Consider the following 72,089-nt stretch of genomic DNA (forward strand, 5'->3'; position numbering starts at 1 on the left):
TATTTTTTAATTGCAATGAAGCCCTAATGGTAAACTCTTCCCCATGAATTAATTAGTTGTTTAAAGGGCTGAGTATACACATCCTCTCCTTCTAGGCATCTTCCAGTCAAAAGGCGGATCCAAGTTATCAAATCCATAAGGAAAAAACAAAACAAAATGGCAAAAAACAAAGCCAGATATAGTTTATCTTATGTAATTGCGTGTTAATAAGAGACTCAATTTTTAAACAGAGTAGGTGCATGTGCAACTGGTCATCTCAATTCAAACAATTCATATATACAATGACTCAGATTTATATTTGTAAATAAAATAAATTAAGGATAAGCATTGTTTGGCCCCACGAACTATGTAAGTATTATGGTAATAATTAGTCTAAGCAATGTTTATCTCAATTCAAAGTCATCTTCTAGGAAAAATGTTTGAAAATGAGAGCTGGGAGAAAAGAACCTTCATAGGATAAGAGAGCAACTTTGATACATTAACAATGTTTACCAACCACCCTTTTGTTCTTTAAAGGGCTGAGCATACACATCCTCTCCTTCTAGGCATCTTCTTGTCAAAAGGCAGACTTGAGAAAAAGAGACTTTGTTTGCCCACCACACCTACTCATTTTTTAAACAAAGTAGGTGTAGTGCAAGTGGCCATCTCAATTCAAACAAAATCTATAATAATGACTTAAATTTATATTTGTAAATAAAATAAATTATGATGAGCATTGTTTAGCCCACAAGGTATGTCAGTATTGTTGGGTTCTAAGACTTTAGGTTTAAATGTATTAGAACTTCAATTTGTAATGTTGGCAAACCATGATCAAAGCGTTTTAGTCTTGTTTAGACTTGCTCAAAATATTTGCTTTTTATATAAAGTTGGAATCGAGTTACTACAGAATTTATTGTACAATTCTGTCTGGCTCGATCAATCGAGAATTAGACTCGATCGATCAAAAGTCATGTAGATTGTTTTTCTGCAGAAATTTCCAACTCAGCCCAAGCCCATTTGACATGTAGGGTTTTATGTTTTGTCTTAAGTATAAAAGAGAAAACCCTAGCCACGTTTTTGGAGATGCTCTATATGCTCTGTTTGTGAATCTTTTGTGAGATCAAGAAGTGATTGCCTTCACACATACTTAGGATTTTCAAGATTCAAGATTATGTCGAGAACTTGGTGATCAATTTAGTTGCTGCATTAAGAGTTTAAAGATACACAAGTGGGAGTGCTTGTACTTGCTAGGAATTCAAGAAAGAAGTAGTCCGTGGACTCAGAGCTATCATGGGGTCATGGTAGTAAGTTTCCTACTCGTGGTAGTAATAGGTTGTTAGTAGTCTAAGTCGCTATTGTGTAAACTTCAATTCTTTCATAGTGGATTCAGTTTTACCTTGAAGATAGCTAGGTTAAATCCTCCCCAGGTTTTTTTTACCGGTTTGGTTTTCTTGGGTTATCATATTGTTGTATTCTTTATTTTCCACACTTTACAATAATATGATATTTGTGTTAACCTAGACTTGATAATTTGACTAAATAATCACTTGGCTAATTAACTAGGTTAATTTGGTTGTGTTTTAAGGGGTCTAAAAACAAACAAGTGGTATCAGAGCGAGTTGCTCTCTTGTTGTAGATCTTTTGATCTTTGAGCTGATCTTTGACCCTAGTTGTCATGGAACATGGACACTCTCTTATTATTCCACCTCACTTTGATGGGAATAACTATACTTATTGGAAAGTAAGGATGAAAGTATTCTTGAAATCTATTGATGAGAGAGTCTGGAACTCCGTTGAATACGGATAGGAGAAGCCCACTACTCATGTTAGTGAGTGACAAACTTCTGAAAGAGAAGCAGTCGCGTTCAATAAGCAAAGTTATGAATACTATCTTTAATGCTGTTTCTATGAAGGAATTTAAGAGAATCTTTAATGTTGAGGTTGCTCATACTGCTTAGAGTATTCTCTAGACTATGCATAAAGGCACAAAGGTTGTTAAAATTAATAAGTTGCAGCAATTAACATCTAGATTTGCAAGCATTAGGATGTTTGATGATGAATTCTATGCTAAGCTTAATGATATTGTTAATTCTGCATATAATTTGGGTGAAATCTATGATCAACCTAAAATTGTTAGGAAAATTCTTATATCTTTGACTAAAGATTTTAGACCTAAAGTGACAGCCATCACTGAAAGTAAGGATGTGGACTCCATTCCTGTTGATGAACTTGTACGATCTCTTTAGTCCTATATGTTGGACCTACCTAAGACTAGCAAATCTAAATCAATGGCTCTTCTGTTGATGATGTTGATGTGAGTAGATTTGATGATGAGCTCTCTACTACAGAGATTGCTTACTTTGCCAAGAACTTTAGAAATTTTCTTAGGAACAATAACAGAAGGGCAAGAGGAAAAAACACTGCTGAACCTAGAAATTTTAGGAGGACTGATCCCACTAAGGTTAATAACACTGAAAAACCTAAAGAAAAAGTAGGTCAACCTTCTAATAATACTATGGGTCAACAATGTTTTGGATGTCAAGGGTATGGTCATGTGAAATATGAATGTCCAACATTCTTAAGGTCTAAGGGTAAGGTTATGGCTGTAACCCTTAGTGATGATAAAGTTTCTGACAATGAGTCTGGTAGTGATGAGGATGGAAACTTCATTGCTTTCATTGCTACTACTGTAGTCAATGAAAGTGTTGCTGTTGAGGAGAACCTTTCTGATGGGGAACTTTCTGAGGATGCAGATTTACAAGAAGCCTACAATAAACTTTGCAAAGTTGCTGCAAAGGATGTTATGAGTGCTGATTTAGCTTAAAGAAAATTGCATTTCTTGAACTTGAAAAGAAAAATTTGCTTGTGAAACTGTTTGATGCCAATGAATTGTTGAATAATGTGAAGACTAAGAACATGCTTTTGCTTGATAAAGTTAAGAATTTGGAACATGAATTATCTGTTGCTAGAGAACAAACTGATAGGTCTGCAAGCTCCAAACTTGATCACATCTTGAGTGTTCAAAAGTTTTCCTTTAACAAAATTGGCTTAGGTTTTGTAGAAAGCATTTGTGTGCCTCCACCCCATTCCACAAACTTTGTTCCTTCTTCTTCTTCCGAATCCCCTGTGAGTGAGGTTGTCAAACCCTCTGTGAGTAAGGCTAAATCTGTAGAAGTTACACCTCCTATGAAGATTAGGGTTGATCTTCAAGAGTCTAAACCTATGGCTCCTAATCCTCCTAAGGGCAAGTTGTATGATAAGCCTGCATGGGTTTGTCATTTTTGTGGAAAGTCTGGCACATTCGTCCAAACTGTTTCAAGCTGCAAGTTGCTAACAGAGCAAACAAACCAAAAGTGCTTGTGCCTCAAGCACAAGATCCTATGGTACTTATTGGTGAATTGGTAAAGGCTCTTAACCTTTATTCCAATCCTTGAGTTGGAAATCATTTTAATGTGAATAAATATTCCAATGCTCGAGATGCATCTAAAAATTTTTGGATGCAAAAGGCTCAATCTAAGTGAGTCTTTCTGATATGGTCCTTGTGCTTCATTGTTCTACTTTTTGTGACCATTGTTCTTTGTTTTGTTTTTTTGTTTTCTTTGCTTTTAGGATTTGCATTGCATAACATTCATGCATTTCATTCTAGGTTGTTTTGTAATTTTTTTTTAAAACAAAAAAAAGGGGAAAAAGGAAGCAAAATGTGTTTTGCATTATTTCTTGAATTTGAAATCAATGTTGGCCAATTTATTTTTACATAACATGTTTATGTACTTTGTTTAGCTTGGATGAGCTTATTTATTGCACTTTACTAGTTGAAACTTTGTAGTGCATGTTGTGTGGGAAGATGTTTATAGTTTTTGATCACATGATCTTGATCTTGAAATCACATGCCTTTGATTGTCGGACTTGAACTTATTGAGAAAGGAATAAATAACCATCTCACCACTGTTTACTGGCCAATTATGAACACCTTAGTGCATATCGTAAGATTTTGTGCTTAAGAAAGTGTAGCACATGCACAAAAAGAACATAAGGTGTAGCATCAACTTTAATAACTTCACAATCAAATAAAATTGGTGTGTACATTATCCCGGCTATTATTAATAAGTTTCTGAACAAATAAAATTGGTGTGTACAATATGAGGCAAATCAAGAAACTTATATGATTGCAAGCTTGTTTTCTAAGAGATGTGGGAGTTATATAATGTAACTCTTTAGGTGATAGTCTCTTTCAAATTCTATGTGATGAATTGTGCAGAAATTGTGATTGATTTCAATTTACATATCACCTCACATGTATCTCAAGCTTTTGCTAGTTGTACACATTACACAAGTTACTCTTTGCTAAGCTTTGTACATGTCATTGTGTGTGATTTTGGTTTGGCCAACCAAGTTTGAAAATTCCTTGAATTTTGTGCAAAATGTGTTTTGAGGCTTAAGAATTTAAGGAGAATTGTTTGAAAATCTTAATTTTGGGAAAACTAAGTTCAAAACATGTGTTTTTGAGAAGCATTTCATCTCATACTCATGCATTTTATTCATAAAATTCAATACTTTGAGGAGTTTTTGCATAAAATTGCTTTGTTTTTCAAAAGTCTGTTTTTTCAAGAATTTCAATCAATCAAATCTGTTTCTCGACCGATCGAAATTGCGATTAAAATTTTTGGCTTGGTTCTGTGTGTTTCGATCGATTGAACCTATTTTTTGATCAATTGAAATTCATATAGAGAGTTTTTTTAAAAAACCTTTGTTCTCACGTGTTCTGGCACTTTCCAACTTTTTCAAAAAGTTCTTCTCTCTCTATTCGATCGGTCAAGGCTACCAAAGAAATTTTTGTCGTTTTCCTCCAAAATTTTTGCAAGGTTTTTCTCCTCTAAGGCCGGTAAGACCTTTATACCCCTCATTTTTCATTTTTTTTTTTTCATTTTTTTCATGCATTTTTTCATGCATTAAAGGATGATTTTTGAACCTAAGAAAATTTGGGGTTTTTGGTGTTTTTGATTTTTTCTCTTCAAATTGATCAATGGGTTTTTGTTAGATGATGCTATATAACTATTCTTGATGGTTTAATTTGATTAATTTGGTGGTTTGTGAGAAATTGAAAAATTCTAGGGTTTGAAAATACCCGAATTGGGGTTTTTGTTCAATTGGGTTTAAATTGATGAAATTGGCTTGTTAGATTGATTCTTTTGATCATTATAATGTGTTATCTATCTTGTGTAATGATCAATTGGTCAATTTCTTTAAAATTGAACAAGTGGTTTTTCAAATTTTGGGGTTTTTGTTATAAACTCTATGCTCAAGCCAATTTTGTGTTTTTAAAGCTAACTTGAACTGTCTCTCACTGCATTAGAGCATGCATCATCTGTTAATAATGTTCATGCATCATATAGAATTGTTATTTATATATTCTTTTTGTGCTAACTTGCAGTTTACCCTTGGTTTTTCTTGTCTCCTTTTTGGCTCTTTTTTGTTTGTCTTTTCCTTCCCTTAGCATCATGCCTAGGAAGACTAGAGCCAATAGAACCTCCATTTCTACTCCTTCCCCCACATTTGATCGTGAGAGGTTCTTGAGTGAGAAAAACTAGGATGCATATGAGAAGCTTAACCTTAGGAGAAACATTTAGGCTGAGAGAAAGGTTCTATTAGATGAGCTAGATGGTGATCTTAGGAGAAACTTTGAGCATAGGGGTTGGCTTCCTTTGCTGGACATTTTTCATCCTCCTCCAGCTACCTTGATCAGAGAGTTCTATTCGAACCTCTCTATCCACTCCTATGATCCCAACACTCTTGTGAGGAGTTGGGTATGGGGTGTAGGGTACACCATTACCCCTTCGGTAGTGGCTGATGCCTTTGGGGTGCTAGTGGTCCAACATCCTATCTATCCTTATGATGAGTCTCCTCCCTTGGACGACATCATGTCTTATATCACTAGGTCTTCTATCCAGTGGGGTTCTGATCCTCAGATCACCATTGCTGAGCTCACTGAGATTCATTATCTTTTCTTTAGGATTGCTTGTCATTCTTTTTGGCCTATCTCTCATTTGTACACCATTCCTTTGGAGCATTGTGTATTTTTGTATGCTCTTGTTACTGATGCTCCTATTAGCTTTCCTCATCATTTCATCCGTTCTTTGATTGAGGTTCATAGGAGTAGTTCTACAGCTCATGCTTTGTTCTTCCCCGTTTTTATTCATCGGATTCTTTTGCATCTTAGTTTAGTTGAGTTTCCCGCGTCTGAGCCTATACACATAGTTGCTCCTATAGGTGCCACCTTTCTTAGGCAGAGGGCTGCTCAGTTGAGAGCTAGCTTTAAACGCCCTAGGGTAGAGCCTTCCGGTGTCGCACCTCCTCCTCCCTCTTCTATATGTGATACTATGGCTAAGGAGCTTATTGATCATGCTGTTGATGCTACTGCTACTGATGTTCCTCCACCTTCTACCTTGGATGATTCAGACATTCGATGTATGTTGGAGACTATCATAACCGTTTAGGCGGCTCATGGTTAGATTTTGGTGGACATGCTTGATGAGCTTCGTGCTTTGAGAGCAGATCTGGAGCATTTGAGACGATTGCCTCCGCCACCTTCTTTTGATGATGTGTGATTGCCCTTTGGCATTCCGTCACAAAAAGGGGGAGTACATTTGTTAAGGATTTTTGTAGGTAGGGGGAGATTTTTTGTTTTTTGTGGAGCTTGTGGAGCTATTAGATTGAATCTAGGTGCTTTATTGTGCATGTATTTACATTTTTGGCTCATAATGTATTTTTGTTTTGCTTGGCTATGTTTCTTGTTTCACATTGCTTATTGATTTATATTTATGAGTTATTCATGATATATGTTTTTATTGTGTGTTATGTGAAATCAAGAAGATATTTATGTTTTACTTATATTTTCCACAAATGCGTTATGCGTTTGTTGAGTGTTTCAGGAATATACAGGTTGATTCAGTCGTGCTGCTGTCTACACTTGCAACTGATAGATAGTAGTTAGGTTGGATTTTTGTGTTGGACTATGTTTTTTTGTAATGGGCTGTTTTTATTTAAACTTTGAGCAATTTTGTTTAGTTTGTGTTTTGTCACGGATTGCCAAAGGAGGAGTTTGTTGGGTTCTAAGACTTTAGGATTAAATATATTAGAACTTCAATTTGTAATGTTAGCAAACCATGATCAAAACGTTTTAGTTTTGTTTAGACTTGCTCAAAGTATTTGCTTTTTATGTAAAGTTGGAATCGAGTTACTACAAAATTTATTGTGCAATTTTGTCTGGCTCGATCGATCGAGAATTAGACTCGATAGATCGAAAGTTGTGCAAATTATTTTTCTGCAGAAATTTTCAACTCAGCCCAAGCCCGTTTAACGTGTAGGGTTTTATGTTTTGTCTTAAGTATAAAAGAGAAAACCCTAGCCACGTTTTTGGAGATGCTTCATATGCTATATGTGTGAATATTTTGTGAGATCAAGGGGTGGTTGCCTTCACACATACTTAGAGTTTCCAAGATTCAAAATTATGTCAAGAACTTGGTGATCAATTCAGTTACTGCATTAAGAGCTTAAAGATACACAAGTGAGAGTGCTTGTACTTGCTGGGAATTCAAGAAAGAAGTAGTCCGTGGACTCGGAGCTATCATGGGGTTGTGGTAGTAAGTTTCCTACTCGAGGTAGCAATTGGATGTTAGTGGTCTAAGTTGTAATTGTGTAAACTTCAATTCTTTCATAGTGGATTCAATTTTACCTTGAGGATAGCTAGGTTAAATCCTCCCCAGGTTTTTTTACTAGTTTGGTTTTCCTGGGTTAGTTGTGTTCTTTATTTTCCGCACTTTATAATAATATGATATTTGTGTTAATCTAAACTTGATAATTTGACTAAGTAATCATTTGGCTAATTAACTAGGTTAATTTGGTTGTGTTTTAAGAGGTCTAAAAACAAACAAGTATTAAGGCAATAATTAACCCAAGCAATGCTTATCTCAATTTATTGGCATCTTCTAGGAAAAATGATTGAAAATGAGAGCTGGGAGAAAAGAATATTCATAGGATGGGGGAGCTGCTGTGACATCAATTATATACAATGCTTACCAATTCAAACTAACGTCTAGGCCTATTTAACTGTAGGAATCAGATCAAGCATAAAGGGATCATTCTTCGAACACCCTTTTGTTTTTTAAATGTGAATTCATTCATACTAGTATTAGTCCATTGGTATCTAATGAGAATGTATAACTCAGTTGTTAATATCACATTATTTTTACTAGTCTCTTGGTATCAACTGAGAATTTATAAAAGATTTCCAGTTTTGATGGTTACCTACTTTCCAGCACATGATTTATTCTGCCTTTAAAACTCCTACAAATTTTTTTTTTCTTGCCATTCTTTGTTCTTTCAAGTTAGACTGTTTGTAATTTGTAGTCTCATTGGCAGTTCTTTTTTGACAGTGAAGATAAAATTTTATTAAGAAATCGGTAAAACCCAGAGAAATATACAACTGTTCATGTCCACTAACATCATGTAAAGACAACACAACATAACTTAGGAAGTTCCATTCAGGCTGGGTGTCTGTGTTCTTGCGAGATGCTTCGACATGCGCTGGTAGTCTTGTAACAGGGTCATGGCACTGTGGAGTATGTCGGTTGGGACTGCTTTCGCTCGAAGTAAACCCAGTTTCTGGCATTCCAAATGGACCAACTGACCATCGCCCATACTTCTAATTCCTTCACCGTGAGCTTCCCTTTCATCTGTCTGGCGAAAGAGTAAAAATCTGTTGCTGCAGCTATACATTTCTGCAATTTTCCTTTGACCAAAGCCCACACATTGGTGGCTAGTGGGCACTCCCATAAGACATGACAAACCGTTTCTTCTTCGTGTCTGCAGATGTCACAGCGAGGATCAATAGGTAGTCTCCTTCTAGCAAGGTTAACCCGTGTGGGGAGAATCTCAGAGCATGCTCTCCAAAGGAAGGTTCGCACCTTCGGTGGAACATCCAGTTTCCACATTTTGTGCCAAAGCCTCTTATCATCCTGCGCTTTGGAATGCTCGCCCCTACCACCATGATTCAAACGAAGGGCAACAAGGTAGGCAGACCGGACTGTGAAGCATTGGGCTTTGTTTTCTTTCCTGCATATTCTGTCCGGTGTTTGGGGATCGCCAAGTTTGATGCTGAGGATATCTTCCTGTGTGGACTGCATGAAAGTGTTTTGTATCAAAGGCCTGTTCCACTAATTGGTTTGTTGGTCAATAAGGTCTCCCACCTTTCGGTGTTTGTGCCAAAGTCTCATTGGCAGTTCTAATCAAACATACGATGGGAACTCCATTAACTTTATGCTGCACATTAAAAACCAGGAGCCTTTCTAATTCCTAAAAAAAAAGAAAAAAAAAAGAGGCATCTTGCTCTTAACATTACCATTACGCAATGGCTTTTGAATCACCAATAAATGGTCACTTGTAAAGAGAGAGTTTTTTTTTTTTTTTTTTTTTTTTTTTTGGTATATAGTAAAGAGATAGCCTTTAAATTATATTATGAAAGTCACTAGCCATTATTAACAAAGAATAATCACTTTTAGCTCGTTTTCGGAAAAATTCTAAAGAAACAGTTAATTTGTCTGCTCAAGCGAACAACCTTCAAAAATCAAAAAGAAAGTTTGCATTTCACTCAAACAAAATTCCTAAAACATGTCTTCTTCAATCCAAATCCTTTATTCATTCTTCCACTTCAAAGTGTGATCTTCTTACATACAAGAATGGAGAAAGTGAGGGTGATGTAGGACACAATTTACTATTTAATTATTGTAATTTATTAATTTTGGTATTTAATTTGTAATTTTCGTTATTTTAGGTTTAGGGTTATTATTTCATTGTTTTTAGGTGCTTTTAATACTTTTTAGGTCAAATTTGGTTCTTGCTATGGTTAGATATTAATTAGGAGTTATTTTAGAATATATTTTCTTGTTTGTCAAGTTTTACAGAGCTCTTAAATAGGTTCCTAAATCTATAAACGTGTTTTTGGAACTATTATTCAATCAATAAAATTTAGATTTTTATCTGGTGGATTCCAGATCTTCCTCCTTGTGGATTCATGGAACCCTCGTGAATTCAAGGTTATTTTTAGAAGCAAATGTGTTTTGTTTCTTGTATTCTAGAAGTAGATGTATTCTACTTCTTGACACTTCCACAACCCGCATCAGTTGGTATCAGAGCCTTGATATATCTTGGTCTAGTGGCTAACGTATGAGACAGTAACAATTCCAGTGACAGAACTTAGTAAGTATTACATGACTTTTTATTCTATAGGAAAAAATCATATAGAGACATTTAGGATCTTTCTCTATGTGATTTTTTTTTTCTTTTCTAATTAGTTATTTGTACATGAGCTCATGGTTAATGTGAATGGAAGAAACTATTTGAAATTGAAATTTTTCATTTTTTTTCCAACTCTCAAACAAGAGGCATTGGAATTCAAATAAGAGAAGTAATAATTCAATATATATATATATATATATATATATATATTAAGAAAGCAAAAAAACTACATATTTACCCAAACCAAAATTCAACCAAAGCTATAAGAGTGATTTGTGATGGGAAATTTGAAAAATACAACACAAAAAAAAAAATTAAATAAAAAAACCATCAACCTAAATTAGAGTTATAAGAAAGAAAAAAAATCGAGAGAGAGAGAGAGAGAGTACTCACAATTTTTGTATAGGAAAAATATGGATTGAATGGAATAAGTGATATCAGATTTATACAAAATAAGATGGAAAGAAGAAGAGTCAAAATATAAGAAAGAAGAAATGATGAAGGAAGTTTAATGGTAAAGTAAAGAGTAGTAGGGAGATAAAGAGGCAAAGAGGGAGGGGAAAGGTTGGAAGAAGAGAAGAAGAGTTTTTTTTTTTTTTTTTTTTAAGAATAGGAAGATGAAAAGTTTAAATTATTCAATTTTAAAAATTATTTGAAATTAGAAAGAAGAAAACAAAAATTTGAAATCAATTTGGGTAGTTGAATATAATCAAATATTTGCATCTAATGAATAGTAACGTTTGTAATGAATAGTCAAACATGTGCATATATCCACTAAAAAGATAATAATTTATTCAATTTTAATAATTGCTTGAAATTTGAAAGAAGAAAATGAAAAGTTGAAATCAATTTGGATAGCTAAATAGTCAAATATTTGCATTTAAAACAAATAAATAGTAACATGTTGAATAGTAATGGAGTGTATTAACAGGTTTGTCCATGAACTATATTTGATTATTTTATATAAAATAAAATAGAAAAATCATAAAGGAATTTTTTTTTTTTTTTTTTTTTTTAAGTATGAGGTGGCTCAATAGGAGTATAGTAACATTAAATTCTATGTCTCAAGCTTTTAGATATATATAGATTACTTGAAATTAGAAGAAAACAAAAATTTGAAATCAATTTGGGTAGTTGAATATAATCAAACATTTGCATCTAATGAATAGTAACATTTGTAATGAAAAGTCAAACATGTGCATATATCCACTACAAAGATAATAAATTATTCAATTTTAACAATTAATTGAAATTAGAAAGAAGAAAATGATAAGTTGAAATCAATTTGGGTAGCTGAATAGTCCAACACTACTTAGTGTAAAAGGAAAACCTTAACTACGTTTCAAAAGTTCTTGGAAGTCTTGTGAGTTACTCCTGTGAGATTTTTGTAGCCTTTTAACTCAACAAGCATCTACCAGAAGCTAGATCTACAATCAAAAACTGGTGGAGACAATTTGTTGCATAAAGATCTACTACTGATAGTGATCTAAAACCTTTGAGTGAGATCTCAAAGTCACAAACGTGAGTATTTGTGTTCAGCAAATTCAAATAGAAGAATATGTGGAGTCAGAGCTGCACATGATTGTGTGAGTATGTACTACAAGAGGTAGCTTTAGATTTTAAGAAGAAAATCTATTGTAAAACTCTCATTCTATCATAGTAAATTTGTTTACCTTGAGGATAGCTAGATTAAATCCTCCCTAGGTTTTTTACCTTAAAATTGTTGGATTCATTGGTTTTCATGGGTCATCATATTTTTGTCTTCTTTACTTTTCTGCGCTAAGTAATATGATTGCATGAGTTTAACCTAGATATGAAATATAAACCTAAGTAACTACTTGGTTAATTAATTAGGTTAAGGGAATCTATTTTATAGGGGTCTAAACAAGCAAACAAATATTTTTAATAATTGGATAAGCCTCAAGGCAGGGACGGACCCAGGATTTTAAGTTGGTGAGAGCCGAAATATGAAGAAAAAAGAAACACCAAATAAGTATTCATATAGTATTAAAAAATTATAAATACTCAAAATCATTGTTTCTAAATACATTAAGATGCAATCATTTACCAACAAAGATAAAAACAAATACAAAATAATGTTTTTTTTTTTTTAATATTAGGTTGGCTAGGATTTTTTTTTGTTTTTTTTTTTTTTGTTGAAGTTAGAGCATTCATAGTAGTGTTTCTAAAAATTTTAGCTTTTAGGTCCTCAAAAATCTACTTTATCTATTTTACCACCTCATTTTACAATACACCCAATATCAAATGTTTTTTTTTTTTATCACTTCATTTAAAATAATATAAATAACTCATTAAAATAATAAAGGAAGCTAGAAATTTTGAGTTTTAATTGAATGAAGAGATATAATCTTAATAAAATATTATATTTTATTTTCAACAATTTGCTACAATCAACTAGTATTTATACCAGTTTACTATTGTAGCAAAAAAATTAGCTTTATTTCTCCAATAACACATGATTTTTTTGGTTCTTTGGTGGTAAAATATTTTTTTTTTTTTAGCTAAAATACAATCACCATTGTGAATGTTTTTATTGTTTTTATTAAGTTTTTGGGTTGGATAATTGCTATTTGGGTAAAGCTAGTTAGACTTATTGAGGAGAAGGAGGCTTAGGGATTTGAAAGGGGCCCAACTACAAAAATAAAATATATTATAACTATAAAAAAAAAAAAAAAAAAAAAAAAAAAAAAATTGGACTCAGGGTGGGCCTGGGCCCCCTTTGCCCCCACCTGGTCCGTTCCTGCTTCAAGGTGACAATGCCCTGTGATCCATGCCCATCTTAATTTTTTCCCTGATCTCTAAATGTGACAATGCCCTTTTGTTTCAAAGCAACATATAGATACTCCATAAACCTATTGTAGGTATCCTCATCTCCAAAACTAAGAAAGACATCGTAATTCCATTGTGGTTTTGAAGAAGAAAATGATGATGAAGATGAGACTTTTTAAGTGGAAATGTAAGCCATTAGAAATATTTTCGACAAATCTTGATCTACAATCAAGATAACATACACACACATTCAACTAAATTGAAAGAAAAATTAGAGATGAAGAGAACAATTTGACGTGGATTTTTCATTTCAAGGAGGAAGTGATAGGAGAGAAATAAAAGAGATGGATGGGTGTGAAAAGTGAAAATTTACAGATTTTGGAAATGAAATAGCAGCAGTGATGGTAAAGCTCAAAAAACTCTTAGAAACAATGTTGGATTCAGATCCTATCACAAAATTGCCTTTTTAATAAAGGAACGGGCACTATTATTCCTGTGCTTGTGAAAGAGAGTAGAGAGGGGTAAAGAGGGTGGATGGGGCATTCACATCCTCTGTTTTTACTTTTAAGTCAACAACATTTGTTTGTTTATTCATTGAATTTTACTAATGTATGCCCTTAGGGCCACAGTAAACCATTTAAAGAAATTTTTTATGAAAAAATGAAAAAATTATTAAATTTTTTGAAAATTTTCAATTTCCCATAAAATATTTCTAAAAATGGATGAAAAAATTACTAGCTCATAGTTATTTAAACAGAGTAAGTGTGTAAATGATTGAAAGATAATGACTAAAAATGATTTGTCTTCCAGGAATTTTCTTGGAAAGGAAGCGAATGAAAATGATTTTTTAACTGCAATGAATAAACAAAGCCAGCCGCACTGTGTGTGCGTGCTTTTTTCTATAAAAGAAAAAGAAAAAGAAAAAGAAATCGAAGAGACAGAGAGATATCAGATGTGCAAGAATTCACATCCTCTAATTGCATAGCACATCTACTCATTTTTTTTTTCTTAAACAAAGTAGGTGTGCAAGTGTCCATTTCAATTCAAACAAGTTATATAAAATTTATATTTTTAAATAAAATAAATTAAGATAAGCATTGTTAGCCCGCAAAGTATGTAAGTATTAAAGTAATAATCAATCCAAGCAATGCTTATCTCAATTAAAGGCATCTTCTAGGAAAAACATTTGAAAATGAGAGCTGCTTTGACATCAATTATTCAATGTTTACCAATTCAAACTAACGTCTAGGCCTATTTAATTGTAGTTATCAGATGAAGCATAAAGGGATCATTCTTCGAACACCCTTTAGTGTCTGTTTGAGAGCAACTTATCTAGCTGAAACTGAAAACTTTTTACAGAAAGTACTGTAGATAAAGCTAAAAGGTAGCTGAAATAGTATATTGGAACCCATAAATAGTACCAAAAAATGCAATGAAACCCATAAATAGTAGCAAAAATAAGCTCAATAGTAAAAAAGCTAGTTTTCTAAGCCAATGCCAAACACACACTTAGTCCAATGGTATCTAATGAGAATGTATAACTTAGTTATTAATATCACATGATTTTTAGGTGACATGGCAGCTAAGATGATCTCAGCTATTTTTACTAATGTGCTTCTTTTCTATTGGCTGGGTAGTCCTGGATCACCTAAGAATTTCCCCAATTCTAATAGACTCCCAATGACTTAAGCTATGTCAAGCCATGTACTCCAATCAACTTCTAACAAATTAATTAGATGAGCCATACATTTAATCTGCTCATTCAAGTTCTTCAATAAATCTGTCATACTAATACTTTCTGATGTTTTCAACAGAGATGTTCAAGGTTCGAATTCACTATCTTTTGTTGTTATAACTATTGATTATATATATATATATATATACACACACACACTTTATTTGTTAAAATATCTATTCCTTTTAGGAATAAATAAATCAGCACCCAAGTTCCCAAATTCTACTTCTCTCTTCATTTTCTCTTCAGCCAAACGGAAGTCAAACAAAAATAAATAATAAAGAAAAGTATAATTCACACAAAATAGTAGAATCACACAAAGCAATGCCAATGATTGAGATAAGAGAGAGGACCTGGAAAATAAATGCAATTTGATGTGAATGTTTTAATTGAAGAGAGTAGTGAAAAGGAGAAGAAATAAAAGAGATAGATGTATGGAAGAAAAAGTGAGAACGCTGAAATTACAACTATGGATGGGTAAAGCTCAAGGACCTCTTGAAACAACACCAGATTCAGTGGTTTTCACATCCTGGGTTTCGAATAAAAGTCAACAATTCATTTTTTTCAACAGTGTAGGCGTGCACATTGCCCTTTCCTTATTCCTGGTATCTTCAAGGCAAAAAGAAGACCTGAAAATTACATAAAATAAAGAGCAAGCTAATGATCTATTAAAAAAAAATGCATAAATGCACTTTTAGTCCCTACATTTTAATTTTACCACTTTTAGTCTCTAAACCAATTAATGCGTGTTATTTTCGTACTTTTCATCAGTCAACCGACGGAAATAGCTGAGGTGGCAGTCGGAGTAATTAAAATATTATAGAAATGCCACATCACCCATGACACATCAGCATATAAATTTAAAAAATTAATTTATTAATTTTAATAAAATTAAAAAACATAAAACCAAATTTAAAACATAAAAATACATCTGATTTGAATCAAACACACAAAAAACCCAAAATTTTTCTTTAGAAACAAACACACAAAAAAACTCAGAATCTCTACCTCACCTCCACAAAAACCCCAAAGACCCTACTACCACCTCATCTTCTTCGACGCCACCCAGCTCCATGACAAGTCGGAGCTTCAACTCAAAACCCTCCACTCCAAATTCTCTCTCCTCACCCAATCCTTCGTCACCAGCAACCTTAACCCTAGCCCTAGCAACCCAAACCTCTTCTTCTATGACATCGAGTTCAAAGAGTCTCAGTAGAGCTTCGCTCTCTTCGACATCAATGCCCTCCCTCACATTCGCCTCGTCGCTCCCCACTAGTCCCCGAAGCAATCGGAGCAGATGGACCAGGGCGATTTCTCGTGACTCGCCAAGTCGATGGCCAATTTTGTCCTGGCCAAGACCAAGCTCAACGTCGGTCCGATTCATCGGCCTCTGTTCCTCTCCACCAGGCAATTGGGCTTCATCGTGGTCGTGACCCTGGCTTGGATCCCCTTCACGATCAAGAAGATCGTGAAAGGCGAGACCTTGCTTCACGATCCCAAGCTCTAGCTCGCCGGCTTGGTTTTCATTTACTTCTTCAACTTTCTCTTTGGATCTAGATTTAGAGAAAGAGATGGTGGGTGTTGGGTTTGACTGGGTTTGCTAGGATTTGGGCTTTCTCTTCGGCTTTGATCGGTGATCGTTGGTGGGTTTGACTGGGTTTGATCGGATTAGGGTTTAGAGAAAGAGATGTTGGTAGGTGCTGGGTTCGACTGGGTTCGTTGGTTGGAATTGCAAGGTTTATTGTTGTTGTTGGTCTGATCGGTGATCGTTTCTAGACATTTGGGGTTTGGGGTTTGCTGGAGATTTGGTTTTGGCATTTGCTGGGAATTTCACATTTTGAAATTTCTTTTTGTTTTTTAAGTTATTAACTTGTCGTGGTATTCGAAATTTCTTTGATTATGGTTTGGTTTGGGAGTGGATGATTTGGGTGCTTTGCTGGGTTTCTATTCTTTGGATGGTTTGGTTTGGGTGTGGTTTCGTGTGGGTTTTCCTGTGTTTGCTCTTGTTCATGCTCTTTGATTTGGTGATGTTCATGTTTTTTTTTTCCCTGTAGGTTTGATGTTCATGTTCTTTTATTCTGGGTTTGCTCTTTGATTCTGGGTTTGATGTCGTTGCTGGGTTTATTTCTTGATTTAAGAACATTGAAGAACAAGTTCTTATATTCTTAGATCTCAATTCATTTTGTTTTTAATTTTTTTATTTAATTAAAATTAATTTAGATGCTGATGTGGCAATTTTTAATGCCAAAATAGAATTTTTAATTATTATTTTAATTCCTTCGGCTGCCACCTCAGCTATTTCCGTCGGTTGACTGACAGAAATAACAAAAATAACACATGTTAATTGGTTTAGGGACTAAAAGTGGTAAAATTAAAATGTAAGGACTAAAATGGAAAAAAGCCAAAATGTAGAGACTAAAAGTGCATTTATGCCACCAAAAAAAAAATAAAAAATAAAAAATAAAAACCCACGTAAGTTTGGGCCCCTCTTTTTTGCTAAAACCAACTTCAAATTCCAATTTGTTAATATACATTACGTAATTGATTGTTAAAAAGAAAAATGGGCATTGGAATCAAAGAGGTCAGGAGTGGCGTGCAAGCATGTACTTCCTTGGTTTGCAGTGAGGTCAACTACTCATTGTTTAATCAAATTCAAGTGGTTGGTTTGCAGTGAGGTCAACTACTCATTGTTTAAACAAATTCAAGTGGCAAAAGATCAATGACTGAGAACTATGCAACTACATAAAATAAAAAGGAAGATTAATCATGATGGACTAAAATGAATTTACAGCTGGGAGCAGAGTTCATCTTCAACATATGATATAATTAAGGGAATAAGGGATCTCTCTCCAATCAGCCTGATCGATTGTTCTTTTAAAAATTGAACAAGCTATATATATATATGACGACAATGTTTTGTTTTCAGTTAAATCGCCAATTATGTGTATACATAATTGGCGATTTAATTAGCTGAAAACAAAAACATCATTGTCGTGCCATTAAATTAGAAAAATGGTGTGATTTAACATAAAGAGTTGTTAAATTCAAAACAATAACCGTTTTGGTGGGCTTATCATGTATTAAAGAAAGCAAAATCGTAAACACTGGTACTGCACTATTAATTTCTTGTTAAATTTAAGATTGGGAATTTGTATGCACATCTTTGGTTTTGCAGTGAGGTCAACAACTCAATTGTTTAAACAAAGTAGGTGTGAAAGTGAGTAGTGAGAAAAACAAGACCAAAATTATTCAACCATGTTAAACGAAATGGAAGATAATTATGAGAGACTAAAACGATAGCTTGATTGTTTGTCGTCATCAACATATATAATAAGGAATTTCTCTATAAACAGAAAAATGAAATCTTAAAATTCTATGGATTTCTATTTTTTTCTAAAAAAATTTATGACTTTGGTGACGGATTTGAGCCATGATACATGGATACAAAGGAACATAAACAACACTAGAATAAAAATATACAAGATTGTTTATAGACTATATGAAGTTTAAAGACTAATTGTGTATTTGACCCTAAAATAAAAAACAAAATATTTTTTTGCGCAAATTTAGGAAGTTTCAAATATCATGAATTTTAAATTATATATAGACTTTTTAAAAAAAATATATATATAAACAATTATATTGAGACTTATTAAGCGTACATTTAGGGGCGTTTGGTTCGCTGTGATGTGCCCTTGATGTGACGCACATTACGATGATGTAGAATTGAGGTTTTTGGTTTATTTTATTTTTTCTAATATTATTATAATTTAAAATTATAAAATATATCACATCATCTTAATCACATCATCTTAATCTCATCACTTTCCTAAACAATGTAATGTTGTATTCTTATATTGTGATTATATTAACATAAGAGTACAATAACGTAATATTATGACGTAATGTAACATCATGCCATACCAAATGCCCCCTTAATGAATCAAACTGTTGAATAATAAGTTCTCCAAAAAAAAAAAACTATTGAATAATTAAACTCACTTTGGTCTTATTCGGTCTCTATTCAGTCCACGTTGTTCTTATTGGGTCTATTCTATGCACTTTAGTCCATTCGGTCCTATTCAATCTACTTTGGTTCTATTCGGTTCCATTTGGTAGACTTTGGTCATATTCGGTCCATTCAGTCCACTGTGGTTTTCATATAAGCTTGTGTGATAGAAGCGTTACAATAGGTTTACCAAAATGCCACTGATGGAGCTGTAACGACCAAACAAATCTCGCGGTAATGACTCTTTCTGTAACCGATTCCGAGTCAACACTACCTCCTCTCTCTGTAAACGCAATTGAATGACAATGACAACAGCGAAGAAGAAGAAGTTGATGTCATCGGCGGCATGGAGGGGCGAAGAGGAAGCCACAGAAGAGTTCCAAGACGACAACGATTGATGATTCCCTTGTCGAGGTAACTACCAGGTCTCTGTTTTGTGGTTTTTCTTTTTGTTTCTTGATGATTTGTGTTCCCGTATCTAAAATTTCAGGACTTGCTGTATCCAATGCCCTTTGTCTTCTGCAAAAGACAGCACTTTTTTCTGTCCACAATAGAGAGACCACTTAATGAGTTTCGGCTTCTAACCCACTAGCATAAATGAGGGAGAGACCATTATAGTGTTAGAAGACCATTATAGGTTGCATCTTCTAGGGTGGATTTCCTGCAAGTGTATATTGCCAAAATGGCCCATCATCAGCAAAGAGTGAGACCAGGTTTACTGATGAGACTGTCAGTCGTTATCATGTTCTGGAAGTCGTAAGATGCTTTGTCTTTTATGTATTCAATTTGATTTGGAAATTATGCTATTTTGTTTTCTTCAGGCAGAATTCCTTTTTTTATTTTTTATTGACAGTATTGGTTGGCTGTTAATATGATTGAAGCCTCAGTTTCATGAAGTGAGGTTATATATTTGAATCTTCCATGATTGTAGATTACTGAAATTATAGCATGTTCTGTTTTCCTGTCAATTGACATTTTTATAGCTTATGCGTCATTCACCGCTTGAGGTTAACAGTTTACTAGTTTACGTCTTTGTTTATTTGGTTTACTCCTCTATTTTCTTAAGGTCCCTCCCCCTTGGGGGCGGGCCATCTAAATCCATTCATAATTGAGTTTGAGATATAATACTTCTTTTGTATATGCAGTTTCTTCAACGAGTAATCGGTATTGACACCATCGTGAAACCTCTTCCACCTGCCATGGCCTACAATGTTTCCCGTAACTTGAACTTCTTCACACGCATTTTCACTCAGTTCTTTGGTAAGTTTTGATTTCTTTGTACATTTTATGGGTAGCAGAGAAGATGGAAATAGTACAATTTCTATATAACAAGACAACATCGTCACTCTTAAATAGTTTTGAGGATTCCTTTTAAGTCCCCGCCCCCTCCCCTTTTCACTGAACCTAGAGTTGTGGTATATCTGCATCATAATGAGTATGCTTGTGAAGCTTCTGAACCATTTTTAATGGATTTGGGGTTTTCAAGTCTACAATTTCATTGTAAATAACAGTTTTAATGGGTTTGATTCCTACATCTTTTTGGACAGAAATATAAATTCAGGGAGATAGTTATTTGTCTGTCTATATCTCAATTAAATATATGACCAGCAAATTACTAAATAGATATTAAAATATAATTGGTTTATAGAGATTCTCAATGTCCAATCAAGTATTTTACCTTGTAAAACTTTTAAGCTCAGAATTGGCTGACATTGCACCTGAACCTCTCAATCAATATTTAATCTTGGACATATGATTGCCTCCAAGTTCATTGAGGATTAGGTCATGTGATCAAACCTTTGACATTTTTCCTTCCATTAATGTATTGATGACTGTAACAGGCTAGCTGATATTGGATTTATAATATAGTTTATTTGATGTGTAGCATTGCAGATCCAGAAGGTATTGCAAATGCCCAGAAATCGCTTGGGATAGGACAGGAAGAGAAAGCTCGTCGTGTTCGCTAAAAAAGAAAGATAAAAGAAAAAAGGCAGTCACTAATGAACTTTCCTATCATGCTTGTGTGTAATTGAATTCTCTACCACTATATATGTTGCGTCTAGCCCTGGTTGAAACCAATGTTGCAGAGTAGAAATTCATTATTATATGCCCGAAAAGACTAGATCTTCTTAAATTTGAATTCATTATGCAATTTTCTTCCTTCCATTACCAAACATGAGAAGGTATTCTTAATTTATTTATCTTCTCATCAGCAACCTCTTAACCAATTTGAGCCAAGTTTTTCTATTGGAAATTTCTTTAATGCCACTCATAAGACACAAATGCTGTCAAGAAAAAATATAATATTTTGCATTGTGGGAGAAAATAAAAACAACAATCAAAGTATACCAAAACTTTGAACAAGTACGAGAAATTTTAATTCCTATCTTAAAATGTTAATAAATTGCATGCAGACGTTTGACATAAATTAGTCCAAAAAAGGTGCAAAGATAGCCTTTTTTCTGCCTTTGGTTTTTTGGTACAAAAATGCAGTAAGAGTTGGCTGGTAGTAAAGTTACAAGCCCCAAAAGATGTTCATAAGACTTTGAAGCGAGAGTAGCAGGGCCATTGCCTTTGCAGTGACTCCCCCAAGCACAGCATATATGAACCACTAGCGTTTTCCAACTTCCATGCACTAGTGGTCTTCAATCAGCCTTTGTTAATGCACTTTGAACGGTCAGGGATTGAGCTTCCATTCAGTTTCAAATGGCAGTAACTACAACAGACTACAATAATTATTCCTGCCAAAACTTGATTTTGCTGCATAGGGACAAAACCAATCCATTTGCAATCTCTCTGCTAGTGCTCCTCAACTGTTAGTAACTCCTCCACAACTAGATACACTAGTGCTGGTACTCACTCTCCAGCAGTTACTTTGATCCACCACTTGTATATCATAGGCTTTTGAATACCTGCAAAACAAAAGATTTAGAGCATTAGCACTTCATAAGCAGACTGTTTTGCACTTGTAAACTTCACTTTATTGCAGAGATTATGAAAAACAATCTAGAGAATATTCTAGTTTATGAAATTCTGGATCCTCCATCTATTGAGCCAACCATTGCTTCAAAGAGGAAGGACAAAATGAAATTGGTTCTATGGGTCAAATCTGACCCAAACCATACATACCGAGCAAGACTGCACTTTGGCAATAAATAATCAAAGCACACTTAGTACAATCCACTATGTTTCATTTCCACTAATCTGTTTTAATGGCCATGTACTCTTGCCAACACTTCCACACAAAAACACATATTCAAAGAAAGCTACAAGCTCCGCAGATTTCTCCATCTAAGAGCCATGAAACTCTGATGAGAATCCATTACCTGATCCCTTACTTCCAACGCATGCAGCAATTGGTAGGCTATTTTGATCAAATATCGTCCATGTGTTACATGAGGCCATATCAGTGTATCAGTTGAAATTTGAGCAGCCACTTCAGGAGAGTATAGCTCCCTAACCAGGTCCTGTTTCCAAGTCAAAGAAGCTAACTTCAAATACTTATTAACAGAAGCAGATTGTTTCGACTTTCTTAAGGATATCCCAAAATATAATACAAAAAAATGGAAATACTTCAAAAAAGAATGATTATTAAAGCATAGCATCTTGCCACTATGAAACATAATGCATCAGTCTAAATAACAAAACTAATTAGAAAGTTTTTGAGAGAACTTAAATTCTAGATATAATAAAACAACGGTAAAAACTAGAACAAGAAGCCTTACCAATCCAAGTAGGCTACCTGACGCAGGACAACCAGAACAAAATTGAAATAACAATAAAATAAAGGGATATGACCTAGAAGTCACCTAGGCCTTGCTTGGATTATTAAAGCGTAGCATCTTGCCACTATGAAACATAATGCATCAGTCTAAATAACAAAACAAATTAGAAAGTTTTTGAGAGAACTTAAATTCTAGATATAATAAAACAACGGTAAAAACTAGAACAAGAAGCCTTACCAATCCAAGTAGGCTACTTGACGTAGGACAACCAGAACAAAATTGAAATAACAATAAGATAAAGGGATATGACCTAGAAGTCAGTACCTAGGCCTTGCTTGGAGTCAACACCAAGCGGGAAAACCACTAAGAGTCAACACTTAGGGTGGACCTGGAGTCAGCATCAGACCAAAAGAAACTAAATGGCCATTTTTTCATTTATCAAAATATCAAATATCTTCTCAAGGAGTACAATAGGTTGCTTATAAAGGATTGCTAAATCCTAGTTCTAATTGGCTAGGAAACCCTAATTGCCTTATTACAAAAATAACCTTATTTCCAAATTAAAATACTAATAGCCTAATAAACTACTAGGACCTAAAACATAAAAATACAATTGACTTGCAAACATAAATAATACTAAATAATAATCTTTTTGCGTCTTCTGCATCACTACCTTCTCCAATTTTCAACCTTGTCAGCACAGTTGCTTACGCACCAGATGATATGATTAGCAATTTATAGTTAAGTCTGCTGTATGGGCAGAATTCTCTACTGTCTACTGTTGTCTTTTACTTCTAATTCTACTTGAGTCTCTTTGACAGGCTATAACCTAATTAAGTTACGATTTGGAGATAGGTCTCTTGGTTTGTTTCATCATGTGAAATAGGCACAGTCAGCTTTGCCTGCCCATGATCTGAAATTGGCATGGACAACTTGCAATGAATAATTTAATTCAGAGCAAAAGTTTCTAAAAAGGTGGAGAAACTTTCAAGTACATCAAGAGGCAAAAGCACAAAAGTCTTATGGTAAAAACTTACATAATCAAAGAGCCGCTACATGTTAAAAGAAATTTAAACTGTTAATATTATAGATTAATGAGGAAATTCATGTCGCAGCACCCATTTTCTTTCAAACTACACTGATATATATATATATATATATATATATATAAATAAAATTAAAAAAAAAATTTATGAAACTCCTAAATGTTTTAAAAGAATAAGGAAACCCGGGGTGGGGGGGGGGGGGGGGGGGGAGGAATATCTAGCAACAAAAAGTAGAGAAAGAAGGGATTGCAATATTATTAAGGTCTCACCAATGTTCCTACACAGGCATTACATAAGACAATAACATGTATCATGATTTCATGGCTAAGGCCATTCAAATATACTTACTATTCAATGCTCTATTATGGTAGATCATTGATTCATCGTAACATGTCCAACAATCGAGTAATATATAGTTGTTCATAGCATTGTTTTGGTAATAGATAAAATTGGAATCAAATGTTTTTTACCTTGAAGATTGTCTCTTGCGAGAGCTTTTTATATAGTTGGTTACTGCACGTCTATGAACAAGCTTAGGTTCCTAATGAAGATAGCTTAAGCAAATTACCAAAAACATAACTGATGCTATGGCCTATGGATCAATCAATTATGTACAATGTTGATGATATTTGGATATATCAAGAACTCGGTTGAATGATTTGGTCAATGATTTGCATATCCACATAATTACTCATAAAAGTACGTTATGATCAAGCTCCTATTGTTTGAAATTTGAACATTCACTAACTGAGATTTGATTCTAAAGTTTGTTGTATTATGAGAATTACAGTAACGATGTCCTCAAACATGCTAATACAAATGATTTTAATAACTTTTATAATTGCTATCCTACATTAAAATAATAAAATTTTCAAAGAAAAAGAAACAAGGATAGAAAAATCAGCTGAACTCTTAAACAGATAAAGTGCATTTTCTTTGGTTGAAGGTTATTACAAAACCATAGAAAATCTTCTATGAGGAAGCTAGATGCTATGTCTTTCCAAACTAATCATTCTAATTGTGATCTATACATGAACAAGAGTGCAGATTTTACCCTGCAATCTATTAGATCGAGTGAAAATCAGAAGCATACGTGCATGCACTTGTCTTCTCTCTTGGCCATGTGACAGTTTCTCCTCATGAACAAGTCCAACAATCCTACATCAATGGGGCAACCAACACAAATCACTGAACCAAAATTACCCTAATCATTGTTTATTTTATAAAACTATTTTTTCTTTTTCTTTTTTTTGGGATTAAAAGAGTAGCTTCAAGAATGGGGATGATTCTTTTACAAATTGAACCAATCCATAAGATCTAATAATACGCATATTAAATTAACTAGGTGTACTACTATGTGTTTTTTGATCAAGGAAACAGACCAGATGAGAGCTGGAATAAGTGCCAATAATGAAGCTAAAGCACAGCTAGTAAAATTATATTTTGAAGTTAAACTTAATTAAGTAAAAGTGTCCAAAGGAAAGAAAAAAATATAGTGCAGCAATCAGCAAAACTTTAAGAAAAAATATAATTGATTAAGAAAAAAGGACAAGAAGTTCAACAATCTTTAATGATTCTTTTGTTGTAATAAGTGCCAATAATGAAGACAAGCTGCAGCTAGCAATATACGATTTAGAATTTAAAATTAAATCAAACATAAGTTCAAGCATATGCCAAAGGAAAGGAAAAAAGATGATGCAGCAACCAACAAAACTAAGAGTAAGAAGAAAGACAATGACTTAGAGGTAATCAATTTTTGTACGAGTGAAGTAAGGGGCAAATTCTCTGTGCAATGGTTTTTCAAATCTTGATTTTGTACCACACTTTTGCTTGACACATTCATTTTTGGAGAAGCAGAATTCTGCAGACTTCAGCTTCAACTTCAGCACATGCCTCCCTCCACTCACTAACTCAATACCAATAAAACCCCCAAAATACAAGATACAATGAAATTGAAAGATTTAAATACATCAAAATTTGACATTGAATCAGCCAACGCTCTAAGATCCTAACACAAACAAAATGGTACTTAATGCTTTTAGCTATGAAGATTGTCTCCTGTGAGAGCATCTTAAATAGTTGGTGGTTTCACATCTATTAACATATAGGTACAAGCATCATAGGTTTCTAATGAAGATAGTTTAATCAGATTAGAGGAAATTTTGCATTTCCAAATAAATTTCTCATAAAAGTAAGTTATGATCAAGCTCCTCATAGTTTGAATTTAGGAACATTCACTAACTACGATGTGATTCTAAAGTTTGTTGCATTGTGACAATTACAATAACAACGTCCACAAAGTTTCTAAAATGCATATATACAATATTTTAGTAACATTAAAAACTGTTGTCCTAGTTTAAAATAATAAAAATTTCAAATTTATTCAATTCTCAGAATTTTTTACTCTTTCATTGATATTTAAATATTAAAAAAAAAACAATAAAAAATCAACTTATATTGAGCTGGACTACTCATTAGTTCCAAAATTTTTGGGAGAAATGCTTAATTCTTGTTGTTAGATGTATTATAAATAAAAATTTGATGTACTGTTATTAGTATTCTTGATGCTTATCTCAAAAATAAAATAAAATCATATGCGTAATGCTGTAGGAAGAGTTGTTTGAAACATTTTAAATAAAGAAATATGTTAAATTAAATTACCTATTTTGTAAATGCCATCCAGAGATATTGGCAACTTCTTTCAAAGCATCTTTCCACCTTTGCACCTCCTTTAGATTCTTCTTAAAACGGATTTCATGTTTAACAAAGGCTCGAACTGTGTTCCTTTGTATCCGTATATCAGATGGATCCACTTTGTACAAAATTGCCTCTGAAACTGAGGAAAGCGTCATATTTCCATGTTGCTGTTGAAGGACATGATGACCAATCTTTTTGGGTACTCATGAAAGCTGCTGAAAATATACCGGTAAATCTTGAAACACAAAATAGATTTTTTTTTTTTATAAAAAAAGTACTATCAATTAAGACTGAAGAAAAAAAATTAAATGGAAAGATAAATTAGAGAAGAAGAAAACCATTTGATGCGTATTTTTCATTTCAAAGAGGGAATAATATGAGAGAAATAAATGAGATGGGTGTGTGCAAAAGTGAAAACTTACTTATTTGTGAAATGGAATTGCAGTACTGATCGTGAAAGCTAGAAGCCCTCTTGAAACATTAATTCCCTCCTTAATTAAGGAATAGGCACTGTAATTTCACACAGAGGCGTGGGGACTCAACACAAGTATTTTTTGCGTTTTTGTTTTTAAGTAGAGTGGAGTAGGCGTGCAAGGTGTCCGCTCCTTCCTAGAATATTTTAGCAAAACGATGACCCAGTGAAGTTTAGCTGATCGATAAGAGAAATGTTATATTACTGCAATTTCACGACAAATTGTAAGTTGTTATTTGGTGAAAAAGAAAAAAAAAAAAAAAAAAAAGTAGTGGCCACATATTAGAACTAATATTACCTAAGTTTTGTTGCCAATATATTATGTTCCTAGGATTACTTAAACAATAAAATTAAAAAAAAAGATGATAAAAATATTACAAGTTTTACTTAATGAAATTTACAAAGATTTCAACTATTTTATAACTGAATTTTGAATTGTCTATTTCTAATTGGTAACAATTTTGTTTGTAAGATCAATACAGTAAAACTTGTAGTACTTATAATACTATTCATAAAATTATAGGATAGCATCTAATTTTATACTCAATTTCACTGCATACTTATTTGTGCAAGTAAAAATGATGGACACTTTATGTCCACTATTGATTACATGAACACATTATTTTTTGTCAATTACCTAGGCAGACTGTCATCAGAATATATTAACCACAAAAAGAGGGGGGGGGGTACAAATTTAACTTTTCAGCATGAAATATAAAATAAAAATAGTGTTAAAAAAAAAATCAATAGTTGAGAAAAAGAATTTTGAACCATAAATATCTTAGTTAAAAACACAAACAAACAAAAAAGAATTGTTTTTGTTTTTTAAAAATTTAGAAAAACACCGAAAGCATCGGTTGACTAACAAAAACCTGTAGTTCCTTTTACCTTAGAATATAGCAGTTTCTCCATTAAATTTCCGTGATATGTACTTTGTCCCTTGTGCTATTGTTTTTCGTGAGTTAAACGGAAAATTTGAATTAAAATTTTTTTTTGGTCCAAAGGCACATTAATTTCGTTTTAATACCCATGTTATTTTGCTATAATTAAAGGGATATTGAAAATATTGAAGTTTTCCATAACACTATTGTGGGAATTTTACAATCCCAGCTTCAAAACAATAAACGGTTTTTTTTTGTTTTTTTTTTGTTTTTTTTAAATTTTAATTCCATATGGATATGGCAATACACATACCATCTAACACACTTGAAATTAAGGACCAAATTTGATAGATTGTGATATATATATATATATATATATATATATATATATATTTTTTTTTTTTTTTTTTGTAGTAATTTTTTTGATAGGTTAAGCCATTTTATAGTTGTACTCTGATTATGCAATTTATTATAAATCCGGTTTAAAACACTATTATTACTATTTTCGTGTGTATTCTAATAAATATTATTATTTACTAAAAAAAATAGGGATGTTTATCCCACATTGGTTGTATGTGTCTAGTGTCCACTGTTTATAACCTCAGTCTACAACTACAGAGGTTATGTCATTTTGTAGTTGTACTATGGTTATGTAATGTATTATAAACTCGGTTTAAAACACTATTATTGCTATTTTCGTGTATGTTCTAATAAGTATTACCAAATAAGTAATTTATCAAAACTAATATGATGCATCCATTTAATTTTACCAGTTAACTTTTTTCAAATAATAGTAAGAGAAAAACTTTTGTAATTTGCCAATCACAATTGGTAAGTATAAATTGTATCAGAGATAAAACAAAAATGAGACACAAAATCCAGGAAAAAATATTTATGTTCCTCCCCTTTCCCTCTGCTTTCTCGTCATCCAAATAGAAATTGAAACACAAACTAAATATAATTTTTTTTAAAAGAAAAGAAGAAGAAGAAAGAAAACAGAGAATTCGCACAAAACATTGCATAAGAGAATAGAGAGGACCTTGAGGATGCGGACCACGTTGTCAAGGTCAAGGAGACGAATATGCTTGAAACAAACAATTGGCGGTAAAAAAAAAAGAAAAATTCCGTGTGCTCAGTTTGAGAAAGAAAAAAAAAATAGAGAGACAATAATTGAAGAGGAAAACTATTATAGTAGTTAAGTTGGAGAGTTAAGGAAAGTTGTAGAAAGTTTCCTGATTGATATTGCCTTTACTATTTATTACCATATTTTATCTTTGTTTGCTTTTCTCTTACCTATCCCAATCCTAAAAAAATCAAAGTTACTGTCTTTTTGAGTTTCTCTCTACCATATCTCTATTATATTACCCAATTTATTATTTTTCTTGATTACTTGCTATTAATTATTTTAAAGTTCATTTCTTTCAGTCTATGTCAATAGTATACCGTTTTGCAGTGTTGGGAAGTTCCTGGTCGTTTCTAAATAGATTTTACATTTTTTTTTTTGATAAATTGGGATTTTTTTTTAAAGACAATTTGGGAAGGTCACATTTTACTCATATTTTTTGTCAGGTTTGAATTTTTTGTCTTTGCTTTTTGAGTAGCAGATAAGATAGACTATAGTACAAATTCTATAGAACAAAACAGCATGGTCACTCTTAATTAGTTCTAAAGAATAACGACTATTTCTATAACATCACATGAACTCTCTCACAGAGTTGTCATTACTCGTTGGTGCCAATCATGCCATGGCGATGCTCAAAGTCAGAAAGAAGAAAGAAAGAAGAAGGACAAGTCCAAACTCCACGATTAAAAAAATGTATATAAGATTTACTCAGCTAGAGCCATTTTATAGTTTATTGAAATGCCCTTATTTAAATTAACAGGAGAATTTTACATAGATTTTCTCAGAAAGAAACGAATATCTTCTATAATGTCTTAAAATGCAGACACTACAAAGCCATAAATTAGTCTAAAAAATCTGTAGTGGTTTTCTGATACAGTAATGCCAGAAGAGTTGCCTAGTAATAAAGTTGCAAGCTCCAAAAGAAGCTCCTTTGAAGCAAGAGTAGCCAGGCCCTTGTCGCAGTGACTCTCCTATGCACAGCATATATACACTACTAGTGTTCTTCATTTTCCATCTTCTATGCACTTGTGGTCTTCAATCATCGCATGAAGTTGCCAAGGAACCTTCTTTCCCAAACTGAGGTCCTCCACTCCTTCAGTACTTATTGAAACAAGTCTGCAAAAACCAAGCTATATGGACTTAGTTAATGCTTTTCGAACAGCTGGGCGTCAAGCTTCCATTCAGTTGCAAGTGGCAGAAAGGTTTTCCTGCTAAAACATGATTTTGCTGCATAGGCACAAAACCAACCCATTTGCACTCTCTCTGCCAGTGCCCCTTAACTGTCAGCAACACCTGCTATCCGTCCACAACTAGATACACTCTTGCTGATACACTCCTACAATTAATCTGACCCACCACTTGTACATCATAGGCTTGTGCATACCAGCAAAACAAAAGCTTTACTAAGAATTATCACTTCATAATCAGACTATTCTGCACCCTCAAACATCACTTTATTGCAGTGATACCCAAGGCCTGCAGAGTTATGATAAACAATCTGGGGATCATAACAGATTTTTGTTAATGAAAATTTGGATCCTTTGTTTACTGAGCCAACCATTGCTTCAAAGAGGAAGGACAAATGAACTCAGTCCTGAGGGTCAAATCTGACACAAACCATACAGACCAAGCAAGACTGCACTTCAGGAATAAATTATCAAAGTTTTCCTCTTCTTCATTGCATAAGACACAGTATCAATCACTATGTTTCATTTCCACTATTCTGTTTCTATGGCTAAGTACTCTTCCCAAAACTTCCAAACAAAAACTCTTAACTTCAAAGGAAGCTTCAAGCTCCACAGATTTCTTCAAAAAAGGGCTATAACCCTACGATGAGAATCCATTATCTGAGTTTCCCTTATTTCCAATGCATGCATCAATTGGTAGCCTATTTTGACTGCACATTGACCATGTGTTACATGAGGCCATATCAGTGTATCAGAAACTCCTCACCTTCAGATACAGCAAGCTAAATTTGAGCATCCACTTCGGGAGTGTATAGCTCCCTAACCAGGTCCTGTTTCCAAGTCTAAGTGTAAAGTTAAGTTCAAATACCTACTAACAAAAGCATATTGTTTTTACTTCCTTAAGAATAAAGCAAAATATCAACAACAAAAAAAATTGTAAATACTTCTAAAAAGAAGGGCAATTATATAGCATCTTTCCACTATGAAATATAATATGTAATGACCCCACCTCAATTGTGTAGATATTGTCCACTTTGGAGCCCATATCCCTTACGCTTTTGTTCTTCCCCCAAAGCACACAGCAATGGGGAAAAAGGCTTCTACACGTTAAAGGAAGATCACTCCTTATGAACGCATCCCCATGTGCTTCCCTAGGCGATGTGGGATTCCATGGGGATGTGTTTATAAGGAGTGATCTCCCTTTAATGTGTAGAAGCCTTTTTCTCCATTGTTGTGTGCTTTGGGGAGAGAACAAAACCATTATGGGTTTAGGCCACAAAGAGGACAATATCTACTTAGTTGGGGCAAGGTCGTTACATAATACGTCAGGCTAAATAAAAAGACCAATGAGAAAACTTAAATTCTAGATATAATACAACAACAAAAACGACTAGAACAAGAGGGCTTACCTATCCAAGTAGGCCACCTTCTCCATTTTTCAACCTTGTCTATATAGTTGCTTGCCTGCTTGGGTTTGATTACTGTAAAGATGAATATGCACCAGATGACAGAGTTAGTAATTTATAGTTTAGCCTGTTGTATGGTCAGAATTCTCTACTGTCTACTGCTGTCTTTTAATTCTAATTCTAATTGAGTCTATATGATGGTATATAGCCTAATCAAGTTACTATTTGGAGATAGGTCTTTTGGTTCGTTCCATCATCTGAAATGGGCATGGTCAGCCAAGGAGCCATCTTTCCCAAACAGAGTTCCACCACTCCTCTACTACTTATTGAAGGAGCAAATCTGCAAAAAGCAAGTTGTATAGCCTTAGTTAATGCTTTTCGAACAGCCAGGCATCTAGCTGCCTGCCAAGGTTGCATATGGCAGAACTGCAACCACCTACCAAAAATTTTCCTGCCAGTGCTTGATATAGCTACAGCCAAAATCAACCCATTCATACCCTCCCTGCCAGTGTCCCTCAAAGCAACACTTAGCAATCCTCCACAATTAGACACACTTGCCTTGGTACATTCCTGCAGTTACTCTGATCTGCCTGGTGCATTATAGACTTATACATACCTGCAAAACAGAGCTTTACTAAGCATTAGCAGTTCTGAAGCAGACATTTTTGTACCCTCAAACATCATTTTAGAGAACATCACATGCATATTCCAGTTTGTGAAAGGTTAAAATCCTCCATCAATTGCGGCAATCACTGCTTCAAAGAGCAAGGATAAATGAACTCAGTTCTAAGGGTCAATTCTGAACCAAACAATACAGATCAAGACAGCACTGCAGGAATAAATGATCCAAGTTTTTCCCTTCCTCACTGCATAAGACACAACTACTATAACTCACTATGTTTCATTTTCACTATTCTGTTTTAATCAGTTAAGTCCTCATGCCAAAACTTCCACAAAATAAATAAATAAAATAACTTCAAACTTCAAAGGAAGCTTCATGATCCACAAGATTTCTCCATCTAAGAGTTATGACCCTTAAATTAGAATCAATTGTCTTATTTTCCTTACTTCCAATGCCTGCAGCAATTGTTAGCCTATTTTGACCTCATATCGACCACGCATTACATGAGGCCATATCAGCTTATCGGTAACACCTTGCCTTAAGATAGGGGTAGATAAAATTTGAGCAGCCACTTCAGGAGAGTATAGCTCCCTAACCAGGTCCTGTTCCAAGTCAGTGCAAAGATAACTCTAAATACCTATTAACATATACAGATTCTTTTGACTTCAAGATAATGCAATAATATAAATTTTTCAAAAAAGGAATGACAATTATTCATATACATATATTTGAATGATTCTCAAAGTGTAGCATCTTTCCACAATGAAAGATAATACATCAGGATTAGAATAACAAAACCAAAGGGAATGATACTTCAAATCTAGATGTAATACACCAAAGAAAGATAACTAGAACAGGAGAGCTAATCAGGCTTCCTTCAATTTTTAACCTCAACTACTCAGTTGCTTGCCTGTTCGAGTCTGATTACTGTAAAGACGAATATGCACCAGATGATTTGGTTAGTAATTTATGATTTAGTTTTGTCATATGCTCAGGTTTCTCTACTGTCTACTTCTGTACTTTAATTCTAATTCTAGTTGATTCTCTTTAACAGGGTATAACCTAATTATAATACGACTTGGGGATAGGTCTTTTAGTTTGTTTGATGTCTTAAGTGGGAATGAAGATTATTAAAAGGTGGAAAAACCATCAAGTATATCAAGAGGCAAAACACAAGTCGTATAGTAAATACTTACATAAATAAAGAGTCTTGATACAAATTAAAAGAGTTTTAAACTTTTAATATTACAGATTGATGAGGAAATTCATACTACAGCATCCTTTTTCTTTCAAACTCAACCAACATCATATATGAAACTCCTAAACGTCCAGAAAGAAGAAGAAAGGGGTGGGCTGGGGGAAGAAGAAAAGAAAAATCTAAGTAACAAAGAGCAGAGAAAAAAGATTTGTTACTTTCAAATGGGATTGAAATATTACTAAGGTCTCACAAAGGCTTTTACACATGCATTACATAGAACAATGATATGTATGATGGTTTCCATACATTGCAGAATACAAGGAGCACATGACAAAGGCTATTTACTAATAGTTACAATTCCACATTTTATTATGTGGCAGGTCTAATAATCGAGTCATTGACAGCAATGTTTTGGTGACAGATAACATCAGACTTGTTTTTGCTTTGAAGATTGTCTATCGTGAGACCTTTTTATTTAGATGGTGATTGCACATATATATACAAGCTCAGATTCCTAACACTCATAGTTAAGCACTTTACCAGAAAATATCACCAATACTGAAGCATATTGTTTTCAGTAAACCCATGGATTTATCAATTATCAGCAATGTTTCTGATATTTTGATATATCAAAAATTTGGAATGCTTTGAAATTATCCACATGGTTGAACTTTTGATTAACATTCACTAACTGCAATTTGATTCTAAAGTTTGTTGGTTTATGAGAATTACAATAATAATGTCCTCAAACATGCTAATACAAATCATCTTAGTAACTTATATGTGTTTAGCATTATGACTTCAACAGAATTTGTTCCCCAATAATCAGGAATAATGAGATTAGAATAATTAGAAAGAATTTGTAAGAATATATATATATATATATATTCAGGGTTAGATTTGTCAACTTACAGTATTGTTCTTCAATACATTAATGATATTCTCATACATCCATAACCTACTACATTCACCAGGCTCTCTGAGGGATTCACGAGAATCACAACAAACAATTTCATGACCCATTTGTTGTAGCAAATCATGCATCCACAAAGTTCCCTCTTCATCAATGGTTATGAGAGATTTATCCACAAGGACTTCAATATTGTAGTCTGGGTAGTAACCAAAACTTTCTAGAATATCTCTTATGCAAACTTTTTTCTCTCCTTTGAAGAAACATGCAATATCTAAAAACAGCTCTCTCTCTATAGCTCTTAGCCCATCATAACTTATTTGAAGTATATTCAAAATGTCTCTATTAGGTTTTGCTTTTAGGAAATCTAGAGCACTTCTCCATACCTCAAATCTTTTACCAATTAATGAAGAACCTAAAACTTTAAGAACTAAAGGAAGGCCTTTAGCGTAACTCACAAACTCCATAGAAAAAGCCACAAAATTTTCTTTAGGACGGGGTTTGTTGAAAGCTCTCCAACTAAAAAGCTCCAAAGCCTCATCATCATTCAACCCATTAGTTGTATATACATGATCAACTCCATGTTTTCACAACAAATGGCTATCTCTACTTGTTACAATAATTCTACTCCCAAGACCAAACCAATCACATTTCCCTACTAGTGCTTCTAGTTGTTCTTTTTCATCCACGTCATCAAGAACAATAAGAAACTTTTTATTGCGTAGTCTACTCTGTATAACACCGATTCCCATACTAACATTCCATATATTTATTGTACTTTCCATGAGAATCATAGAAAGAAGTTATTTTTGCAAAGAAATTAGACTTTGAATTTTAGTTTCTTCTCTAACATTAGCAATAAAGTTGGAGGTTTCAAAATTACCAGAAATTCTCTTAGAAATTACTTGTGCAAGAGTTGTTTTACCCATTCCACAAATCCCTACAAAGCCAACACCACCCGACGCTTCATCTACATATAAATCCAAAAGTTCCTTCACACGGGATTCTATTCCAACAAGGTTGTTGGAAATAGTACTTTGGACTATAAGATCCAATTCGCTTGATATCCTTTTGAGGATTTCTTGGATAACTATTGATTCATACCTACAAAGAAGATAAAGATAGCAAAATATTAATTTTGATGACTGTATATTCATATCATATATAATATATTAAGGTGTTCCTAAAGTTTTCCTTCTGGCAATATATAGCTTTGTTGACACCTAATTCTTGTTAATAGGGTTTATAAAAAAAAAATAAAGGGTTTGAGAGAAATCTACTACGAAAAGAAGTATGCATGAGTTATTCAGTAATAGACTACCATGCCTCAAACAAAGTAAAAATTCTTCAATCAAACCAAAGTCCAATTTAAGCTTATATATAATTACTCTGCAAAAGACAAATGTTACCTATCATTTAAATGCCATCCGGAGATATTGCCCACTTCTTTCAAGGCAGCTTTCCATGCTTGCACATCCTCTTTGTTAACCTTGGGATCTTTTTCATGCTTCTCAAAGGCTTCAGCAAGTGTACCCGTCTGGTTCCGCACATGAGAGGGATCAGCATGGTAGAAGATGGGCAAAACTGTCAACTTGGTCTCTTCTATGCACTCAACAATCTTTGCTAATTCAATCAAGCACCACCTTGAAAAAGCGTAATTTCTCGAGAGAACGATGATTGCATATTTGGAGACTTCTATTGCTTTCAAGAGTTCCGGAGAAATATACTTTCCTCTCACAAGTTTCTCATCGTCTCTGAAAGTATTAATACCCCTTTTTTCCAAAGCAGTGTAGAGATGGTCAGTAAAATTCTTGCGGGTGTCAACGCCGCAAAAACTAAGGAAGACATCGTATTTCCTAGAAGAAGAAGAAGAGGAGGCGGCTGTATGAGTGGCCATAGAAGGAATTGTTAGCAATTGGATCAGAAGAGAGAAGCAAAGAAATAGTTTTCAGTGAGTAAATTGACGCGCCGTTGACCGGCCAGAATACAGATTATTGCAGGAGAGAGAATAAGGAAAACAAAATTGGTGCATTAATTCATGTATAATAATTATTATTAAATTAGCTTGAAAGTTGAAACAACAGTTTTTTTTTTTAAATAGAAATTTATCGCTTTTTAATTTCTAACTAATAGTAGCTTTTAATAATTGGCCACTTAAGTGAAGGGATTAAAAGTAATCTCTTTTAATTTTGAAAATAAATAAATAAATAAATTACAAAATCACTCATGATTTTTTTTTCATAATACAATACTAGTTTCTATTAGGGAGAGAAGATTTAAATTGAGGCATATTTACAAGGCTCTTGGAAGTTGGAACTCATGAATCAAACTTTAGAAGTCAACCATGTATAAGTTTTAAATTTTATTTTACAATTAATTTATTTGAAGATTTTATTTTGAGATTATTTTATATTATTTATAATAAATTTTATCAAATTTTATTAATACAATTTTTTACACATGAAATGTATGAGTTTGAAGTCTGGCCACTTTTCAATTCAATTTTTCAACAAAGTAAATATAATTGTAGATTCTAATTAGCTCAACCAGGAAAGTTTCTTATCATTAAATAAAAAATCTCAAATTCGAACCCCTCATACAACAAAAACCAACTTATATCTAAGATTGGTGATAAAAAATAAATAAATAAGAAGAAAGAAAAAGAAAGAAAAGAAGTAAGACAATCTTTTTACAATTTTTTTAAAAATTAATCTTTTTTTTTTAAAAAATAAACTTAAAAGCCTTTTCATATGTAGTATCTATTTGGTAAAGATTATTTTTGCCAAATTATTTTACCATTCAGTTTATTCTTGCTACTATTCTTGGGTCTCACTGTACTTTTTGATACTATTCATAGGTCTTACTGTACTATTTCAACTAACTTTTACCTTTATCTACGGTATTTCCAGTTTTAGCAAAATAAACGGATCTCAAACGAACCCGTAGAAAGGGGGATGGGGAATTAAAAAAAAAGAGACAAAAATAAAGCATGTCACAACCTCAAAATTTTAGAAAAATATTCTAAATTGTCTTCCTTAATCCTTTCTATTCATATTGGAGGTGGTAAAAGTAAAAGTAAAACCACTCAAAAGCTATTTTAGCACCTTAAATCATAAAAATCATGTTATATCGAAGTTGTTATATCTAAATATTCTTAGCATTCAGCTATGGTGAACTCTTATAAATAAGAGTTAATTGTAGAAACTGTGTTTTTTTTTAATGATTTTTATTGTCTCTCTCCTCCTTATCTCTTACTGTAAAATCTGTTAATTTTGTAGGTGTGTGTTTTATGTTATTTAAATGGGTGCTTATATTATTTTTAATGGGTGATTTGCTTAAAATAAGAGATAGGCTATAGGGTATATTGATAAGTAAAGTGTTAAAATAGATAATGCAGTTTTTTGAGGTGTTAAAAGCTATTAAATTTTTTAGCACCACTACTGTGGTTGCATACAATTTACATACTTAAAAGTTTAGTTAGTTCTTTCTCAAAAAAAAAAAAAAAGTTTAGTTAGTTTTATATTATCCCTTATGGTTTAAAATTTTAAATTTGGACCCACATTTTTGTTCGAATATTTTTGTCTAAATTTGATTTGATGTATCAATTAACTACCAATTAATCCCAAAATGTTCCCTCAAAAAAAAATTAATCCCAAAATGATATTGGTGCAACATGCCAAGAATAGTCAATTAGAACATGTGGGGGTAAAATATCCACGTCAGTATCTAACTATTTATTTCTTATACGGTAATTTTTTTTTTCTCTTTTATCCCCTCTTCTCTCTCTTTATTGCCAGATTGTTTTTCTCTTACCTTTTTCATGCTCTGGAAAAATGCTTCAGTCGGGGTAGCTTCTAGATAAACAAATTTGAGTAATGCTATAACTACAAATAATTTTACAAAATTTTTATAAATTATTGAAAAATTCTTACTGGTCTTTATCTGGATTCATTGCTAATATCAATTTTATGGTTTTAGGCTTTTAGCATCTTCCAACAAATTTAGATGCAATGTGCATACGTGCTAAAGTGGAACCCGATAAAAAATGCACACATCAAAGTTTGATCAAACATATCAAGGAATGTGAAACGTGGGAATGCTTGAGTTGAGAATGTAAATGAAATTTGTTCAACGGATGAAAAAATGAATTTCCAAGGTAACTAGAAAACCTTATTTATCTTTCTATTAATAGTAGGACTCATGCAGTGAGCGAGAAATTTGCCTGGGGGATGTGAAAAAGAAAATGATCATCCAAGAATATAAAATACTAAAATTCAAAACTGAATTGATACATAAAAAAAACAAAAACCAGTATTTATTAAGTTGTAACAAAATATAAACAAAATTAAATACATAAATAACTATTTCTTAATACGTTTTAATTCAATCATTTAGGATATATCAAAATAGAACTTGACGATTCTTTTAAATTCTGAATATCATCTATGTTTAAATTTGTACTAAATTTTGCAACAATTTTGTTCTAATGGACAAAATCAAAAAGTATCTCAGAACATTTATTTTTAATTGTGAAATCTAGTTTGGATGGACAAAATTGCCTTATGCCCTTTTCACCCAAATTATATAGTCTTTTGCTCCTCTTCCCAAACTAATTAGGGAAATGCCATTCTTTTGAAACTCGACTTTTTCAAAATCAAGTTAAGCCCTATAGTGACGTTTTCAAGGACCAATAATAACGTTTTTAAGGACCTATAGTGGCATTTTGTAACTCGATATCCATGAAATCGAGTTATAGACAATTTATAAAACGTCACAATAAGTTCTTAAAACGTCATTGTAGGTCCTTAAAAACGTTATTATAAGGCTCTAGAATTTTTTTTTTTTTTTAACTCGATTTTGAGAAAATTGAGTTACAAAAAAGGGGCATTTTCCTAATTAGTTTGGGAAGGGGGGCATAAAGCTATATAATTTGAGTGAAAATGGCATAAGGCCATTTTGTCCTAGTTTGGATTATATCCATAATTGAAAGTGCCCATTTCTTGGTTGTAACAGTAATTGGAATTCTATAAACAAATTGGTATGCTATTGATTTTCTAGTCCTTACAAGCCATTGTCACAAAATTAATTATATGATTTATCCATTTGTTGTTTGTTAGCAATACAAGATTTAATTACATTTTGTTGAGGGGAAAATTTCTGATGTTCCCAAATAGAATATGAGGTAGCCAATCCGAAACTTAACGTTGGGCTCTTGAAATAAAGCCTAAAGGCTATCGATGTGGTGTAAGTCCGCCCAAGCAAGAGATAGAGGCTGCACCTTAACAAAAAGGCAACAATAAAGTATAATAAACACATTAATGTTGTTAGTTTGTTATATTATTAGTCTTTTTACTGCGTCATAGTTCAAATCAGTCCTCTAGTGGTACTGTATTATCTCTAGCGATGGGGGTGAAATTATACTTAGAGTCCAGCAGTCAATGATTAAATAAATTTAGGAAAATGTTCAGTCCTGGGGGTCGTTGTGTGTCTTGGTTAGAGGAACTTATAGTACTTTCAACCATCATTATATCAATGTGAGGGAAAAATTCAATTGTTACAAATACATTATATCCTTCATCATAACAATAATAAACAAGGATTAAAGGATCCATTGTTACAAATAAAAGAAGAAAAATAGGATGGAATGAAGGGAGAGGAGAGATCCCCAGCTCAGTGCAACAAGTATTAAGCTAAGATTTTGGTAAGTGTGTGTGTATAAGGCATGAATGAGGTGAATGTGAGCTATTTTGAGTGAGTGAGATGGGATTAACACCAAGATCAAGGATTTTTTGTGGGTGGTCTGTTTAAGACTAGTTGAGAGACATTTATGGGTTGTGTTTGTGTGAAAAAGGGGAGAGAACATCTGAGATTAGATGAGTGTGGGCTAAGGATGATGAGTGGTGAGCTTGAGGGAGGCTAAACCACGAGCAAGATAGCAAACAAACCCAAAATTTCAGAGAAGGTCGCTGTCCTTTGGTCAGTTATGGGACGTTTATGGAGTAGGAAGGTGTAAGCAAGGTGGTGAATGTTGGTGTTATGGTGACTATAGACTAAGAAAGGTTATGAGTGAGCTCTAAAGAGCTTGGGGAAGCTTAATAAGGGCTGAATTTCTGCAGAATGTAGTCAATGATAGAAATCTTTAAAGAGGCCTCCTCCCCCCCATGGACTGAGGTGTGCATGTTTTTATAATAGAGCTTTAGAGAAGTATTGATTGACAAGAATCCAAAAATGCATGACTCATCAAGGGTGGCGAAATCAAGGGTGATGAAATCAAGGTTTAAATTTCCTGAGATTTTGATCAGAAGTAGGAAAATCCACTTTGAGGGGTTATCTTGCTTCTTTGGGTAATTATGGGATTTTAGAACTTTTTGCATTAAGTGCCAAGATTTTCGGGGCTAAGCTTAATTATTGTGTATCAAGAATGAATCATAATGCTGTAAACTGAGATTTGGTCCCCCAAGAAGTAAGATTTCAACACCCCAAGCCAGATGTCAAGTTCTAGTCTACTTCAGGGGGTTCCGCTGAAGATCTCTTTATGCCTTCCAAACCACATGTTCCCAAATTTTCCCCTTTAGGATTCATGGGCTTGGTACATGAATCATGTCTTGATCATTTTTTAACATTTATAGCATCAATTTGTTGAAGTTTGGATAATTTGGTTTCAGCTCCCATTCCGTTGAAGGTGCAGTTTTAAGGAAGATCATGGAGTCTCTTCATCCTTTTGACTTCAGTTGATATGACAGCCCTTGGGCACTATTCACGTCAAGTAGAGGGTGGCAGAAAATTGATGGGATAGCCCTTAGTCCATTCTCAAAGGCTTGGTTCCCTTGTATGAGTCTCTAGTTGCCTTTTGGTTAGTTGCTTGTGTTTTTGCTTGGGCTTGCTCACATGGGCTGGGTTGTGTGCACATGTTGCCATGGGCTTTCATTCCTCATAGATTTTATTAGTAAATATTTTTGGGTTTTTCATAAATACTTGCAATGGGCCTTTGAGCAATTAGTTGTAATGTTTGAAACAATAGGACAAGTTTCAAAATACTTTTATAAATACTATTTACTTTGATGAAATCCATGTTGCAATAATGTTCATGGTTTCTAATAATCGCATCATAACTTAATTGATGAGCTTGTGGGTTTGAATGTTTACCATGAGTGTCGAAGGCATATATTATGGATGTCGCGATGCAAATGATGTCCATGTATTTCATGAGTTTATAACAATAAATATATGTCATGGGTCTAACAATCATAACTTTCCATGGGCTTTTACAAGATGATTGCCATGGGTTTTGAGAATAGATAATTCATAAATTCCATGAACTTGTAATATTATAATAATATGTTTAAGAATAATTATGATATAGTATTTTGCCGAGTATTTAATAACCTTGAGCTTTTGATAGAATAGTGCCAAGTAATTAGCTTGGGCTTTTAATAGTGCCAACACAAGTTGGGCTCCTGATATTGTCAATGAGAATTGGGTTTTGATATTACCAATGAGAAATGAGCTTTAAATAGTGCCAACGTAAGTTGGGCTTTTGATGTTGCCAATGAGAATTGGGCTTTGATATTGCCAATGAAAATTGGGCTTTAAATAGTGCCAACGTAAGTTGGGCTTTTGATATTGCCAATGAAAATTGGGCTTTAATGTTGCCAATAAAAATTGAGTTTTAGATAAATAAATTGCCATGTGTTTAAATCATGGACTTTGATCATGGATTTGAATTCCATTGATAAAATTGTTTTGCCATGGACTTGAATCATGGGCTTCTTAAATATTGCCAAGCATAAGTATTCTTGGACTTTAAATAGAATATGATAATAAAATTGGATAAAATATGAGTTTTGGGGCTTTTTGTGATAATTTATATCATAACCCAATTAGATAATGAGATATGAAACATTTGTGATTAACATAATAATAGAGCAAAAAATATTTGGGAAAACCCCCAATAACTTATTAGTTGTGTTTGAAAATAAATAGGTGGTACCAAATAAAATTAGGTGTAAAAAAAAAAAAAAAAAAAAAAAAGAGTACCCTAACACATTTCATGATAACATCTACTGACACACAATTTGTATCCTATGTACTGCCCAATTATCCTATGTATTTTCAAAGGGGAGTACTTGGCTAAAATTTCACCGGCAAATGTTCTCACAACCCAAATTTGACCATGAATTTAGAATCGGACTGACATGCTAATACGAAGCTTATGCTTGATATTAACACAAACCACCTAACCTATACGAAAAATTTTCTTTTTAAACCTTACAACTGTTCTATCTAATATCATGGAAGAATCTCATAGATCCACAATAGAGCATCTAAAACCATCCTACATAAATATACAGCACAAATGTATTCATCCAAAGTTATAAAACCTAAAAACCATGTACAACGGAAGACTTTGCATAGGAAATGATACACAAGATCACTGGATCTAATCATAAATATCGTCTCTATATATAAAGAGGTACTTCCACTGTTCTATTGCTATACATAGTCTAACATCTATGAATGCTACAATATCACATAGGCTTCTCTATAGCTCTGGAGACTCTTGCCACCACCAAATGATACCTTTGACTAAAAATGTTGAAGGGTGAGCTTATGCATGCTTAGTAAAAGATGAGTGACATGAGAATTAAGCAGTATGCAAGAGATGCATATATAAAAAACAAAATAGCTTGATGTGTGGATATGACTTAATATAAAGTACAGTTCATGCTAAAATGGTTCCATAAATTTCATAAACTATTCATAATCATTTTCATAAGTTAATCTTGCATCGTAAAACCTTAATTCTTAGTTGAAGAGCATTGTTCTTGAGAAACATAAAATATAAATCATAATTCATCTTTGGAAAGCATTCTACGCTTGAAACATATTCATGAGTTTCCTTTTCATAACATCTTTTACTTTACTTTATCATTGTACCTTTCATACTAAACATCATTAGCAAAAGGCTCATAATTTAAACATGTTCGTAAAACTCCAGGAATTTAAAGCTAGCTCTTTACATAACATATCATACATATATCTTTATTTTTTATTTTTATAAACCATATATTAGCCATCTTATTGTAGTGTGCACCCTCCAGACGGTTGGGCCAAGCATCTAGCACCCCCTTGTGCCAAGGTAATGACCCGGGACAAAAACATATACTTCGTTAGTAGGAATAAACCAACTTCTATCCAGGTTGGGCATTTAACCAACATGGACAGGCTAAACACATATTCCTGAGTTTCCTTTACATAACATCTTTAACTTTACTTTATCATTGTGCATTTGTACCTTTCATACTAAACATCATTAGCACAACGCTCAGAACATATATTACGCAAAACTAAAACATGTTCCTTTCGAATACATTATGCTTCCCTAGACAGTTTCATAAATATCCTTGCATATTCATAGTGGTTCAAAACACAAGGCATGCATTTGATAATACTTGTACAATCTCATTTGTTTTCAAGCTGATGCAAGGGCAATTCTTTAAAAACCCAAAACATGAATATCATTGCATATCCACAAGCTTATTCATAACATACGACAAAGTATTTAATAAACTTAGCATAACTTCATTCATTTTCATAAGAAATGTAAAGGATTTTATCCAAGTATATCCACAGTTTACTCATAAGGAAAGCGAGAACGTTTGAATAGCTTTGTACAATAACATTCGTATAAGGATTTATCATAAAGGGTCTTATCAAAACATTTGATGCGAGATTAAACTTTAAAACTAAAAACATGAACCACTAAAGGCTTAAATCACTATCCATTACCTGAAGTTAGCAGAGCCAAGAGTCTTAGAGATGGAAAGGAATCAATGACCACAAAGAACGTCACCAAAACCACAATTACGACGTGTCACTCATATGCTTCATTCTAACTCAATAAATCAGAAACCCTGACTCACTCAAACCTTATTGAACCCTAGGACTCCCTATAACCGTATCCCATGCATATGAGAATCCCAAAACATAGCCATGCCACAACACGGATTCATAGGGTAACCCACAATACAGTGAAACAAATATTAACAACATATTTAAGTATTACACTAACTCTTGAATTAAAGTTATCATGTGCTTGTAGCCAACATTTAAAAGTCATTAACGCACATGACCACATCAGCTAAGTTGTCAATTCATCACTCAAATAACAATGAGCTTGGGAATATATCCTTTATCTAGTCTTATACAGGTGCAAGTTACTGAGTGCCATTTACAAATACTTAGGTATAGCAAGCGAGAACTTAATCCTACATCAATAATTTAAAGACATAAAGACGTGCAACATAGTATTGACATTAGAAAGGTTAACTTTAGCTAGCAGCTAAGATGCGCATTATAGATATAGGTATGGATATGATACGGGTAAGAGTATGATGATACCACATTTTTTGAAAAACCTAGGATACGATATTTCAGGCATACATGTATTAATTACTTATTAAATATATTTTATTTATATATTTATATATTGTTAAGCACATATCAATTTAAAAGCAATAATGAATAACAAAATGAATCTATGTCCTTTAAATGAAGTTTAGAATACAAATCAAGATGCAAAAGACTAAATAAAAGATAACTAGATAAGCATAAGTGTTTAACATTGAAACCAATATATAAAAAATATAAATAAAAATTATTACAAATTTAGGCTATCTCTCACTATCGGGGGTTGGGTTACAACAGTATTCAAACCATATTACCGGCATATATTGGAAATTTTGGCTTCTTCTTCTACTTTTAAGAAAAAAAAAAAATTGCTAGGTACGTATATTAGAGATATATATCCAAAATGATACTGGGCACGGTTACATGAGAAAAATGGAGTATCCGTGCATCCTAGGTTAGCAACCATTACATCAATATGTATGACTAAACCATCAAACTGTAGTACTCAAGTCAAAATGTGGTAGTATTTGTGTATCTGTGCATACTGGTACGAGGCGTATCGGATATGGGTACGTGAGAAAAAACCAAAAAAAAAAAAAAAAAAAAAAAGGAAGACGGTGAAAGAAAGACTAAAATCATCAAAAAAAAATGTAGTACTCAAGTCATTACATCAAGGAAGATAAATTGGTATGTGGCTGGTTAAAGCTCACCAAAACATTTATATAATTAAAAACAACAAAACTCCTTTAGCTATGAAGAGGATAAAATTATGGGTGACGAATTCATTTATATAAACCTAACGGTATTAGATCAAAGGAATGATAGTGGATGGATCCAAGATGCATGGATGCAAGGTGGACGGATCTAAAGACCACGTGGCATCCACTTGGCTTAAGTGACCTCTAAGGAATCCTAAATGGAACTTGCGACCCATGACTAATCCTAGTCGATAGAATCCCAATATAAAAAGAATACTAACATGAGAAGGATTCCGTAATATACGCCCATTAATGTTGATCTTCCCCATAAGGAAATGCCTTCCTACGCAAGAAACGGAGGTCGGTTCTACACTATTATAAAAACCCAAAGCCCTCAGAAAACAAGGTACGCATAATTGACCCCAACTCTGTCACTCTAAAGTTGTGAAAAGTTCTCTAACTTAACCTTCGGAGGGTCTTTGGCCGGTACTACACCAGTGCTCTCCAAAGGTCTTCTTGTTCTATGTTGTGCAGGTATTGTTTCGAGCGCGAGAGGACTGTGTGACTAACTGACAATTTTTCGGCATCATCAGTTGGCACCATCTGTGGAAACTATTGAGATAAGCCATACTTACTGCTTTCCAAACAAAAAGTTGCATGATACTTACTCATTCGATGACAACAACCACCAACAATCAGGGTGACGAACTGCGCACCACGACCCTAGAGAGACAAGTTCAAACCCTCGCAGCAGTAGTAGAACACCTCACCAAGCAAAATCATGACCTGGAGGAACAATTGCGCTAGAAGAACGCGGTGCAAAACACTTAAGAGGAAGACCAGGAAGGAACCAGCACAGAAAGAAGGAACTAAGAGGGGCCAAACGGCAGCAACGCCCCAAGTAGGCAAGAATGACAAGATACCAACCGTTTATCAGGCACTGATACAGCTCCCCCTCAGATAGTCGTAGAGATGTAGATAATGAAGGAATAGATGGACTTCATGATGAACGTCCTTAGAGGACGGGTGTCCAGTGACCTCGACGACTTAGTCCATCGAATTGATTCACCATTCACTGCATCCGTTTCATCGTTCCACCTACCATCGAAATTTCAAATACCCCAGGTGGAAAGCTATGACGGATCTAAAGACCTCCTAGATCATCTGGAGTCCTTCAAAACTCTGATGCACCTACAAGAAGTGGCAGACAAGATTATATGCAAGGCCTTCCTTACCACGTTAAAGGGCCTCGCAAGGATTTGGTTCAGCAGGTTGACACCCAATTCCATTAGTACCTTCAAGAAGTTGAGCGCCCAGTTTGCCTCACACTTTATCGAAGGGCACAGGTACAAGAAGTCCACTGCATGCTTAATGAGTATTTAGCAACGAGAGGATGAGACGTTGAGGTCTTACAAAGCTCGTTTTAATAAGGAAGCACTCTTGATCGATGAAGCTAACGACGAGATACTCGTGGCAGCATTCACGAATGGGCTGCGGAAGGGTAAGTTTCTATTTTCCTTATACAAGAATGACCCGAAAACCATGTTAGATGTACTCTACAAGGCTACTAAGTACATGAATGCGAAAGATGCACTGCTAGCTCACGAGGAGAAGCCTAAAAAGAGAGAAAGACAGAAGGAAGTCCGGCAGGAAAAAGGGCAAAAGATGGCCAGAACAGGAGATAGAATGGAGGACAGACGCTCCAAGCCCCCTACAGGAAGGTTCACGAACTTCACCCCACCGAACACCCCGATTGATCAAGTACTGATGCGAATCAAGGACGAAAGGGCTTTGACATTCCCTGGCAAGTTGAAGAGAGATCTCAACAAAAGGTCTAGGGATAAGGACTGCCATTTCCACTATGATCACGGCCACAACACGTCAGAATGCTATGATTTGAAGCAGCAGATAGAAGCTCTCATCAGGCAAGGGAAGCTACAAAGATTCGTTAGTAAGGAAGGGACAAAGCAATCCCAAGGACTGCTCACCTGGAGAGAAAACGAGCACTCTAGGCCACCCTTGGGAGACATAAGGATGATTGTGGGGGGCAGTACGGCTTCTAATTCTTCCAAGAAGGCACGCAAGACATACCTACAAATGGTTCAAAACGTCCAGCCGACGGGGTACGTCCCAAAGATGGCACAAATCGACAACCCTGTAATTGGATTCATGGAGGAAGATGCCCGATGTTTCCATCACCCACATGACGATGCGCTTGTAGTCAGCATATGTGTAGAAGATTATAATACCCACTGGGTCCTTGTGGACAACAAGAACTCTGCTGATATCCTATATTATCCAGCATTTCAGCAAATGAGAATAGAGAGAAAACGGTTAATTCCTACCGACGCACCACTTGTAGGATTTGGAGGAACAAGGGTGCATCCCCTATGAGCGGTCACCCTGCCAGTGACGGTCGGAGATTACCCTCAGCAGATCACCAAGGATGTCACCTTCCTAGTTGTTGATTGTTCATCTACGTACAATGCCATATTGGGTCGTCCTACTTTGAATTCATGGAAAGCTATGACCTCGACCTACCATCTGATGATCAAGTTTTCACCGAGTACAAAATAGGAGAAGTAAGAGGGATCAAGTGGCAGCACGCAAGTGCTACATTGCCATGTTGGAGATGGACGACCATTTGCAAACCATGTGCATAGAAGAATAGCAGACGGTAGCAAAACTGGTGGAAGGATTGGAAGAAGTCCCCCTTGACGATTCCAGGCTTGAACGAACGATAAGGATAGGTACTTTGGCCAGCCAACAAGTACGTCGAGCACTCACAGTGTTCCTAAAGGAAAATCAGGACTTATTCGCCTAGAGTCATGAGGACATGCCAGGGATTGATCTGTCAATCATAGTCCACAAGTTGAATGTATCACCTTCATTTCTTCCCATTCGGTAGAAGAAGCAAGTGTTTGCATAAGAGCGGGACAAAGCCATAGCTGAGGAAGTTCAAAAATTACTGGAAGCAAACTTCATACAAGAAGTGTACTATCCCAATTGGCTGGCAAATGTGGTTATGGTCAAGAAAGCCAACGGAAAGTGAAAGATGTGCGTAGATTTTATGGACTTAAACAGGGCCTGCCCCAAGGACAGCTATCCTCTCCCACGGTTTGACACCTTGGTAGACTCAACCGCAAGACACCAGCTGCTAAGCTTCATGAATGTGTTCTCAGGTTACAACCAAATCAAGTTGAATGAGGCTGATCAGGAGAAGACTTCATTTGTCACCAGCCAAAGAATCTTCTACTACAAAGTGATGCTGTTCGGACTCAAGAACGCAGGAGCCACATACCAAAGATTGATGAACAAGATGTTCACACACCAGATTAGAACGAATGTCCAAGTTTACATAGACAACATGTTGGTGAAAATCATACGGGAAGACGACCACTTGATTGACCTCCAAGAGACCTTCGACACCTTTCGTTCTTATAACATGAAACTGAATCCGAACAAGTATGTGTTCAGGGTAATGGCAAGAAAGTTTTTAGGATTCATGGTATCCCAAAGGGGTATCAAGGTCAATCCAGAGAAGATACAGGTTATTATGGAGTTAGCTCCGCCAAAGACAGTTAAAGAAGTACAAAGCCTGAACGGCAAGATAGCAGCGTTGAACAGGTTTGTCTCAAGGGCGACGGATAAGTGCCTACCTTTCTTCCGCATGCTAAGGAAATCTTTCAAATGGACAGACGAATGCCAGCAGGAGTTTGAAAATCTGAAGGCATATCTTTCTTCCCTGCCATTACTCAGCCCGTCTAAGCCAAGGGAAAAGTTGTTTCTATACCTGGCCGTCTCCCCAGCCGCTGTCAATGCGGCTTTGGTCAAAGAAGACGATGGGATACAAAGGCTCGTATACTTTACAAGCCGTGTGCTCCAAGGAGCAGAAGAGAGATACCCCCAAATGGAAAAACTAGCCTTCGCATTAGTAACTGCGGCATGAAAACTCAAGCTATATTTCCAAGCACACACTGTAATTGTCCTGACAAATAAGCCCTTTTGAAGAGCTATGAGTAGCCCCAAAACTGAGGGACAGATGGCATCATGGGCAGTCAAGTTAAGTGAGTTCGACATACAGTATCAGCCACGCACGGCTATAAAGGGACAAGTAGTAGCTAACTTCATCGCTGAATTCACTCACATGAAGGTCAGGGGGCAGAAGAGGTCCCACAATGGAATCCATGCAGACGGATCCTTCAATAAGCAAGCAGGTGGAGCTGGTGTGGTACTCTACACCCTGGAAGGATATAAGATCGAATGTATGGTCCGTCTGGATTTTTCAACGACCAATAATAAATCAAAGTACAAAGTCTTGATAGCAGGACTGGACCTAGCAAAAGTAGTAGGAGCTAAAAATGTGGTCGTATACTGCGATTCCCAAGTTGTAACCAGTCAGGTTAACGACAACTATGAGTGCAAGAATAAACAGATGAAGAAGTACCTCGAGCAGGTGAAGGATCGAATTAGCAGCCTCTAAGTAAAATTTGTTCAAATCCCAAGGGAGGAGAACGAGCATGCCGATAGTCTTGCTAAAGTTGCTTCAGCAGAACACATACCCATCCCCGATCAGGTATTGTCCTTCGTTCAAATCTCATCGCTAATAGATAGTACCAGTGTGCAGGAGATAGGTTCTGAAAACTGTTGGACGACACCAATAGCCTCCTACCTGAAGAACGACATGCTACCGGATGGCAAGGAGGCTGCGAGGAAGTTGAAGGTTCAAGTAGCTCGTTTCACTTTGATTAAAGACATTCTATATAAGAAGGGCTTCTCCTGACCATACTTAAGGTGCCTTGCCCTCGAAAAGGCAGACTATGTTATGAGAGAAGTCCACGAAGGAATCTGCAGGAACCACTCTGGATCCCGGTCATTAGTTCATAAATTAATCTGGGCGGGGTACTACTGGCCAACCATGCAGAAGGATGCCCATGCATACGTTAAAGCCTACGACAAGTGCTAGAGATTTGGCAACCTCATAAGGCAACCAACAGAGGAGCTCACCCATATGACGGCCCCATAGCCGTTTGCTTAATGGGGTTTGGATATCATAGGACCCTTCCTAACAGGGGTTAGACAGTTGAAGTTCCTAGTAGTCGACATTGACTACTTCACCAAATGGGTAGAAGCGGAAGCCCTGGCCACTATCACGGAAAAGAATGTATGGAGCTTTGTATGGAAGAATATCATTTATAGGTACGGTATACCTGGTGCTTGTCTCAAACAACGGAAAGTAGTTCGATAACGACGCATTCAGAGACTTCTGCTCACAATTAGGGATCAAGAATCACTACTGATTGCCTGCCCACCCCCAGGCTAATGGACAGGTTGAAGTAACGAACCGATCCTTGCTCAAAATCATCAAGACTCGGCTCGAGGGGGCAAAGGGTATATGGCCAGACAAACTACCAAGTGTTTTATGGGCGTACAGGACAATGGCAAGGACACCTATAGAGGAGGCACTATTTCGACTAGCATCCGGAAGTGAAACAGTCATCCTGGCAAAAGTAGGGCTCATAAGCTACAAAGTAGGAAACTATGACGAAAGCAAAAATGATGAAGCTATGCGCCTGCAACTTGATCTGGTGGACGAAGTCAAGGCAACAACTAAGTAAAGGTTAGCACGGTACCAGAACCTCATGACAAAGCACTACAACTCCAAAGTCAGGCACATGGACTTCCAGGTTGGAGATCTTGTCTTAAGAAAGGTAACCGGCACCACAAAAGATGCCTCCAAGAGAAAGCTAGGACCTAACTGGGAAGGGCCGTATAGAATTGCATCATGGCATAGGAAGGGAACATACCACTTGGAGACACTAGACGGGCAAAAGTTGCATCACCTATGGAACACGGAGCACCTAAAGAAGTACTTCCAGTAGGCGATGACATGGACAACATATATAATACTCCTCAATTCCAGTTTATTGCTTTCTAGTTAAAGTTTTTATTATTTGTAGTTTCTTTTAAGCCCAAAGGGCGGGTTTTTTAAGGAACAATTTTAAACGCATGTTTACCACAATAAGAGGAGTTATTTAGAGATATCGTGTGTGATATCTACATGTCTACGTATTTCATTAAACTCCTAAAAGGACGGGTTCATCCAAAGGGATAATAATTACGAGGTCCATAAAATGGACAGGTTCAACAATATGTTGAATCAAAAATACAAGTCCCACATAATGAACGGATCCATCCAAGAGGATGACAATTATAAGGAGCATGAAATGGACGGATTCAACAATATGTTGAGTCAAAAATACAGGTCCAACACAGTGGATGGTTTCACCCAAAGAGGATGATAATGATGAAGTCCATAAAGTGGACAGGTTCAACAACAAGTCCACATAGTGGACGGGTTCCTCCAAGAGGATGATAATTATAAGGTCCATAAAGTGGATGGATTCAACGACATGTTGGATTGGAACTATAAGTCCATAAAGTGGACGGGTTCAACGATAGCTTGAATTGAAGCTATATGTCCATAAAGTGGACAGATTCAACGACATGTTGGATTGGAACTATAAGTCCATAAGGTGGACGGGTTCAATGATAGCTTGAATTGAAGCTATATGTCCATAAAGTGGACGGATTCAACAACATGTTGGATTGGAACTATAAGTCCATAAGGTGGACAGGTTCAATGATAGCTTGAATTGAAGCTATATGTCCATAAAGCGGACAAATTCAACAACATGTTGAATTGAAACTACAAGTCCATGAGTGGACAGGTTCAAAAGCATCTTAATCAAAATTACAAGTCCATAAAAGGACGGGTTCAACGAAAGGGACTCATCCTACAGAATGAGTTATATTTATATAACAATAAATCGAACGGATTTATCCACAAACGTAAAAGTAGACGGATAATAGAATAAGTAATTAAAAATTACTTAAAGCCCATAAACGGAGATGTCTACATACAGAAAGCAACGATTAAATTAAAACATAAACTGTTCTTCAAAACCTTTACCATTTAGCCATTAAAAAAAAAAAACTGTTGAACAGGAGTTTCATTTTTCTCTTCAACCTCAAGGTGACAGGTGTTGTCCTCAACTGTCTTAGCTTGGCTTTCAACTTGGGCTGCCTCTCTGTCACCACAGGGGTCCTCAAGAAGAGCGTCGTCAGTAAATAGGTCATCCGTACCCTCTGAGAGGATTGGCTGAATAGAGGTTTGGTCCTGGGCTTCAATAGTGATATGGGACACGTCTAGGTCCGTATAAGAAGTCTTAACCTAACGGAGGGCTTCATCAAAACCTTCAGCAAATGAGCCTCCGAGCTCTGCCAGGAGGGCATCGGAGTCATGATACTCACGTATTGCTTCCTCCTTCGCCTGATGGAGCAGGTCCTTGGTGTCTGAGATCTCTTTTTCCCTATCTTCTAGGACCTGCCTCAATAGCTCCATCTGCTTTTCGAGCTCTCCCTTAACTTGCTCAGAGTAAGCAAGTTTCTTCTCCATGCCCGTCTTCTAGGCCTTCAGCTCGTTCAGCTCGTCCTCCGTCGAGTTAGCCTTCGCCCTGATACGGTCCAGGGTCGTTTCATGGTTCAAGCAACGACCCATCAGCCCCTTCATCATCAACATTGCCTGGAAGCAAAGGAGTTATAAATAAGGCAAGTTGAAGGAAAGAAAAAGAGAAAGGGGACGAACATGGTTACCTAAGCAATGCTAAAAAGTCTCATCTCCCCCATGGCTTCAGTAGCGTGGTTGCTCAATTCCTCGTAGTAATCGGATGTGATGATGGACGAGAGCTGTTCCAACGCATACTTAGAATCCTCACGGAGGAGGACAGGTGGTTTTTCCGTGACGGAGGCAGGGCCCTTCATGAAACCTTTGCCCCTTCCTTGCCCAAGAGGGGTGACCGTCTTCTTGGTTTCAGCTTTCAGCCCTACGAGTGGCTCAGGGATAGTCTTAGGCTTCTTAGGAAAACGGTTGGATTTCTCCGGCTACTTCCTTTTTGTAGACAGGTTGGCTGAACCCGTCCCCTTGGAGGGTTGACCACCCTCTTGCTTATTTTTCATAGCTTGCTGCTTAATGAAGGCCATTCTCTTGGCATCGTCCATCTCTGCAAAAGTGGACGGATATACAAAGTTACATAATGTAAAAACAAAGAAAAGAAATCAAAGTGTTAGGTGATGGACTTACGTTGGCGAACTTGAACATCGTAGTGACGGGTGGCTACAGTGGGCTCTGGTTCGTCACAATACCAGAATAGGGTAGCTAGGGTGACCAACTTACCCACGTCCTCTCTTCTAGCTTGGTTTCGTTGAAAATCTTCTCCAAAAGGTTTCACTGCTCAAGGGAGACTTGTGGACGGTCTCGAATTGTAAAAGAAGATAGTTAGAGTGACATGTAAAAATAAAACAATTAAAGGCCTAAATATAGACAAGTGCATACCAGATGGAGGCATTATGCCCCATGTTGTGTCGATGGGCATGTATTCATGGTCACTAGGACGACACATCCATTCGTTGCCTTCCATAAAAAAGTACCAACTCTTCTAGTTCCTGTTAGAGTCGGGGGTATCACACACGAGCCTCAACAATGGGCTCCTGGGCACAAAGCTATACATGACCTTTGACCGAGTAATCTCAGTCGGACGATAACAGTGAAAGAATTCTTCCACAGTTAACCTCCATTCTCTATAAGACATGGCCCCATACAAAACCTCCACGCCAAGGAAGATCCTCCAGGCGTTTAGGGAGATTTGGGTAACAGCCAAACCTAGGTATTGAAGGAGGCGATGGTGGAGTGAAATTAGGAGGAACCTTAGCCTTGCCTTCAGCATCTGCTCATAGACCCCAACGCCTTCAACACCTTCGTAGTAACATTTCTCTGAATTATAGGGTAGACGAAGGGGTACGTTGACGGGTATTTGGTACTTCTCCCTAAGTGTTTTAAAGTGAGACTCTTTGATTGTAGAAGTAAAATCGTTAACCATCCATAAGGGTAGCATTATAAACTCCCTAAATCCATCAGGACCTATGACGGATTGGATTGGGGGCTTCGCGCCAACTAGGCCGTCACTAGAGTCACCCTTTGACCTATTCATCTCCAAACCCTCATGCCTTGAAAAAGGAGAGGTGGCCGATGGATTCCTCTCTTCACTTGAAGTGCCAGGGTCTTTTTGACCTGACGGGAACACTTCATCGTAGCCCGCCCCGTCGTGAACACACGATTGGTTACTCGACGCACTAGACATCTGTCACCTACACATGACGGTAAACCCTAAGAAACTGACTTATCTACATTGATGACGGGAGTACAAAGTCTAAAAAATGATAAATTTAATGAAAGGAAAAGAATACTTATCAATTGACGATGAGCAACAAAGAAGGTATAGATGACGGATGCACTATGTGTACGGTATGCTTGATTGGCAATGGTGACAGTAGCAAGCTAATCGTAAAATTTTTGAGGAAAGTAAAAAATGAGTGAAGAGGAGGTAGGTTTATATAAAGGGAACGACACGGAAGACGAAGGGATGCTTCGTTCCAAGAGATCGACCATTGAATAGACGCCATGTGCCCCTACGACATTAATAACCCTAGGCCAGCCTGCCAGTCTGGGCACGTTACTTAGGAGATAGAACAAACCGTCACTCCACGAGTCCGTCCAGGGGGGATCATGGACCCATGGAGTGAGAGGGCAGCTGAAGAGGATAAAATTATGGGTGACAGATTCATTTATATAAACCGAACAATATTAGATCAGAGGAATGAGAGCGGACGGATTCGAGATGCATGGACGCAAGGTGGACGGATCTAAAGACCACGTGGCATCCACATGGCTTAAGTGACCTCCAAGGAATCCTAAATAGAAACAACTTGCGACCCATGACCAACCCTAGTCAATAGAATCCCAATATAAAAAGAATACTAACATAAGAAGGATCCCGTAATATACGCCCATTAATGATAATCTTTCCCATAAGGAAACGCTTTCCTACACAAGAAACGGAGGTCGGTTCTACACTACTATAAAAACTCAAGACCCTCAGAAAACAAGGTACGCATAATTGATCCCAGCTCTAATATTTTAGAGTTGTGAAAAGTTCTCTAACTTAACCTTTGAAGGGTCTTTAGCCGGTACCACATCGGTGCTCTCCTAAGGTCTTCTTGTTCTGTGTTGTGCAGGTGTTGTTTTGAGCGCGAGAGGACTGTGCGACTAGTTGACGATTTTTCGGCATCATCAAGCTATAAATATATATATATATATATATATATATATATATATATATATATATATATATATATATTTGCAACGTATTCCACCAACAAATATAAATAAACAAAAGTAAGCATATAAATCTTTCATGACTAACTACCCACACATAGACATACAAGTATACCCATTTCTTTTAGGGGTTATTACATTTTACCATTCTAAACTATACTTCAAATTACACTTTGCATTTAAAATTTTCAAAATGCACAATTAGCACCTTAAACTATAACCCACGATAGACTTTATACCTCGCAATTAATTCTGCATTTATCTTAGATGAAAGACGGAAAATCAAAGTTTAAGGTGCAAAGTGTAACTAGAAGTATAGTCTAGAGTGATAAAGGAAAATTTCTCATTTATTTTTAAGGGATTGAGAAGAGGGGCAAATGAGTCTTTTCACATGGTGTCATATTTTTCCGTCTAAGTTAACAACTCAACTGACAAAGGGGTAAAAGTAAACACATGTTATAGTTTAGAGTAGTAACCGTGTATTCTTAAAGTTTAGGGTACAAAGTGTAATCAAGAATATAGTTTAAGATAGTGAAATGCAATTTCTCCTATCTTTTAAATACCACTATCACTTATTATGAATGCTTAAAAAAATAAAATCCCCATATTACCATATCAATAATTCTTCAACTAATTCCAAGCAATTACCCACAACCAAGTTTCAAAGGCTAAGGTAAAACAAGCACGAGGAAATCAATAATTTTTCAGCTGTCGTGTACCTTTGGCTTTGGAGATCGGTTCATATATAGCCACAATTAAACAATTTTTTATTTTTTATTTTTTGATTAATCACAATTAAACAATTTCTAGCTCTTTATACTTGAACTTAGGTCTTAACTAACATTATCTCGCATCATTATTTAAGCCTCCATAGAGATGGAAGGGAATTCACCTCAAATAAGGGTTGTCCCGGAGAGATATTTTCCTTTCAAAATTTTGATGTTCATTGGAAATGGTTGCTTCAAGGACTAAAACCATGAGTCGGGTGGTAAGTATTTTGGGCCGTGGTTTGTTCGGTATAACTACCAGTTGACCCTTACAACTTCTCTCAATTTATTCTTAACCCAAGCACTCATAAAATTGCACACACAACCTTATGCATTTAACATATTCCAAAAGGCCATAATTTATCCATTTAGACATTAATCATATTACTATATCTAGGTTAAAGCATGGTAATTAGTTATATACTTTCTCTCTCTCTATTTTATATTGGTTAAGAGGGTACTGCATTAAAATTAACTAGCCATAAAAGGCGATGTTCTGGCTGAAAGCCTTAGAGTATACAAACCATCAGCATCCACATTTAAAATATTACATAAGCCATCATTGGGCGGTGCATCAAGTACAAAAAAATTTCCAGAAAAAGAACAGCCTGCTCTAGCAAGGTTATCGACGCATCTATTCACCTCCCTAAACACATGGATGACCTTGACATGCTGGAACTGCTCCAGGAGGTACCTGTCGTCATGGAGCAGAGCAGCACATGAGTTATTGATAGCTTTCTTAGACAGCACAAGATTTACAACAACTTGGGCATCTAATTCAACATGTAGATGGTTAATGCCAAGTTGGGCCGCAAGCATCAGCCCATCCCTCAAGGCCCAAAATTCAGCAGCCACACTTGTAGCCTGCCCAATAATATAATTAGGGTTAATGGATAACATGTGTCACCTCTTGGTGATATGTTAGCACTTAGCAGTGGCATTCCACGTGTCCTACGTGCACGAGAGCTTGTAAAGTGGATTCCAAGTGTGCTAACTTAATTGGCCCTAATGGAGGTGAATGTGACATTACTAGTTTACCCTCCCACTTATACATATACAACACTTTAATATCTATATATATATATATATATATAGATATATTTTCTTTTTTTTGAGGAATAAATATCTATATATTAAAGGTATTGTTCAAAGTAAATTTATATAAAACATAGTTACCCATTGTTTATATACCATATGGAACTCAATTAAGTATGTTGCTCAAGGAATTGACATTTAAATTAACTTCATCTTACATTAACTAGTTATTAAAGGGGTTTTAAATGGTGCAAGGCACCACAAATGTCTCAAAACCAAACCCCCTAAGGCACGATTTTCTTTTATCCTGAGGGAATATGCATCATGAGAGCAACCCCATCAGCTCATACAAAATCTTGCAAAATACAAAAAGTAATCCATTTTACACACTTTGAGCAAAAAAAACACCCATATCAGTAGGTGTAAAATTGTGCATAAAGGCACAAGTACTATAGTAACCGTGCATATATGCACTATTACTGTAGCTCGTGCATTTAATATTTTAGTATTTTTTGATAATGTTGGGTCTGTGAGAGAGAGGGGTAGTGAGTGAGGAAATAATAAAAATTTGTAAAAGAATAAATATTTTATTGAATAGATGTATAGAATAAATAAACTGATATGAGTGTTTTGTAAAAATGGGTGTGTAAAATAGAAAAAGTATTTTTTTTTTTTTTTTTTTTGTGCAAAATAGACGGAAAGTTTGCATGAGCTGATGCGGTTGCTCTGATATTAGTTTTCTAAAAAGCCAATAACAAATGGGCAAAACCTGAAAAGGATGCAATGAATACTATTATATAACAATAAGATATAGCGAATACAATCACAATACAAAATGGATTTGCAAATAGCAATGTAAAACAGCTATGCAATCAATGGTAAGTAGCTAGTAACATGATGTAGGACATAATTTACTATTTAATTTTTGTAATTTATTAATTTTGGTATTTTTATGTAAAAAAACGTTATTTTAGGTTTAGGGCATTTATTTCCTTTTTTTAGGTGCTTTTAATGCTTTTTAGGTCAAATTTGGTTTCTATTATGGTTATGTATCAATTAGGAGTTATTTTACATTACATTTTCTTGTCTGTCAAGTTTTACGGAGCCCTTAAATAGGCCCCTAAGTTTGTACACAGTTTTTGAACAATTATTCAATCAATAAAATTCAAACTCTTGTCTTTCTATTTTTTGGTAGATTCCAGACCCTTGTGGATTCAAAGAATCCTCGTGAATTCGAGGTTATTTTTAGAAACAAATGTGTTTTGTTTCTTGTTTTTTAGAAGTAGACGTGTTCTACTTCTTGACGCTTCCGCATCTCGCATCAGTTGGTATAGAACCTTGACTTATCTTGGTCTGGTGGCTGACGTATGAGATAGTAGCAATTTTGGTGATAGAAAACTTAGCAAGTATTACATGACGTACAACTAGCACTCACAAATATCTTTGCTAGGATACTGTTGTTGGAGCATGGAAACAATAGGGATAGCTGTCACAAAGACATAACTCACAAGCAACCTATGGTTAAGGAAATTTCATATAGACCTTATAAGAGAATTGCAATTTTTAATGGTTATTTTTTAAAAGAAGATTTTTCTTGATTGGTTACTTAATCTATAGGATTTATTTGACTATGAAAATATTTTTTATGAGAGATAAAGTTGGACTTGCTTTGTACAAATTTAGTAAGTATGCCTTACGTCAGTGGGAATGAGTATAATCTAATAGAATCCAGCAAGGTAAAGACAAAATTCGTTCATGACCAAGGATGAAAAAGATGCTTGCTATCAAATTTTATCCTTTGGATTATGAAGAAATCTTGTTGTATACAATACAAGATTATTATTAGCCAAGAAGTTTACACTCAAATTATTTTGAAGAGCCATATATTCCACCATTAAAGGAAGAATTACATGTTGAAGTAAATATTATTAGTGAAGATTATATAGAAGTCAAAAGAAAAAAATATAGAGATTTTTAAGGAAATTAGTGAAGACATTGTTATAGAAGAAGAACTTGAAATCAAGATTGTGGAGGAGATTAATGAAGACCCTATTATAGAGAAAGATCTTGAGGTCGAGATAGTAGAGACCATTAAAGAAGAAATTATAGAGGAATTTGTCAATGACCTCAATGAAGTCAAGTTAGATGATTGCAATGTTCAGGCTCTTATTATTTTGGTGAGAGACACCGAAACAAAGTTTATTGATTTAATTGGGTGGAAAGATTTGATATGATTATTGACTTTTATTTGGTGAATATTGTTAATTGCATGAAGATCAAAGGACACAAAGTTCAAGTTGCTCAATTGATGACTTTCAAGTTTGGTAAGAATACAAAGAAGATGAAGTATTCACAGTATTTGTTCTCTTGGCATGGAAGATTTTCAGATTTCAACCACCAACTCAAGGACGAAATTGTTTCAAGTGGAGGGGTCTGATGTAGAACAAAATTTATTATTTAATTTTTGTAATTTATTAATTTTGGTATTTTTCTGTAAAAAAACGTTATTTTAGGTTTAAGGCATTTATTTCCTTGTTTTTAGGTGCTTTTAATGCTTTTTATGTCAAATTTGGTTCTGTTATGGTTAGGTATTAATTAGGAGTTATTTTACATTATATTTTCTTGTTTGTCAAGTTTTACGAAGCCCTTCAATAGGCCCCTAAGTCTATACACGTTTTTTGAACAATTATTCAATCAATAAAATTCAGACTTTTGTCTTTTTATTTTCTGGTGAATTCTAGACCCTTTTTCCTTGTGGATTCAAGGACCCTTATGGATTTAAAGAACCTTAGTGAATTCGAGATTATTTTCAGATACAAAAAAGTTTTGTTTCTTGTTTTTTTAGAAATAATCGTGTTCTGTTTCTTGACGCTTCTGCATCATATCACATGAGCAGAACCTGCAAAAAGATGTGATAAATACAAATATATAACAATAACATACAGCATAAGCAATTACAGTACAGAATCAATTTCCATGACGTGCAAATAGCAATGTGAAAAAACCATGCAATCAATTAGTACCAAGAAAAGCCTCCGAGAAGTTACTGATTCTTAATATGCATCCCTGGATGAATTTGGCAGAATATCTCATTCTCAGCTGTTTTCCAATTGGTGCTACCTCAGTTTTCATCATGTGCATTTTTTGGCTTGTAGTCATATCTCAATGTCTTGATTTCAGCTTATTACTAGCGTTGCACAATATTGAATGTTTGATATATAGACAACGTGGTAAAAGTATTACTCTGCAAGCAAGCCCATTTAAAACCTTTGACACATCTAATTACATTCTGCATGGCCATGATTTAAGCATTTACAAAATATTTTCATCATCTAACCATCTACACCATTCGCAATTAGACTAGATACTAATCAGCTGCTATTACCTTGGGAAGATACACGTCCAAAACATGACCAAACTGACTGAAATGCAACCCAACATTATCAACAGTAACTTCAATTAGAATAAATCCTATGACAAGCCTGTTTCCCCATGCTGAAGCTGCTGAACTCATCAAAGGCTTAACAGCAGAGTCATCAGCAGAAGCAGAACCAATCACTATTTCTGGTGGCAAGTCCTCTTTTATGTCCAGAAGACAATAGTCAATTCACTGGCATCTGCCCAGTTACATGAGCATGATCTGCAGTGTCAACACCAATCTACAAAGATGAGAATATATTTGTATAATATCGAAAATATTTTCTAATTTAGAACAAGGACATCCATAATGAGTGCAGGACTGTTGGTGGAACTATTCGATGCCCAGAAAAATAGAGCAACAAACCAGAAATTGCAAAGTTGCTTGGAAAATTTAATATGGTCATAGCTTCTACACAAGAAAGTTTAATTGTTTGTTTCATTCACAGAGGTATGTTCAATAAATCACCAAAGAACCAATACATTTAAGTATATTTAAAACTGTGGTTTTACTAGCATTGAGGCTTTTATTGTTGTTGATAAAAAATAAAAATAAAAAGTCATTGTTTAAGTTAAAGAAAAATAAAGTATACATAAGGGCTCATACAAATCTTGAGAATATATTTTTCAGTGAGTTTGAGATACAAAGAAAAGTATAAATCATGCACATGAGATCTCTCAACAAATTCCGAATTGGAACATTGTCCCAAAAATATTTCTGTGGATATTAGCAGGGTTCCCAATCTCACACAGATCATATGTACAAGCAATATGCTTCTCTCATTTGTTACTGACCACTTAAAATGATGTGAAGTGCTAGCAAGCAATCACATATTCTAATTTACTTCTAAAAAAAAAATCACTTATTCTAATTTCATTTCTGTATGTGGAAATCTAATTCAACTATAACCTACAAACAACAATGAACCTCTTCAGTTTTCAATGTTTATGATGTTTATCCAAAAGAATAGAAAATATATACATAATACATATTGGTAATTTTTTTTTTTTTTTTTTTTGAGAAACATATTGGCAATGTCAAACTATCTATTTCTGAAAAGGCGTTATTCCCCATTTTGCAATAAAATTTTCCATTTTTATAAAATTCTTAAATTTCAGTTTTCAATAATCAACACCTGCAACCTACCAATAATTAATCGGTATGGCAGAGTGTTAAGTCAATATGACTGGCCAAAAACCACATATGATCTAAAGTCAAATTGTGATGCCCTCAACAGAAGTGCACAGATCTAAAATCAAATCAAACAACTAAAAAAAAAAATTATCATGTAGAACATTATTCAACTTTGGAAAATTTAGTTGACGGGAAAATTAAACAGAGCAAACACAAATTTCAGAAAAAATATACATACATACATATATACATACATATATATATATATATATTATATAAATGAAAGAATTCATAGTATAATCATGATTCTATTTATTAAATGCCAAACTCCATTCCAAGGTGAACTTGAAGCATGTATAATCAGAAAGCCCTGTCTTAAAATCTAGAATAACGACGAGAAATTGCATACATGAGCACTGAAAACCTATAGCCTAACCCCCTTATCAAGGCCTGCGCACCTACCACTTCAGCCAAGCCAAGGAGAACACCACTCCATTATTGTGCAATGAACCAGCAATATAAACTACAAAAATTGTCTCCAACTTAAATACAACTTTAAACTAAACATCAAATTACAAAATCAAACAAGATAAATAGTACCTTACCTGCTCAACCAGAGCCACTGAATGGGCGAGAAAGATGCATATGTTCTTCTGGGGATTCCTTATTAAGGGACTCAGCTCATGTATAAGCAGTACAGAAATGTGGGTCTTCCCACAACCTGCCCCAAATAAAAAATTATATCCTCCAAAGCTTTCTGGCATAGCTCCAACAGGTACCTTTAGAAAACAAACAAACAAAAAGACATAACCCACAATAAGCTTCTCCTATCTTCTTGGGAAAAAAAATGCATTTTATGTAAAGGAAAGAAATTTCCAACAAAGCCAAACATAACTGACTTGCTTGAGCCATGCTTATGTGTTCTGAAAACAAAACCATAAGAAAGCATAAACCCAACATTTTGTCACTCATCCAGTTTCTATGAAAATTATAGGATAAGAAAACAAAATTTATATGTTTCAAAGGGAACCCACAAAGTTGAGAAGTCAAGAACTAATTTTCAGCCCATATTAGTCAAGCATTACAATTCCCAAATCTAAAACATCAAAACAAGATAGAATTCAAAGGCTTTGTACCTTTTCTACATTAATTTTCCCCAACTTTCCTAGCCGTCAAAGATAGAAATAGTCACATAAACAAAAACAAATGTTAAAAAAAAAATAATAAATAAAAAAATAAATAAAAATAAAAATAAAAAAATAAAAACGTATGTCTTATATTGGTTTCTGAATGAAAAATATGATAATGAGAAGTTTCTAATTCCAAATTGTCAAGAATTGTGTCTGAATGCTCATGGACTGAAAAAGAAGTGCATAGATAACAAGTAAAACTAAATAAATAAAATAAGAGTTTGTGTTGAGTACAACAATAAAGATTATTATAATCAGCAATAACACAATTTAAGATATTAAATTCTTAGAAGATAATCCATCTACTACAAATGTTTTAAGAAAATAAATCAATAATACTAAACGAGAGCTTGCTTGCCCTCTACACACTATCATCAGATATTCTAGGCAAAATTTCATTTCTAAGATCAAATTGTTTAAATGAAAACAAAAAATAATAAACTTTAAGTTTCTTATATTGGGATTCAGAAAAATAAAAAGCCCTCCACTTCCAGGGCAAACTCAGCACAAAATCAAAATAAAAAAAGAGAGGCAAATTTCCAGCTTTCTAATCACCAAACAGAACAAAATCAACAAATTTCATCATAACCTCAGAGAAAATCAACAAAACAACAGATAAATTCTCAATTTTTAGATTTCAAAAGGGTAGATGTAGTGAAAAAAAAAAAAAAAAAAAAACAGATCACATGCCGTTTTTTTAATAGGCCCTAAGAGAACTGACCTTTGGGGAAAAGGGCCCAAATTTCCTGCTTTCATTTGATTTTACTACAAAACTGAAGTGGCATGCATATATTGTATTCTCCTATGAATAATTGTAGTAAATTGGTACAAATAGAGCAACAAAAGTGCTGATTTTATCCTCTAGCATGATTGAACAAAAATGATCAGCACACAGAAATCAAACTTTTAATATACATGACCACATTATTGGCAGGAAAAGGATCTGCCTTCACAGTTGCCTTATTCCTATAAGACCAATTAGACGTCTTGTTCCTATAAGACCAAATAGACCATATAATAATGACAAATGACACCAAGAAATACTTTAAGTTCTCTAATTGCCCCCAATACCTTCTGCCAGGTCAGGATCCATGCCTGAATCCAGTAAGGCTGAATGAAATCAGTTCTAATGGATAGATCAAACCAAACCAGAATCCTAGATTACAAGAAAAAAGAAGGAAGCCTTTTAATAGTTCAAAAAAAATAAAACCCCTTTGCATACTTCATATTAGAGCAAACCAAATCATATAGAAAGGACAAGAAGGAAAAAAATAAGAATTAGAATTCTAGATTTTTCATTTTGAACTTCCTGTCAATCTTTCATGCCTTTACTAATGAGCTTGTGCTAATGGACCTCTAAATGAGGACAACCCAGAAGCATAATTTTGAATGGAATAAAACAATATAGGATACAACCATAAATTAATACCTTGGCAGTAAAAGCTTTTCAATTTTGATTTATACTTGCTTTCCAGCAAATGATTTCTACTGCTTTTAGAACACCAACAAAAAGCTCTTTCTAGCCATTATTTTTAGGTACATTGAAACAAAAGAACCAACACAAGAAGCAAAGAGTACAAGATTAGGAGTTCACTGTCTGTATCCAAGCTAATATGTTCATAAAGAACTTAGAGGCAATGGTTGCTAGAGATCAAGCCTCTGCCGGACATCTGTTGACCTGTCAAACCCAAACATTTGTAAAATGCTGAATGTCCTTCGCAGCTTCACCACTGCCTCTCTACTAGCTAACTCTGCCACCTCTTTGTTACTTCTAAGAATAATAACAGCGAGAACTCGCAAAGCTTGAAGCTTCAACAATCCTTCACAGAAAGCCAAAATAGCTGCTCTCATAGAATCTTTAACAACCCAGATGAAACAACCAGCCATGGACATGCACCTTCTCTATTTTTACAAAAGAAACTAGATCCCCTCTATTTTCTTCTCCTACCCTTGCAGCTTTCCTACAACATGAGTGGTTTCCAGTTGGAACACTCTCTAAAGGTCTGGATTTGCTTATCCTGCTGCTGTCAAGGCTTTTCATTGTTTTTTAAATTGTTAGTTACCCAGCACATTGTAACCAAACTTTTACAATACAAGACCACATTAATGGCAGAGAAAGGCTCTTTCTTCACAATTGCCTTGTCATTTTCTAAATTTCCCTGATTCCCTTTGTCCATGCCTGAATCAAGTAAGACTAATTGAAATAAGTTCTAATGGATAGATAATTAAAAAAAAAAATAGATATCTCTGGATGACAAGAAAAAATATATATAGTCTAAGGTTTTAGACTTTTAGTATCTTTGACACAAAGGACATAAGTCCTCAGATGTCTTCACAATTCTGCCATCACAATTAGAAAATATAATAAAATCCTCCAGAGAATGACAATCATTTTAAATGGTAATTGTAACCTACATAACTAGTTCCAATACTCAAGGTCTTCACTTAAGGTTGTGCCAGTAAGATCACCAAAAGACCTGGCAGCTTTGTTTATATAATTGCTAGTATGATATAGCCATTATCCTATTTCAACCAAAGAAGCCTCAAATTTGGAATGAGCCCTTATGAGCTTGTCAGAGACACAATCGGGAATTTGTAAAATTCTTTCAGCATCATTTTGACTCTAGAGTGACTAATTCAGAATTCCACCCGAAAGTATCTTTGACCAGCACATCTACCACAACTTTCAGAGAATCTACCATATGTATATACTTGGATGTTTATAAAGGGGTATTATCAATTCACAATAAAATGTAATATATTAGGCTAAAATGACAAAATAACAAGGAAAATGTGACAAAACATAAATTAAAGATAGAATGCATCAAAACAACATAACAAGTAGAGCAAGGCTTACAAATCTAAGCAGACTACCTTCTCCATTTTTCAACCTTTTCTACATGGTTGTTTGCATGCACAAGTCCAATTACTGTAAAGGTGAACATGTGAAATGGGCCTAGGAAATGTCAAGAATATCAAGAGCCCAAAGCACAAAAGTCATATGGTAAGAACTTCCATTTTAAAAAGGAATGGTATGTATGAAATGAGTTTTAGACTATTAATATTACATATCAATGAGGCAAATCATGTGATAGGGGCTGTAGCACCCTTTCCATTCGTATTTGACATTACAGACATTCTAACTAACAAATTGCAGAGGAAAAAGATGTGTCACTTTTAAATGAGATTCAAATATTATTAAGGTCTCAGTCTCACCCATGCCTCAACACATGCATCACATGGGATGATGAGGTGTAAGATGTTAATCTAACATTGCAAAATAATTACAGCACATGGCCAAGGCCATTTAGTAATCGACTCAATAATATCTATTATTCATAGTATTTGTTGATTTTTATTTGTGACATTATAAACTTTACGAATTTTGTTGTCAATCACAATAAAAAAGCTTTTCCTCTTCATTCTTTGTTCTTTCAAGTTAAATTGCAAGGAGTCTCATTGACAGCTCTAATCAAACATATGGTGGGCAATCCATTCATAAACGTACACTTAAGAGAAAAAGATAGTGCAACAATCAATAGAACTTGAATTAAGAAGAAAGACAGTGACTTACAGGTAATGTAGAGAAAAAAGTTGATTAACCTTCCCGGTCACTTTCACTAGATTCCTCCCAATCACTTAACTCCTCACCACATTCTCTATACTCAATAGACTCCTCACAATCCGTTTTGGGTGTGGTACATCATTAGAGCTTCCTTCTCCATTAGGTCTAGCCCCATCATAGTCATCACGGGTTCGCTTGGCATTGCCGAATTTATGATGGACAACATCCAAACCCTAATAAGGAATGGTGCTATTGTTGCTACACTGAGCCATACTTCGGTTGACATCTTCAATGTCTTTCTTATATACCATACGGAACCCGCATCTCTTCACCTCAAAGACTGAACAATGAGTCATAATTCTAATTCCAACCCGAATGAATCCATTTGCATCACATTCCCACAATAATTTTATTTGTTTCTCTTGGTAGTATTGAGGAAGCAAATAAAGTAGCCAGATGTGATCCGATAAAACAACAATATGGCCAGTGTTTGGTGCAGAAGACATTTTTTTTCCATTGGCTACCAGCCAACAGGAAAGTGAATCACCATTGGGGATTTGGTGATGTGGATGAGAACAAAATACAACGCAGACAGCGATCCCCATCCACTCATTACACAAACGAGAAAAAGGTTCTTTTATATTCACTTCAGCCCCTATACTTTGATGCCTAAACCATTTCGGAATTTTACTTCCAGGAAAAATGATGGCATATTTCTTATGCAGATGTCTGTCGTCAAGAGAATGTCCCTGTAACATACAAAGTAGGGTGCTTAGAACACACTCTGAGTAGAGAGAAAAAGAGAGAGTGAGAAGGAGAGATTACCTGTAACAACTTTTTTATCACTGCAAAAAACATGTCAATAAAGCCTTGATTGTCACCTAGTTTACTGCAATCTGAAAGATTGAGGGTTGGCTCAATTGAAGAATTTGGTTTCAATAGATCTGGTACCGTTTCCAATGAGGTACAATTAAATCCCCTAATATAATCAATACTTAATGGAAGCTTTGGCAATGATAGAAGACTCGTGCAATTATCCAGGTTCAAATGTCTCAAACTAGTTAGTTGAGTGATGCTTTCCGGAAGGTAACCAAAATCATTTCCACTTAGATTTAATATGTTTAATGAGAATAAGCAACCAATATCATTGGGGACAGCCCTAAGATTGCAGTCTCTTAGATCCAATTTGATTAGAGAACATAATCCTGATAGAGATAGAGAGGACAATTCCACAGGATCTGGACATCTTGGCATTGAATAAAAAGGGAGGAAGTCATACCATGATTTAGATTTAGATGATGATAACCCCTTACATCCGCGGAAAGATAGTTGTTTAAGGTTCTTTAAGAGACCAATGGAAGGAGGCACTTGTCTTATAGCAGTTCCACTCACATCAAGCTCCTCTATACTTTTTGCATTCCCCAAATTCTCAGGTAGTCTCTCAAGTTTTGAGCATCCGGAAATATCCACATCTTTAAGCAACTTCAAATTGAAAATGGTATTGGGTAGACACACAAGATTTTTGCAATCTCTTAAATTAATTGAAGCTAGGTCAGTCAAATGCTCAATTGATGTGGGTAGATTTGTAATAGCAGTACCATCCAAGTAAAGCTTACATACACGTTTCATGTTTCCCCCAAATTCTGGAATTTGTTTTACTTTTGAGCAGTTAGAAAGAGTAAGAATCTCAAGAGACTCCATTTCAAACTTGTTTGGAAGAGTTTTGAGGCTTTTGCAGGCTTTTAGATCAAGAAGAGTTAGCTTTTTAAGAACTCCGATTGATGTGGGTAATTCTGTAATAGCAGTGTCATCCAAGTAAAGGTTTAATACAAGTTTCATATTCTTCCCAAATTCTGGGATTTTTTTCACTTTTGAACAACCAGAAAGAATAAGAATTTTAAGAGACTCCATTTCAAATTTTTTTGGAAGACTTCTGAGATTTTTGCATCCTTTCAAATTAAGAATGGTAAGCCTTTCATGAACTCCGATTGATTGGTGCACCCCTACTAAATTTATACAATCTTCTAAAAACAACTTCTCAAGAACTGGGATTTTGGTGACATCAGGGGTTTCAATGAGATTTTGAGAATTGTTTAATTCGATGAGTTTCAATCTCTCAAAAGACTGTTAAAAGACCCCAAAAAAAAAAAATTTAGTTTTAACCAAACCTTACAATTTAATGAAACCTAAAAAAAAGGTTGTTTCTAGTTAAGTAAATACCTTTGTTCCTTTCCAAAGTCGTTCAATGTAGCTACAGCACATGTGAAGTTCAATAAGCTCGTTTGATTGGAAACTTGATGGCAAAGATTTTGAAGAGTACCCACGCCAATCAAGATATCTTAAGTCATTGGAAAGATGTTTAGGGTCATGCATAAGGTGAACATTATTGATTATGAGCAATTTTAAATGTTGCATCATTAAAAAGGATCTAGGATTCCAATCTGCCTCTATTAGTTTGGGTAAATTTAGGACTATGCCTTCAACTGCTTTTGTTCCCTAATAATCAAAAACAAAAAGGGATTAGTAAATTGCAAAATGTATGATTACCAAAACTATTCTAAGTTAAGCTATGTTGAATAATATAATAAGGTATATGTTCAGGCTCTTTCATACCGTATTTTTTGTCAGCACTTGGTCAATGTCTTTATACAACCACAATTTACTACGCTTCCCAGGATCTTTATGGCACTCATCATGAACTATGCTCCAACCCATTTCTTGTAATAAACCATGCACCCACAATTGATTCCAATACAATTTTATGAGGGATTTCTTAAATAGAACATCTAATCCAATTCTAGGATGTAGGGCAAGACAATCTAGTATTTCTATGACCTTATCTTGATCCATATGATTAAAGAAACATGCAATATGTAGGAATATTTCCTTCTCTACTTCATGTAGCCCATCAAAACTTATTCTAAGTGCTTTGATAATATGATGTTCAGGAAATGTTGTAAGCCTATTTAATGTACTTTTCCATTGATTGATACTTCTGTTAAACAAAAGGGAACCTATAATCTCAATGGCTAAAGGAAGTCCGCATGTATGATGCACAACATCTTTGGAAATCTGCAGAAAATCATTGGGAGGATGCAATTTTTTAAAAGCTTTCAAACTAAGGAGATGAAGAGATTCATTATCATTCAATCCTTTAGCATCATATATTCCATCTACTCCAAGTAGTTCTAGTAAATGCTTATCCCTTGTTGTTATAATAACTCTACTACCTGAACCAAACCAATTATGCTCCCCAACTAACTTATTGCATTGGTCTAATTGATCTACATCATCAAGAACAAGAAGAATTCTTTTATGACGTAACCTATTCTTGATCATGAAAACTCCCTCATTAACATCTTGTATACTTATCCTTTCATTTGATATTTTTGAAAGAAGAAGTTGTTGCGATCGAATTAAACCATCTTTTTCAGAAACCTCCCTAATATTAGGTAGAAAGCAACAACCTTCAAACTTCTCCAAAACCATTTGAAAAACAACTCTAGCAAGAGTTGTTTTACCTATTCCCCCCATCCCCCAAACCCCTATAAAGCGAACATCATCGGACCCTATAGCCAAACATGACTCCAATTCCTTCACTCGATATTCTATTCCTACAAGATCTTCAAAATCTTCAAAGTGTGCATAACTTAATTTATGCCATAACTCTCCCACAATATGCTGGATAAATTGTGTCTTAGACCTGCAATTAAGAGAGAATGATAATTAGTGAGTACCACCCATAAATGGGACCAAAAAAGAAAGCACAGACCCAGTGTTCGATTTTGTTGGCTTAAACAAGAAAATGTAAATATTTTGGTGCAAGTAAAAATTGAAGGAAATACAAAAATGTAAATTAATTAGATCAAGTCAAAATAGAAAGAAGTGCGAACATTTATTTGAACATTTAAAGGCAATTAATATGTCAAATTGGATTACCTATCTAGTAGGTGCCAACCTTTGAGATTTGCCAATTCTCTTAAAGCAACTCTCCATGTTTGCACCTTCTCTATGAAGTCCTTGAAACATTCTTCATGTTTAGAAAAGGCTTCAGCAAAAGTGCCTGTTTGTTTTCGTACATTAGTTGGATCCACATCATAAAAAATTGGAAAAACAATTGTTTTCATCTCTTTCATGCATTCTATGATCTTTACAAGTTCATCCAAGCACCATGTTGAAGATGCATAGTTTCTTGAGAGAATGACAATCACAAATCTTGATTCTTCTATTGCTTTCAAGAACTCTGGTGAAATAGATTTTGCTCTCTTAATTTCTTCCTCATCTCTAAAGATGATTATGCCCTTTTGTTTCAAAGCAACGTAGAGATGGTCCGTAAAACTATTACAGGTGTCATCACCTCTAAAACTAAGAAAGACATCATATTTCCATTGTGGTGTTGAAGATGAAAATGACAACAAAGAGGAGGCATTTTGAGTGCTAATGGAAGACATTGGAACTATGTCGGCAAATCTTGAACTACAAAAAAGATAATAATAAAAAAAGTACATTAAATTAAAATTGAAAGAAAAATTACAAGGAAAAAAAAAAATTAGAGCAGAAGAGAACAATTTGATGTCGATTTTTTCATTTCTTTGAGTGAAAGTATTGAATAAAAGAGATGGACGTGTGAAAAGTGAAAACTTACAAATATGATAAATGAATTTGCAGCAGTGACATTAAAGCTCACTATTCTAAGAGATCGTGGGCCTATCACTATCTCTTAGAAAGTAGAAACAACACATAATTCAATTCCTATTATATAATTTTATTAAATAATAATTTCTTGTTTAATAAAGGAATAATCACCATTCTTTCCTTTGTTTGTAAGTTTGTGAGAGAGAGGAGGGAGGCATTACTAAAACTAAGGCCACCACAAAATTCACAACAATCTTACAACTACATTCAATTTGCCCACTGCCTCACACATGGTCCATTAAAAAAAAAAAGTTACGGTGATAGGCCCAAGTGAGGCCAAAGTGGATGTGCAAAGTCTCCCTCTCCTTCCAGGAATCTCAAACTGAAATTATTACTTTTGCAGAAATTTAACTAACTAACGTTAAATCATTACAAAAGCATCCTCTGTGTTTTTAATGATTTCTTTAAGCATCAATCCTCTTGATCCTATATACAGTTAGCTTTTCACAAAATGGTATTAAGAGAAGAACGTTTGTAATTTAACAATCGCAGTTGGTATAAGAGGAGAATTTCAGATACTAATACTATAAAACAAAAGTGAAACACAAAACCCAGGATAAAAATCTTTGTCATCATCCAAATATAAATTGAATCGCAAACTAAATATATATAAAAAATAAAAAATAAAAAAAATCAAAGAATTCACACAAAGCATTGAATAAGAGAAAAGAGAGGACCTTGAATGTGCGGATCACGTTGTGAAGATCGAGGAGACGAATAAGCTTGAACAAATGGTGATAAAAAAAGCTTTCCGTGAGGTCAATTTGAGAAGAGAAAAAACAGAGAGAGAATAATTGAAGAGGAAAACTATTAGTATTAAAGAGACGGAGAGTTGAGGAAAGTTTGTTGGAAGTTTGGTGTGCGTGCTGA

The 72,089-nt window shown here is 34.8% G+C and overlaps 3 protein-coding genes, 2 long non-coding RNA genes and 1 pseudogene across 14 annotated transcripts; 3 read left to right on the forward strand and 3 right to left on the reverse strand.

Moving 5' to 3' along the window:
* The first annotated feature begins 15,270 nt into the window (after positions 1–15,270).
* Positions 15,271–16,388, forward strand: LOC126699798 (probable dolichyl-diphosphooligosaccharide--protein glycosyltransferase subunit 3B; annotated as a pseudogene).
* A 2,528-nt stretch (positions 16,389–18,916) lies between these two features.
* LOC126700471 (uncharacterized) lies at positions 18,917–20,923 on the forward strand. The gene is made up of 4 exons (XR_007647185.1): positions 18,917–19,220; positions 19,297–19,562; positions 19,952–20,066; positions 20,692–20,923. It is a non-coding gene; the product is annotated as an uncharacterized LOC126700471 (long non-coding RNA).
* Positions 20,924–21,161: 238 nt separating this feature from the next.
* LOC126700456 (uncharacterized) lies at positions 21,162–26,936 on the reverse strand. Of its 3 annotated transcripts, none has more exons than XR_007647161.1 (5): positions 26,697–26,936; positions 26,239–26,486; positions 24,671–24,735; positions 22,133–22,273; positions 21,162–21,718 (listed from the first exon to the last, which is right to left on the reverse strand). It is a non-coding gene; the product is annotated as an uncharacterized LOC126700456 (long non-coding RNA). The 3 variants fall into 3 exon arrangements; XR_007647160.1 differs by having other exon boundaries at positions 24,632–24,735; positions 26,239–26,489; XR_007647159.1 differs by having other exon boundaries at positions 24,632–24,735; positions 26,697–26,935.
* A 2,497-nt stretch (positions 26,937–29,433) lies between these two features.
* Positions 29,434–36,049, reverse strand: LOC126700438 (toll/interleukin-1 receptor-like protein). Of its 6 annotated transcripts, none has more exons than XM_050398616.1 (5): positions 35,483–36,049; positions 34,979–35,177; positions 31,784–32,567; positions 31,347–31,683; positions 29,434–30,767 (listed from the first exon to the last, which is right to left on the reverse strand). In XM_050398616.1, the coding sequence occupies exons 1-3, from the start codon at positions 35,968–35,970 to the stop codon at positions 32,433–32,435; spliced, it is 822 nt and encodes a 273-aa protein (XP_050254573.1). In that variant the 5' UTR covers positions 35,971–36,049; the 3' UTR covers positions 29,434–30,767; positions 31,347–31,683; positions 31,784–32,432. The 6 variants fall into 6 exon arrangements, with proteins under 6 accessions (XP_050254573.1, XP_050254575.1, XP_050254576.1 ...); XM_050398618.1 differs by having other exon boundaries at positions 31,784–31,959; positions 34,957–35,177; XM_050398619.1 differs by having other exon boundaries at positions 31,347–31,959; positions 34,999–35,177.
* A 10,674-nt stretch (positions 36,050–46,723) lies between these two features.
* Positions 46,724–47,575, forward strand: LOC126699799 (uncharacterized). Its single transcript, XM_050397770.1, has one exon. It carries the CDS (start codon positions 46,724–46,726, stop codon positions 47,573–47,575), a length of 852 nt encoding a protein of 283 aa, XP_050253727.1.
* A 14,474-nt stretch (positions 47,576–62,049) lies between these two features.
* On the reverse strand, positions 62,050–72,058 carry LOC126700430 (disease resistance protein RPV1-like). 3 transcript variants are annotated; one of them, XR_007647139.1, is made up of 6 exons: positions 70,464–71,239; positions 69,138–70,227; positions 68,745–69,020; positions 67,350–68,648; positions 66,534–67,273; positions 64,831–65,138 (listed from the first exon to the last, which is right to left on the reverse strand). XR_007647139.1 is itself a non-coding variant. In XM_050398590.1 (6 exons), exons 2-6 carry the CDS (start codon positions 70,973–70,975, stop codon positions 66,758–66,760), a joined length of 3,693 nt encoding a protein of 1,230 aa, XP_050254547.1. In that variant the 5' UTR covers positions 70,976–71,000; positions 71,897–72,058; the 3' UTR covers positions 66,642–66,757. The 3 variants fall into 3 exon arrangements, 1 of the variants encoding a protein (XP_050254547.1); XM_050398590.1 differs by lacking the exon at positions 64,831–65,138 and adding an exon at positions 71,897–72,058 and having other exon boundaries at positions 66,642–67,273; positions 70,464–71,000; XR_007647140.1 differs by lacking the exons at positions 64,831–65,138; positions 67,350–68,648; positions 68,745–69,020; positions 69,138–70,227; positions 70,464–71,239 and adding exons at positions 62,050–62,548; positions 71,897–71,946 and having other exon boundaries at positions 66,534–66,864.
* Positions 72,059–72,089: the final 31 nt, after the last annotated feature.

This window comes from Quercus robur, chromosome 9 (genome assembly GCF_932294415.1).
Source record: "Quercus robur chromosome 9, dhQueRobu3.1, whole genome shotgun sequence".
Lineage (NCBI taxonomy): Eukaryota > Viridiplantae > Streptophyta > Magnoliopsida > Fagales > Fagaceae > Quercus > Quercus robur.

Excerpts from the sequence above, each read along its gene's own strand:
- LOC126700438 (XM_050398616.1), bottom strand. The coding sequence starts at position 35,970 with ATGGCCACTCATACAGCCGCCTCCTCTTCTTCTTCTTCTAGGAAATAC. Across the intron at positions 35,178-35,482 it reads GGATGGCATTTAAATGATAG|GTATGAATCAATAGTTATCC; the intron begins GTAACATTTGTC and ends TCTTCTTTGTAG. Across the intron at positions 32,568-34,978 it reads GTAAAACAACTCTTGCACAA|GACCTGGTTAGGGAGCTATA; the intron begins GTAATTTCTAAG and ends GACTTGGAACAG.
- LOC126699799 (XM_050397770.1), top strand. The coding sequence starts at position 46,724 with ATGTTAGATGTACTCTACAAGGCTACTAAGTACATGAATGCGAAAGAT.
- LOC126700430 (XM_050398590.1), bottom strand. The coding sequence starts at position 70,975 with ATGTCTTCCATTAGCACTCAAAATGCCTCCTCTTTGTTGTCATTTTCA. Across the intron at positions 70,228-70,463 it reads GGTTGGCACCTACTAGATAG|GTCTAAGACACAATTTATCC; the intron begins GTAATCCAATTT and ends TCTTAATTGCAG. Across the intron at positions 69,021-69,137 it reads AAGTGCTGACAAAAAATACG|GGAACAAAAGCAGTTGAAGG; the intron begins GTATGAAAGAGC and ends TTTGATTATTAG.